Source organism: Camellia sinensis, chromosome 12, assembly GCF_055761805.1.
Source record: "Camellia sinensis isolate YWXY chromosome 12, ASM5576180v1, whole genome shotgun sequence".
NCBI lineage: Eukaryota > Viridiplantae > Streptophyta > Magnoliopsida > Ericales > Theaceae > Camellia > Camellia sinensis.
The window spans coordinates 144,443,761-144,515,849 of NC_138972.1; the positions used below are offsets into that span (position 1 = coordinate 144,443,761).

Consider the following 72,089-nt stretch of genomic DNA (forward strand, 5'->3'; position numbering starts at 1 on the left):
TGAAATGTCGCGATCTCCGCTCGAGCTCATAAAAAGCCGCTCAAGCGAAAAAATACAACTTGTAAAACTTTGGTAGGTGATTGAAACTACTGAAAGGTCACAATCACCGCTCGAGCGCAGGAATGGCCGCTCGAGCAGAGCAATACAACTCCCAGTACTTTTGCGGGTGTGTGAAACTTCTGAAAGGTCGCGATCTTCGCTCGAGCGGAAGAAAGGCCGCTCGAGTGAGAAAATATAACTCCCAGTACTTTTGTGGGCGAATGAAAGTTTTTAATGGTCGCGGTCTCTGTTCGAGCGCAAGAATGGCCGCTTGAGCGGAGAAATACAACTCCCAGTACTTTTGTAGGCAAGTGAAACTTCTGAAACGTCGCGATCTCCGCTCGAGCACAGGAAAGGCCGTTCGAGCGGAAGAATACAACTCGCAATACTTTTACAAGCGAGTGAAACTTATAAAGGGTTGCGATATCTGCTTGGGCACAAAAATGGCCGCTCGGGCTAACAAACACAAGTCCGAGTACTTTTGCAGGCGAGTGAAACTTCTGAAAGATCATGATCTCCGCTCGAGCGCATAAATGGCCGCTTGAGTGGATAAATACAACTCCTAATACTTTTGAATGCGAGTGAAACTTCTGAAAGGTCGGGATCTCCGCTCGAGCGCAGAGAAGGCCGCTTTAGCAGAAAAGTATAACTCGTAGTACTTTTGCATGCGAGTGACACTTCTGAAATGTCGCGATCACCGCTCAAGCATAAGAAAGGATGCTTGAGCGGAAAAATATAACTCGCAGTACTTTTGCAGGCGAGTGAAACATCGGATGGTCGCGATCTCCGATCATGCGCAAGGAAGGCCTCTCTTTTGCGGAAAAATACAACTCAAAGTACTTTTGTAGGCTAGTGAAAGTTCTGAAAGGTCGCGATCTCTGCTAGGGTGCAGGAATGACCGTTCAAGCGTAAAAATACAACCCCTAGTACTTTTATAGGCAAGTGAAACTTCTGAAAGGTCGCGATCTCCACTCGAGCACAAAAAAGGCCGCTCGAGCAGAAAAATACAACTCACAGTACTTTTGCAGGCGAATGAAACTTCTGAAAGGTGGTGATCTCCACTTGAGCGCAGGAAAGGCTGCTCGAGTGGAAAAAACCAACTCCAGTAGTTTTCCAAGTGAGTGAAAATTCTGAAAGGTCCCGATCTCCGCTCGAGCGTAGAAAGGGTTGTTCGAGCAAACAAATACAACTCCCAGTACTTTTGCAGGCAAGTGAAACATCTAGATGGTAGCGATCTCTGCTCGAGCGCAGGAATGGTCGCCCGAGCGGACAAAGACAACTCCCAGTACTTTTGCAGGCGAGTGAAACTTCTGAAAGGTCACGATCTCCACTCGAGAATAAGTAAGGCTGCTAGAGCAGAAAAAAAATAACTCCCAGCACTTTTGCAGGCGAGTGAAACTTCTGAAAGGTCGCGATATCCACTCGAGCGCAGGAATGGCCGCTCGAGGTTAAAAATACAACTCCTAGTACTTTTACAGGTGAGTTAAACTTCTAAAAGGTCATGATCTCCGCTCGAACGTAGAAATGACCTCTCGAGCAGAAAAATACAACACATAGTACATTTGCAAGCGATTGAAACTTGTGTAAGGTCATGATCTCCGCTTGAGCGCAGCAATGGCCGCTCAAGCGGACAAATACAACTCCCAATACTTTTGCGGGCGAGTGAGACTTCTGAAAGGTCGCGATCTCTGCTTGAGCATAGGAATGGCTGCTCGAGCAGACAAATACAACTCCCAGTACTTTGGTAGCTGCGTGAAATTTCTAAAAGGTCGCGATCTTCGCATGAGCGCAAGATAGGCCACTCGGGCGGAAAATTTAACTCCTAGTACCTTTGTCAGCAAGTGAAACTTTTGAAAGGTCGCGATCTCCACTCAAGGGCGGGAGTGGCCGCTCGAGTGGACAAATACAACTCCCAGTAAGTTTGCAAGCGAGTGAAACTTCTTAAAGGTCGCGATCTCCGCTCGAGCAGAAAAATATAACTAGCTATACTTTAATTGGCGAGTGAAACTTCGAAAAGGTCGCGATCTCCGCTCGAGCGCAGGAATGGCCGCTCTAGCAGACAAATACAACTTCCGGTACTTTTACAGGTGAGCAAAACTATCAAAAGGTCACGATCTGCGCTCGTGCGCAGTAATGGCCACTCGAGGAGAAAAATACAACTCCCAGTACTTTTGTGGGCAATTGAAACTTCTGAAAGATTGCGATCTCCGCTCGAGCGTAGAAATGGCCACTTGAGAGGAGAAATACAACGCCCAGTACTTTTGTAGGCGATTAAAACTTCTGAAAGGTCGCGATCTCCACTCGAGCGCAGGAATGACAGCTTGAGCGAACAAATACAACTCCTAGAACTTTTGCAGGCGAGTGAAACTTCTGAAAGGTCGTGATCTTCGCTCGAGCACAGAAAAGGCCACTCGAGCAAAAAAATACAACTCCCAGTACTTTTGCAGGCGAGTGAATCTTTTGAAAAGTCGCAATCTTCGCTTGAGCGCAGGAAGTGCCGCCCAAGCGGACAAATAGAACTCCAAGTACTGTTCCAGGCGAGTGAAACTTCTGAAAGGTCACGATCTCCACTCGAGCTTAGGAAAGTCTGCTTGAGTGAAAAAATATAACTAGCAGTACTTTTGCAGGCGAGTGAAACTTCTGAAAGGTCGCGATCTTCGCTCGATCGTAGGAATGGCTGCTCGGGCGGACAAATACAACTCCAATACTTTTGCAGGTGAGTCAAACTTCTGAAAGGTCACGATCTCCGCTTGAGCGTAGGAATGGACGCTCGAGCGAACAAATACAACTCCCGATACTTTTGTAGGCGAGTGAAACTTCTGAAAGGTCGCGATCTCTTCTTGAGCATAGGAAAGGCCGCTCGAGCGAAAAAATACAACTCGCAGTTCTTTTGTAGGCGAGTGAAACTTCAGAAAGGTCACTGTCTCCGCCCAAGCGCAGGAAAGGCCGCTCAAGAAAAAAAAAGGAACTCCCAGTACTTTTGCATGCGAGTGAAAATTCTGAAGGGCCTCGATCTCCGCTCGAGCGCAGGAATGGTCGTTCAAGCAAAGAAATAAAACTTTCAGTAATTTTGCAGGCGAGTGAAATAGCTAGATGGTTGCGATCTCTGCTCGAGCGCAGGAATGGTTACCCGAGCGGACAAAGACAACTATTAGTACTTTTGTAGGCGAGTGAAACTTCTGAAAGGTCGCGATCTTCGCTTGAGCATAGGAAAGGCCGCTAGAGAGCAGAAAAATACAACTCGTAGTACTTTTGCAGGCGAGCGAAACTTCTAAAAGGTCACGATGTCCTTTCGAGCGCAGCAATGGCTGCTTGAGGTGAAAAATACAACTCCTAGTACTTTTGTAGGTGAGTGAAACTTCTGAAGGGTCGTGATCTCTGCTCGAGCGCAGGAATGGCCACTCGAGTGGAAAAATACAACTCGCTGTACTTTTGCAAGGGAGTGCAATTTGTGAAAGCTTGTGATCTTCGCTTGAATGGCCACACGAGCGAACAAATACAACTCCCAGTACTTTTGCAGGAAAGTGAAATTTCTGAAAGGTCGTGATCTCCGCTCAAGCACAGGAATGGCTGCTTGAGCTGACAAATACAACTCCCAGTTCTTTTGCAGGCGAGTGAAAGTTCTGAAACGTCGCGATCTCCACTCGAGCACATAAAAAGTCGCTCGAGCAGAAAAATACAACTTGTAAAACTTTGGTAGGCGATTGAAACTTCTGAAAGGTTGCGATCACCGCTCGAGCGCAGGAATGGCTGCTCGAGTGGAGAAATACAACTCCCAGTACTTTTGCGGGCGAGTGAAACTTCTGAAAGGTCGTGATCTTCGCTCGACCGGAAGAAAGGCTGCTTGAGTGGGAAAATACAACTCCCAGTACTTTTGCGGGCAAATGAAAGTTTTGAAAGGTCGCCGTCTCTGTTCGAGCACAAGAATGGCCGCTCGACCGTAGAAATACAACTCCCAGTACTTTTATAGGCAAGTGAAACTTCTGAAAGGTCGCGATCTCCGCTCGAGCACAGGAAAGGCCATTCGAGCGAAAGAATACAACTCGCAATACTTTTATAGGCGAGTGAAACTTCTAAAAGGTTGTGATATCTGCTCAGGCACAAAAATGGCCGCTCGGGCGAACAAATACAAGTCCGAGTACTTTTGCGGGCGAGTGAAACTTCTGAAAGGTCGCGATCTCCGCTCGAGCGCATGAATGGCCGCTTGAGTGGATAAATACAACTCCTAATACTTTTGACTGCGAGTGAAACTTCTGAAAGGTCGGGATCTCCGCTCGAGCGCAGAGAAGGCCGCTTTAGCAGAAAAGTACAGCTCGTAGTACTTTTGCGTGCGAGTGACACTTCTGAAATGTCGCGATCACCGCTCGAGCATAAGAAAGGATGCTTGAGTGGAAAAATATAACTCGCAGTACTTTTGCAGGCGAGTGAAACATCGGATGGTCGCGATCTCCGATCGAGCGCAAGGAAGGCCTCTCTTGCGGAAAAATACAACTCAAAGTACTTTTGTAGGCTAGTGAAAGTTCTGAAAGGTTGCGATCTCTACGAGGGTGCAGGAATGGCCGTTCAAGCGTAAAAATACAACCCCTAGTACTTTTGTAGGCAAGTGAAACTTCTGAAAGGTCGCGATCTCCGCTCGAGCACAAGAAAGGCCGCTCGAGCAGAAAAATACAACTCACAGTACTTTTGCAGGCGAATGAAACTTCTGAAAGGTGGCGATCTCCGCTTGAGCGCAGGAAAGGCTGTTTGAGTGGAAAAAAGCAACTCCAGTAGTTTTGCAAGCGAGTGAAAATTCTGAAAGGTCCCGATCTCTGCTCGAGCGTAGAAAGGGTCGTTCGAGCAAACAAATACAACTCCCAGTACTTTTGCAGGCAAGTGAAATATCTAGATGGTAGCGGTCTCTGCTCGATTGCAGGAATGGTCACCCGAGCGGACAAAGACAACTCCTAGTACTTTTGCAGGCGAGTGAAACTTCTGAAAGGTCACGATCTCCACTCGAGAATAAGTAAGGCTACTAGAGCGGAAAAAAAATAACTCCCAGCACTTTTGCAGGCGAGCGAAACTTTTGAAAGGTCGTGATGTTCGCTCGAGCGCAGGAATGGCCGCCCGGGTTAAAAATACAACTCCTAGTGCTTTTACAGGTGAGTTAAACTTCTAAAAGGTCGTGATCTCCGCCCGAGCGCAGGAATGACCTCTCGAGCAGAAAAATACAACACGTAGTATATTTGCAAGTGATTGAAACTTGTAAAAGGTCATGATCTCCGCTTGAGCGCATCAATGGCCGCTCGAGCGAAGAAATATAACTCCCAATACTTTTGCGGGCGAATGAGACTTCTGAAAGGTCGCGATCTCCGCTTGAGCATAGGAATGGCTGCTCAAGCGAACAAATACAACTCCTAATACTTTTGCAGCTACGTGAAACTTCTAAAAGGTCGCGATCTTCGCCTGAGCTCAAGATAGGCCACTCGAGCAGAAAATTTAACTCCTAGTACCTTTGCGAGCAAGTGAAACTTTTGAAAGGTCGCGATCTCTGCTCGAGCGCAGGAGTGGCTGCTCGAGCGGACAAATACAACTCCCAGTAAGTTTACAGGTGAGTGAAACTTCTTAAAGGTCGCGATCTCCGCTCAGGCGCAGGAAAGGCCGCTCAAGCGGAAAAATACAACTAGCTGTACTTTTATAGGCGAGTGAAACTTCGAAAAGGTCATGATCTCTGCTTGAGCGCAAGAATGGCTGCTCTGGTAGACAAATATAACTTCCAGTACTTTTGTAGGCGAGCAAAACTATCAAAAGGTCGCGATCTGCGCTCGTGAGCAGTAATGGCCACTCGAGGACAAAAATACAACTCCCAGTATTTTCGCGGGCGAGTGAAACGTCTGAAAGATCGCGATCTCCACTCGAGCGCAGCAATGGCCACTCGAGGAGAGAAATACAACACCCAGTACTTTTGTAGACGATTGAAACTTCTGAAAGGTCGCGATCTCCGCTCGAGCGCAGGAATGACAGCTCGAGCGAACAAATACAACTCCTAGAACTTTTGCAGGCGAGTGAAACTTCTGAAAGGTTGCGATCTTCCCTCGAGCATAGGAAAGGCCGCTCGAGCAAAAAAATACAACTGCCAGTACTTTTGTGGGTGAGTGAATCTTTTGACAGGTCGTAATCTCTGCTCGAGCGCAGGAATTGCCGCCCAAGCGGACAAATAGAACTCTAAGTACTGTTGCAGGCGAGTGAAACTTCTGAAAGGTCACAATCTCCACTTGAGCTCAGGAAAGGCTGCTCGAGTGAAAAAATACAACTAGCAGTACTTTTGTAGGCGAGTGAAACTTCTGACAGGTCGCGATCTTCGCTCGATCGTAGGAATGGCTGCTCGGAAGGACAAATACAACTCTAGTACTTTTGCAGGCGAGCCAAACTTCTGAAAGGTCACGATCTTCGCTTAAGCGTAGGAATGGACGCCCGAGTGGACAAATACAGCTCCCAGTACTTTTGTAGGCAAGTGAAACTTCTGAACGGTCACGATCTCTACTTGAGCATAGAAAAGGCTGCTCAAGCAAAAAAATACAACTCGCAGTTCTTTTGTAGGCGAGTGAAACTTCAGAGAGGTCACTGTTTACGCCCAAGCGCAGGAAAGGCCGCTTAAGCGAAAAAAAGGAACTCCCAGTTTTTTTGCATGTGAGTGAATATTCTGAAAGGCCCCGATCTCCGCTCGAGCGCAGGAATGGCCGTTCGAGTAAAGAAATAAAACTTTCAGTATTTTTGCAAGTGAGTGAAATATCTAGATGGTTGCAATCTCCGCTCGAGCGCAAGAATGGTCGCCCGAGCAGACAAAGACAACTATTAGTACTTTTGTAGGCGAGTCACACTTCTGAAAGGTCGCGATCTCTGCTCGAGCATAGGAAAGGCCGCTAGAGAGCAGAAAAATACAACTCCTAGTACTTTTGTAGGCGAGCGAAACTTCTAAAAACTCGCGATGTCCTTTCGAGCGCAGCAATGGCTGCTTGAGGTGAAAAATACAACTCTTAGTACTTTTGCAGGTGAGTGAAACTTCTGAAGGGTCGTGATCTCTGCTCGAGCGCAGGAATGGCTGCTCGAGTATAAAAATACAACTCGCTGTACTTTTGCAGGCGAGTGAAACTTGTGAAAGCTCGTGATCTCCGCTTGAATGGCCGCTTAAGCGGACAAATACAACTCCCAGTACTTTTGCAGGTGAATGAAATTTCTGAAAGGTCGCGATCTCCGCTCAAGCGCAGGAATGGCCGCTTGAGCGGACAAATATAACTCCCAGTTCTTTTGCAGGCGAGTGAAACTTCTAAAACGTCGCGATCTCCGCTCGAGCACATAAAAAGCCGCTTGAGCGAAAAAATACAACTTGTAGAACTTTGGTAGGTGATTGAAACTTCTGAAAGGTCACGATCACCGCTCGAGCGGAGAAATACAACTCCCAGTAATTTTGCGGGCGAGTGAAACTTCTGAAAGGTCGCGATCTTCGCTCGAGTGGAAAAATACAACTCCAGTACTTTTGCAGGCGAATGAAAGTTTTGAAAGGTCGCGGTCTCTGTTCAAGCGCAAGAATGGCCGCTCAAGCGGAAAAATACAACTCCCAGTACTTTTGTAGGCGAGTGAAACTTTTGAAAGGTCGCGATCTCCACTCGAGCACAGGAAAGGCCGTTCAAGCGGAAGAATACAACTCGCAATACTTTTACAGGCGAGTGAAACTTCTAAAAGGTTATGATATCCGCTCAGGCACAAAAATGGCTGCTCGGGCGAACAAATACAAGTCCGAGTACTTTTGTGGGCGACTGAAACTTCTAAAAGGTCGTGATCTCCGCTTGAGTGCATGAATGGCCGCTTGAGGGGATAAATATAACTCCTAATACTTTTGAATGCGAGTGAAACTTCTGAAAAGTCGGGATCCCCGCTCGAGGGCAAAGAAGGCCACTTTAGCGAAAAAGTACAACTCGTAGTACGTTTGCGTGCGAGTGACACTTCTAAAATGTCGCGATCACCGCTCGAGCGTAAGAAAGGATGCTTGAGCGGAAAAATATAACTCGCAGTACTTTTTCAGGCGAGTGAAACATCGGATGGTCGCGATCTCCGATCGAGCACAGGGAAGGCCTCTCTTGCGGAAAAATATAACTCAAAGTACTTTTGTAGGCTAGCGAAGCTTCTGAATGGTCGCAATCTCTGCTAGGGTGCAGGAATGGCCGTTCAAGCGTACAAATACAACGCCTAGTACTTTTGTAGGCAAGTTAAACTTCTGAAAGGTCACGATCTCCGCTCGAGCACAAGAAAGGCCGCTCGAGCAGAAAAATACAACTCACAGTACTTTTGTAGGCGAATGAAATATCTAAAAGGTGGCAATCTCCGCTCGAGCGCAGGAATGGTCGCCCGAGCGAACAAAGACAACTCCCAGTACTTTTGCAGGCAAGTGAAACTTCTGAAAGCTCACGATCTCCACTCGAGAATAAGTAAGGCTGCCAGAGCAGAAAAAAAATAACTCCCAGCACTTTTGCAGGTGAGTGAAACTTCTGAAAGATCGCGATGTCCGCTCGAGCACAAGAATGGCCGCTCGAGGTCAAAAATACAACTCCTAGTACTTTTACAGGTGAGTTAAACTTCTAAAAGGTCGTGACCTCCTCTCGAGCGCAGGAATGACCTCTCGAGCAGAAAAATACAACACGTAGTACATTTGCTGGTGATTGAAACTTATGAAAGGTCATGATCTCCGCTTGAGTGCAGCAATGGCCGCTCGAGCGGACAAATACAACTCCCAATACTTTTGTGGGCGAGTGAGACTTCTGAAAGGTCGCGATCTCCGCTTGAGCGTAGGAATGGCTGCTCGAGCGGACAAATATAACTCCCAGTACTTTTGCAGCTGCGTGGAACTTCTAAAAGGTCGCGATCTTCGCCTGAGCGCAAGATAGGCCACTCGAGCGAAAAATTTAACTCACAGTACCTTTACGAGCAAATGAAAATTTTGAAAGGTCGCGATCTCCACTCGAGCGCAAGAGTGGCTGCTCGAGCGGACAAATACAACTCCCAGTAAGTTTGCAGGTGAGTGAAACTTCTTAAAGGTCGCGATCTCCGCTCGAGCGCAGGAAAGGCCGCTCGAGCGGAAAAATATAACTAGCTATACCTTTATAGGCGAGTGAAACTTCGAAAAGGTCGCGATCTCCGCTCGAGCGCATGAATGGCCGCTCTAGCAGACAAATACAACTTCCAGTACTTTTGCAGGTGAGCAAAACTATCAGAAGGTCGCGATCTGTGCTCGTGCGCAGTAATGGCCACTCGAGGAGAAAAATACAACTCCCAGTACTTTTGCGAGCAAGTGAAACTTCTGACAGATCGCGATCTCCGCTCGAGCGCAGCAATGGCCACTCGAACGGAGAAATACAACACCCTGTACTTTTGTAGGTGATTGAAACTTCTGAAAGGTCACGATCTCCGCTTGAGCGCATGAATGACAGCTCGAGCAAACAAATACAACTCCTAGAACTTTTGCAGACGAGTGAAACTTTTGAAAGGTCGCGATCTTCGCTCGAGCACAGGAAAGGACGCTCGGGCGAAAAATACAACTCCTAGTACTTTTGCAGGCGAGTGAATCTTTTGAAAGGTCGCAATCTCCGCTCGAGCGCAGGAATTGCCGCCCAAGCGAGCAAATAGAACTCCAAGTACTGTTGCAGGCAAGTGAAACTTCTGAAAGGTCACGATCTCCACTTAAGCTCAGGAAAGGCTGCTCGAGCGAAAAAATGTAACTGGTAGTATTTTTGCAGGCGAGTGAAACTTCTGACAGGTCACGATCTTTGCTCGATCGCAGGAATGGCTGCTCGGGCAGACAAATACAACTCCAGTACTTTTGCAAGCGAGTCAAACTTCTGAAAGGTCACGATCTCCGCTTGAGCGTAGGAATGGACGCTCGAGTAGACAAATATAACTCCCAGTACTTTTGTAGGCGAGTGAAACTTCTGAAAGGTCGCGATCTCTGCTTGAGCATAGGAAAGGCCGCCCGAGCGAAAAAATACAACTCGCAGTTCTTTTGTAGGCGAGTGAAACTTCAGAAAGGTCACTGTTTACGCCCATGCGCAGGAAAGGCCGCACATGCGGAAAAAAAGAACTCCCAGTTTTTTTGCATGTGAGTGAATATTCTGAAAGGCCCCGATCTCCGCTCGAGCGCAGGAATGGCCGTTCGAGCAAAGAAATAAAACTTACAGTATTTTTGCAAGCGAGTGAAATAGCTAGATGGCCGCGATCTCCGCTCGAGCGCAGAAATGGTCGCCCGAGCAGACAAAGACAACTACTAGTACTTTTGTAGGCGAGTGAAGCTTCTGAAAGGTCGTGATCTCCGCTCGAGCATAGGAAAGGCCGCTAGAGAGCAGAAAAATACAACTCCTAGTACTTTTGCAGGCGAGCGAAACTTCTAAAAGGTCCCGATGTCCTTTCGAGGGCAGTAATGGCTACTTGAGGTGAAAAATACAACTCCTAGTACTTTTACAGGTGAATGAAACTTTTGAAGGGTTGTGATCTCTGCTCGAGTGCAGGAATGGCAGCTCGAGTGGAAAAATACAACTCGCTGTACTTTTACAAGCGAGTGAAACTTGTGAAAGCTCGTGATCTCTGCTTGAATGGCCACTCGAGCAGACAAATACAACTCCCAGTACTTTTGTAGGTGAGTGAAATTTATGAAAGGTCGCGATCTCCGCTCAAGCGTAGGAATGGCTGCTTGAGCGGACAAATACAACTCCCAGTTCTTTTGCAAGCGAGTGAAACTTCTAAAACATCGCGATCTCCGCTCGAGCGCATAAAAAGCCGCTTGAGCGAAAAAATACAACTTGTAAAACTTTAGTAGGCGATTGAAACTTTTGAAAGGTTGCGATCACTGCTCGAGCGCAGGAATGGCTACTCGAGCGGAAAAATACAACTCCCTGTACTTTTGCGGGCGTGTGAAACTTCTAAAAGGTCGCGATCTTCGCTCGAGCGGAAGAAAGGCCGCTCGAGCGGAAGAAAGGCCGCTCGAGTGAGAAAATACAACTCCCAGTACTTTGTGGGCGAATGAAAGTTTTGAAAGGTCGCGGTCACTGTTCGAGCGCAAGAATGGCTGCTCAAGAGGAAAAATACAACTCCCAGTACTTTTGTAGGCAAGTGAAACTTCTAAAAGGTCGCGATCTCCGCTCGAGCACAGCAAAGGCCGTTTGAGCAGAAGAATACAACTCGCAATACTTTTACAGGCGAGTGAAAATTCTAAAAGGTTGCGATATCCGCTCGGGCACAAAAATGGCCGCTCGGGCGAACAAATACAAGTCCGAGTACTTTTGCGGGTGAGTGAAACTTTTGAAAGGTCGCGACCTCCGCTCGAGCGCATGAATGGCCGCTTGAGTGGATAAATACAACTCCTAATACTTTTGAATGCAAGTGAAACTTCTGAAAGGTCGGGATCTCCGCTCGAGCGTAGAGAAGGCCGCTTTAGCAGAAAAGTCCAACTCGTAGTATTTTTGCGTGCGAGTGACACTTTTGAAATGTCACAATCACCGCTCGAGCGTAGAAAAGGACGCTTGAGCGAAAAAATATAACTCGCAGTACTTTTGCAGGTGAGTGAAACATCTGGATGGTTGCGATCTCCGATCGAGCGTAGGGAAGGCCTCTTGAGCGGAAAAATACAACTCAAAGTACTTTTGTAGGCTAGTGAAAGTTATGAAAGGTCGCGATCTCTGCTAGGGTGCAGGAATGGCCGTTCAAGCGTACAAATACAACCCCTAGTACTTTTGTAGGCAAGTGAAACTTCTTAAAGGTCGCAATCTCCGCTCGAGCACAAGAAAGGCCACTTGAGTAGAAAAATACAACTCACAGTACTTTTGCAGGCGAATGAAACTTCTGAAAGGTGGCGATCTCCGCTTGAGCGCAGGAAAGGTTGCTCGAGTGAAAAAAAGCAACTCCAGTAGTTTTGCAAGTGAGTGAAAATTCTGAAAGGTCCCGATCTCCGCTCGAACGTAGAAAGGGTCGTTCGAGCAAACAAATACGACTTACAGTACTTTTGTAGGCAAGTGAAACATCTAGATGGTAGAGATCTCTGCTTGAGCGCAGGAATGGTCACCCGAGCAGACAAAGACAACTCCCAGTACTTTTGCAGGCGAGTGAAACTTCTGAAAGGTCACGATCTCCACTCGAGAATAAGTAAGGCTGCTTAAGTGGAAAAAAAACAACTCCCCTGCACTTTTGCAGGCGAGTGAAACTTCTAAAAGGTCGCGATGTCCGCTCGAGCGTAGGAATGGCCGCTCGAGGTTAAAAATACAACTCCTAGTACTTTTACAGGTGAGTTAAACTTCTAAAAGGTCGTGATCTCTGCTCGTGCACAGGAATGACCTCTCGAGCAGAAAAATACAACACGTAGTACATTTGCAGGCTAGTGAAACTTGTGAAAGGTCATGATCTCTGCTTGAGCGCAGCAATGGCCGCTCGAGCGGACAAATACAACTCCTAATACTTTTGCGGGCGAGTGAGACTTCTGAAAGGTCGCGATCTCCGCTTTAGCATAGGAATGGCTGCTCGAGCGGACAAATACAACTCCCAATACTTTTGCAACTACGTGAAACTTCTAAAAGGTCGCGATCTTCGCTCGATCGCAAGAATGGCTGCTCGGGCGGACAAATACAACTCCAATACTTTTGCAGGCGAGTCAAACTTCTGAAAGGTCACGATCTCCGCTCGAGCATAGGAATGGACACTCGAGCGGACAAATACAACTCCCAGTACTTTTGTAGGCGAGTGAAACTTCTACAAGGTCGCGATCTTTGCTTGAGCATAGGAAAGGCCGCTCGAGCAAAAAAATACAACTTGCAGTTCTTTTTTAGGCAAGTGAAACTTCAGAAAGGTCACTATCTACGCCCAAGCACAGGAAAGGCCACTCAAGCGGAAAAAAGGAACTCCCAGTACTTTTGCATGTGAAAAAAAATTCTGAAAGACCCCGATTTCTGCTTGAGCACAGGAATGGCCGTTCGAGCAAAGAAATAAAACTTTCAGTATTTTTGCAGGCGAGTGAAATATCTAGATGGTTGCGATCTCCGCTCGAGCGCAGGAATGGTCGTCTGAGCGGACAAAGACAACTATTAGTACTTTTATAGGCGAGTGAAACTTCTGAAAGGTTGCGATCTCCACTCGAGCATAGGAAAGGCCGCTAGAGAGCAGAAAAATGCAACTCGTAGTACTTTTGCAGGCAAGGGAAACTTCTAAAAGGTCTCGATGTCCTTTCGAGCGCATCAATGGCTGCTTGAGGTGAAAAATACCACTCATAGTACTTTTGCAGGTGAGTGAAACTTCTCGTGATCTCTGCTCGAGCGCAGGAATGGCCGCTCGAGTGGAAAAATACAACTCGCTGTACTTTTACAGGCGAGTGAAACTTGTGAAAGCTCGTGATCTTCGCTTGAATGGCCGCTCGAGCGAATAAATACAACTCCCAGTACTTTTGCAGGTGAATGAAATTTCTGAAAGGTCGCAATCTCCGCTCAAGCGCAGGAATGGCCGCTTGAGCGAACAAATATAACTCCTAGTTCTTTTGCAGGCGAGTGAAACTTCTGAAATGTCGCGATCTCTACTCGAGCACATAAAAAGCCGCTCTAGCGGAAAAATATAACTTGTAAAACTTTGGTAGGCGATTGAAACTTCTGAAAGGTCACGATCACCGCTCGAGCGCAGGAATGGCCACTCGAGCGGAGAAATACAAACTCCCAGTGCTTTTGCGGGCGAGTGAAACTTCTGAAAGGTCGCGATCTTCGCTCGAGCGGGAGAAAGGCCGCTTGAGAGGAAAAATACAACTCCCAGTACTTTTGTCGGTGAATGAAAATTTTGAAAGGTCGCGGTCTCTGTTTGAACGCAAGAATCGCCGCTCGATCGGAGAAATACAACTCTCAATACTTTTATAGGTGAATGAAACTTCTAAAAGGTCGCGATCTCCGCTTGAGCACAGGAAAGGCTGCTCGAGCGGAAGAATACAACTCGCAATACTTTTATAGGCGAGTGAAACTTCTAAAAGGTTGTGATATCTGCTCAGGCACAAAAATGGCTGCTCGGGCGAACAAATACAAGTTCGAGTACTTTTGCGGGTGAGTGAAACTTCTGAAAGGTCGCGATCTACGCTCGAGTGCATGAATGGCCGCTTGAGTGGATAAATACAAATCCTAATGCTTTTGCATGCGAGTGAAACTTCTGAAAGGTCGGGATCTCCGCTCGAGCGCAGAGAAGGCCGCTTTAGCGAAAAAGTACAACTCGTAGTACTTTTGCGTACGAGTGACACTTCTGAAATGTCGCGATCACCACTCGAACGTAGGAAAGGATGCTTGAGCAGAAAAATACAACTCACAGTACTTTTGCAGGTGATTGAAACATCTGGATGGTCGCGATCTCCGATCGAGCGCAGGGAAGGCCTCTTGAGCGAAAAAATACAACTTAAAGTACTTTTGCAGGCTAGTGAAACTTCTAAAAGGTCACGATCTCCGCTAGGGTGTAGGAATGGTCGTTCAAGCGTACAAATACAACCCCTAGTACTTTTGTAGGTGAGTGAAACTTCTGAAAGGTCGCGAACTCTGCTCGAGCACAAGAAAGGCCACTCGAGCAGAAAAATACAACTCACAGTACTTTTGCAGGCGAATGAAACTTCTGAAAGGTGGCGATTTTTGCTCGAGCACAGGAAAGGCTGCTCGAGTGGAAAAAGCAACTCCAGTAGTTTTGCAAGTGGAGGAAGGGTCGTTCGAGCAAACAAATACAACTCCCAATACTTTTGCAGGCAAGTGAAACATCTAGATGGTAGCGGTCTCCGCTCGAGTGCAGGAATGGTCGCCCGAGCGGACAAAGACAACTCCCAGTACTTTTGCATGCGAGCACATTTTTCCTAATGATAGTATACTGTTAGCAGAATTAATTACTCAATCAGTACATTTATAGGGCATTAAAGGATGTGTTTATTTAGTGTTTTGTAGGCAGTTACATCACAAGATTTGACATTATATATGCACTCGTGGAAATAACAGGACTTGATAATATTTGTATTTTTCATTTCATTTCTAAAATTACATCATTTCTTTTTATAGGAATTTTTTTTTGATTATTTCAAAGTTGTAAACAATAACCAGCCTAGCTCATAACAACTAAGAATATATTTGGCAAGCATAATGCCAAGAACACATATGAGCAAAGGTGGACATTTAATTAATTCGTATTTAAGATATGATTATGAATACTTCACAACATCAATAATGTACACCATCAACAATTCCAAAGTTCATCCGAATGTACACATTACCAACATGTATCCGTTAATACATATCAAATATTTTCTTTTTTGATCAATTGAAATAAAAATTCATTGTGGATCAGGCAATTATTGATAGTAATGAATCTAGTCGATTCCCAATTGATATAGTTAGTTTATTGCTATAAAACTCTTTTTGCATATGATTATTTTTTTTTAAAATCCATTATTTATTTTTGACATGTATTGCTTGATATTTCTAGTACCGTTACACCACAAGTAGTACCAATTTATTTTAATACCATTACTTAAAACCTTACCGACATTTTTGTCATCCCAATTTACAAAGATAAGCTGACTTACTTGATTGGAGGAAGAAATTTTTTAACATAAAAAAATATATGAAAAGATCATTAACAAGTAAAACAATTTCTTAGAATCATTGAAGTATATAAAATTCAAGAGAGCAAGACAAACAACCATACATTTTAAAATTAAAAACACACTATGCATTAGATAGAAAGGACTAAAATGGTTTTTCGCATGAAACTAAGATCTCTCTCATGGGAAAAAAGAACTAGACCACATAACATTGTGGTTGTCTCCAAATGGAGCCATCATTTCATCCCCACCAAAACCCATATTCTCATAATGTGGATTGTTTATCCATTCATTGAACTCGACTTCTAGTACATATGGTATTGCTCCTTAATAAATAGACTTCAATGCCAATATTTACCATGTTACCGTTTACACCAAAAACAAAAAAAAAAAGTGCTATTATTGTAACATTAATGCACTGTCCAAAAATACAACATAAAATATTCCTATACAACTCACAAATTAATTTGTCTCAATAGCTTGAATATCTCCATCCAAGATTTCATATCCCATAATTAGATTTATGGGTTGTTTAGATGTCCCCTTGGGTTGAGCACTCCATTTCTAAAGAACAGGACAACCAACCACATGAAATTACAACTTCGTTTGGAATTGGTTACGATAGCCAACTTTTTTATGTTGGGGCTTTTTTAACCTAACTTTTTTAGCATCGTTTGTTTTTTGTTTTTACACTTTTTTGACTTTTGGAAGAGAAAAATATAATGATTATGGTATGAATGTGACATTTTGTCTTATTGGCTAACACTGCCTATTTTTTCTTTTTGTGTTTTTTTAGCCCCAAAATGTTTACCAAACGCGGACAACATTGCAGTCCTTTTTTTTAGTAAGTATTTATTACAAAAAAATATCAATATACAACGAAACTCAAGACACGTGTATAAATAATATATATAAATTCAATCAAGAGATTGGCTACCATAAAGTCGAAGTGGCTAAGCCAAAAGTAAGAAACTCTCTCAACCCAATTCGGTTAGGATATTGAATTGTAATTTTCATAACATAAAAAGATAATTTATAACCCTTAAAATACAAAATTTGCTATGAAAAAATTGGAGGGGGAAGGGGGTGCTCCTCTTAGAATTATAATTATTATTTGATAATTACTTCCTGCCAAGATCTTCCCATTCAATATTATGTCCAGCAAGGATATACAAATTCAAAATCTTCCAACTATTAATTTTGGTATCTTCATAACTGTATATGTATCATTGGACATTTGGACCAAGAAACCACACAAAGGTTTTGCAAACTACCATATTGTTCTAATTGTTTGCCTCTTTAGTCTAGCTAATTAGCCATGACTAGAAAGAAGGTGAAGCTTGCATTCATCACTAATGATTCAACAAGAAAAGCAACATTCAATAAAAGGAAGAAGGGTTTAATGAAGAAGGTGAGTGAGCTAAGCACTCTATGTGGCATTAATAGATGCACGATTATATAGTCAATACGAGTCTCAACCTGAGATTTGGCCAAACAACTTGGGAGACCAACGCGTGCTAGCACAGTTTAAGAGAATGCCTGGCATGGAACAAAGTAAGAAGATGATGACCCAAGAAAGCTTCATTAGACAAAGGATAACGAAAGCGAAGGAACAACTCAAGAAACAACTCAAGGATATTCGAGAGAAGGAGATGACAGAAGTCATGTACCAATGTTTGAGTGGGAGAAGTCTCCAAAACTTGTCCATGGTGGATCAATGCGATCTTAATTGGTTGATAGATCAAAATTTGAAGGAAATTGGAAAGCAGATTGAATTGTTGAAGAAAACTCCGTAACAAGTTACACCGGTGGCATTGAAGAATACTAAGGAAATGCTTGGTAATGGAATGCATAGAAAGGAAGAGAAGTTATTGGGTGTTGATTTGGACATGGATGCTATGAAAAGTTCATGGTTTATGTGGCCAACTATACGAAACAAAATTTGTACAGAAAATTCTTTTGTTATAAAGTGAAAGATTCACTTTGAAGTACATTAACCTGCACTAAAATTCTTTATGAATTTTTTATTGAGAAAATTATTAAAATGTTCAATCTATGGAGGGTATAAGATATTAGATCTTTGGTATAAGGTATTAGGTTTAGTGAATATTTTTCGATAGTGAGAGGTCTACCATTTGTGAAATAATTTGGTGAGAAATTCTTTTGTTGTTTTGAAGGACATTTTATTTCCAATTTTACCTCTTATCTATTTGATTATATGTTCAATTTTTTTGACTATCGGTTCAAATATTTTTAATTTTTTGACTATCTGTTCAATTTTTCCCCCTTATTTATTCAAATATCTGTCCAAATTTTTCATTCGCTTTCGCTATCCTTTGTCTAATGAAGCTTGCATTCACTACTAAAGATTCAGCAAGAAAAGCAACATTCAATAAAGGAAGAAGGGTTTTGATGAAGAAGGTGAGTGAGCTAAGCACTCTATGTGGCATTAATGGATGCGCGATTATATAGTCAATACGAGTCTCAACCTGAGATTTGGCCAAACCACTTAGGAGTCCAACGCGTGCTAGCACAGTTTAAGAGAATGCCCGACATGGAACAAAGTAAGAAGATGATGACCCAAGAAAGATTCATTACACAATGGATAATGAAAGCGAATGAACAACTCAAGAAACAACTCAAGGATAATCGAGAGAAGGAGATGACAGAAGTCATGTACCAATGTTTGAGTGGGAGAAGGCTCCAAAACTTGTCCATGGTGGATCAATGCGATCTTAATTGGTTGATAGATCAAAATTTGAAGTAAATTGGAAAGCAGATTGAATTGTTGAAGAAAACTACGTAACAAGTTGCACCGGTGGCTTTGAAGAATACTATGGAAATGCTTGGCAATGGAATGCATAGAAAGGAAGAGAAGTTATTGGGTGTTGATTTGGCCATGGATGCTCTGAAAAGTTCATGGTTTATGTGGCCAACTATACGAAACAAAATTTGTACAGGAAATTCTTTTGTTATAAAGTGAAAGATTCACTTTGAAGTACATTAACCTGCACTAAAATTCTTTATGAATTTTTTATTGAGAAAATTATTAAAATGTTCAATCTACGGAGGGTATAAGATATTAGATCTAGGGTATAAGGTATTTGGTTTAGTGAATATTTTTCGATAGTGAGAGGTCTACCATTTGTGAAATAAATTGGTCAGAAATTCTTTTGTTGTTTTGAATGACATTTTATTTCTAATTTTACCTCTTATCTATGTGATTATATGTTCAATTTGTTTGGCTATCTATTCAAATATATTTAATTTTTTGACTATCTATTCAATTTTTCCCCCTTATTTATTTAAATATCTGTCCAAATTTTTCATTCGCTTTCGCTATCCTTTGTCTAATGAAGCTTTCTTGGGTCATCATCTTCTTACTTTGTTCCATCTCATGCATTCTCTTAAACTGTGCTAGTATGCGTTGGACTCCCTAGTTGTTTGGCCAAACCTCAGGTTGAGATTCGTATGGACTACATATAATCGCGCATCCATCAGTGCCACATAGAGTGCATAGCTCGCTCACCTTCTTCATCAGACCCTTCTTCCTTTTATTGAATGTTGCTTTTCTTGCTGAATCATTGGTGGTGAATGATAGCTTCACCTTCTTTCTAGTCATGGCTAATTAGCTAGACTAAAGAGGCAAACAATTAGAACAATAGGGTAGTTTGCAAAACCTCTGTGTGGTCTCTTGGTCCAAATGTCCAATGATATATATACAGTTATGGAGATACCAAAATTAATAGTTGGAAGATTTTGAATTTGTATGTCCTTGCTGATCATAATATTGAATGGGAATATCTTGGTAGGAAGTAATTATCAAATAATAATTATAATTCTAAGAGGAGCACTCCATTCCCCCTCCAATTTTTTCATAGCAAATTTTGTGTTTAAGGGTTATAACGTAAGAAGATAATTTATAACCCTTAAACACAAAATTTGCTATGAAAAAATTGGAGGGGGGAAGGGAGTGCTCCTCTTAGAATTATAATTATTATCTGATAATTACGTTATAACCCTTAAACACAAAATTTGCTATGAAAAAATTGGAGGGGGGAAGGGAGTGCTCCTCTTAGAATTATAATTATTATCTGATAATTACTTCCTACCAAGATCTTCCCATTCAATATTATGTCCAGCAAGGACATACAAATTCAAAATCTTCCAACTATTAATTTTGGTATCTCCATAACTGTATATATATATCATTGGACATTTGGACCAAGAGACCACACAAAGGTTTTGCAAACTACCCTATTGTTCTAATTGTTTTCCTCTTTAGTCTAGCTAATTAGCCATGACTAGAAAGAAGGTGAAGCTATCATTCACCACCAATGATTCAGCAAGAAAAGCAACATTCAATAAAAGGAAGAAGGGTCTGATGAAGAAGGTGAGCGAGCTAAGCACTCTATGTGGCATTGATGGATGCGCGATTATATGTAGTCCATACGAATCTTAACCTGAGGTTTGGCCAAACAACTCGAGAGTCCAACACGTACTAGCACAGTTTAAGAGAATGCCTTAGTTGGAACAAAGTAAGAAGATGATGACCCAAGAAAGCTTCATTAGACAAAGGATAGCGAAAGCGAATGAAAAATTTGGACAGATATTTGAATAAATAAGGGGGGGAAATTGAACAGATAGTCAAAAAAATTGAACATATAATCAAATAGATAAGAGGTAAAATTGGAAATAAAATGTCTTTCAAAACAACAAAAGAATTTCTCACCAAATTATTTCACAAATGGTAGACCTCTCACTATCAAAAAACATTCACTATACCTAATGCCTTATACCCTAGATCTAATATCTTATACCCTCCATAGATTGAACATTTTAATAATTTTCTCAATAAAAATTTCATAAAGAATTTTAGTGTAGGTTAATTTACTTGAAAGTGAATCTTTCACTTTATAACAAAAGAATTTCCTGTACAAATTTTGTTTCGTATAGTTGGCCACATAAACCATGACCTTTTCATTGCATCCATGGCCAAATCAACACCCAATAACTTCTCTTCCTTTCTATGCATTCCATTGCCAAGCATTTCCTTAGTATTCTTCAATGCCACCAGTGCAACTTGTTACGGAGCTTTCTTCAACAATTCAATCTGCTTTCCAATTTACTTCAAATTTTGATCTATCAACCAATTAAGATCGCATTGATCCACCATGGACAAGTTTTGGAGACTTCTCCCACTCAAACATTGGTACATGACTTCTGTCATCTCCTTCTCTCGATTATCCGTGAGTTGTTTCTTGAGTTGTTCATTCGCTTTCGTTTATCCTTTGTCTAATGAAGCTTTCTTGGGTCATCATCTTCTTACTTTGTTCCATGTCGGGCATTCTCTTAAATTGTGCTAGCACGTGTTGGACTCCCAAGTTGTTTGGCCAAATCTCCGGTTGAGACTCGTATTGACTGTACAATCGCGCATCCATTAATGCCACATAGAGTGCTTAGCTCACTCACTTTCTTCATCAAACCCTTCTTCCTTTTATTGAATGTTGCTTTTCTTGTTGAATCATTAGTGATGAATGCAAGCTTCACCTTCTTTCTAGTCATGGCTAATTAGCTAGACTAAAGAGGCAAACAATTAGAACAATATGGTAGTTTGCAAAACCTTTGTGTGGTTTCTTGGTCCAAATGTCCAATGATATATATACAGTTACGGAGATACCAAAATTAATAGTTGGAAGATTTTGAATTTGTATGTCCTTGTTGGACATCATATTGAATGAGAACATTTTGGTAGGAAGTAATTATCAAATAATAATTATAATTCTAAGAGGAGAACCCCCTTCCCCCTCCAATTTTTTCATAGCAAATTTTGTGTTTAAGGGTTGTAAATTATATTTTTACGTTATAACCCTTAAACACAAAATTTGCTATGAAAAAATTGGAAGGGGAATGAAGTGCTCCTCTTAGAATTATAATTATTATTTGATAATTACTTCCTACCAAGATCTTCTCATTCAATATTATGATCAGCAAGGACATACAAATTCAAAATCTTCCAACAATTAATTTTGGTATCTCCATAACTGTAAGTATACCTTGACTGAGTTGAGTGTATGTATTTCTCTTACCCAATGTTCGTGTGTCCAGCATGGGGGGCGCAGACTTGCTTATATACCTTCTGCGCCCCAAATCTACTCCCAGTGATCTCTCGACATGTGGTTCTGCTATCCCATCTGTCAGCGAAAATCTTGCTGAACATCACCTAACCCGACTGCCAGCCCACTCTACTGGGAGCTCGGCAGCCGGGCTGAATTTTCTCGGCTGTCAATAGCCATGCTGCGTTTCATGCCCAATTGCTCCAAGAACTGAGATCCTTTCCAGCCATGCTCGGCAGCATTCCGTCGAAGCCGACCTTGAGATTGGTCATACCGGTCAACCCAAGGCCTTCCAGCTGGGATTCTGGCACAAGCTTCTCGGCTTCTCGGCCGGCCTAACGGTGCGTGTCTTTGACCGAGCAACGCAAGTTGCACGGTTATCACCTGCGCAGATCCAAGTAGCTCGGTCCGTCTCTGAGCAGCCCCAACTCTGGGCAAATCCAAAGTTATCGCGGCCCAATGCACCATTGGGCCTCCAATTTGCTCGGCCTCTAACTCGGCCCATATCCGGCTCATAATTCTCCCTCTCAGTATATTTCTTAGAGCATGTCCGAGAGAAACCTGATTTATTAAAATATTTTGATGTTGATGAATATGCTAAATCCAAGAAACGGGAGAATAAGAGAGAAACTGTTGAAAAAATAAGATTGGAGTTGATACAGGGCTTTCAGGATTGGCGTAGACAATATGTAGAACCTAGCTAGGATGACGAATTTTATATGATTTTTGGGGAGACGGAGGATACACTTGCTGATGGAAGAATTGTGCAAGCAACGGTACGCAGAGTGCAACCTCAAAGAGCAATTTATGCGCTTGAATCTGGATTGACTGGTGTGCTTACTAAGGAAGACTTTTCTGATGATTGGGGGGACAATTCTGATTTTTTTGAGAAGTTGCATGAAGGTGAGATTCTTACTTGCAGGATCAAATCGATTCAAAAGAATAGGTACCAGGTTTTCCTAACTTGTAGAGAAAATGAGATGAGGAGTAACCGTTATCAGAATAATCGAGACTTGGATCCCTACTACCACAAAGACCAAAGTAGCTCACAGTTTGAGAAAGAAAAAGCTCGTAAAGAAAAGGAGCTTGCTAAGAAGCATTTCAAACTGAGGATGATTGTTCATCCTCGTTTTCAAAATATAACAGCAGATGAAGCAATGGAGGTATGTCCCCAATAATGTTGCTCTACTATTGTTAACCTGCTATGGTTAAGATCATGCAGGATTGTTTAGCAGTTAAAAAAAAAAAGGAAGGAAAGAAAGAAAGTGTTTTTAGCTTTGCTTTTTGATTGTTAACTCTTATCCTATAGACTTATTATTAGGGATGTAATTCTGGCATCTGGCCGGGCCGGGCCCCTATTGGGCCTTGTGGGCTTCTATCAAAAAATTAGGTCGGGCCAGCTAACGTGTCAAAAAACTAGGCTCAGGCCCAAGCTCAAGCCCAGGAGCATTCGGACTTTGGGTGGGGCTGTGGGTCGGGCCCTTAGGCTCGGGCTTTAGGCAGGCTTGGGCGGGCCTAAACAATTTTTTAATTTTTTAAAAAATTTTTCCACCAAAATTTTATTATTTTTCATTAAAAATAACACTGGGCCTCATACAGGCTGGGCTTTTGGGTGGGCCTTGAGCGGGCCTATGGGTCAGGTTTCAAAACGATGGCCTTGGCCCAAGGCCTCGGGCTGGGGTTGGGCTCGGGCGTTAACGGGCCAGGCCCACCTCGAACCGCCCACAGGCTGTGGGCCAAAATTCCACCCCTACTACTTATTAGGTGTTGAAACAAATAAATAGAGTGTAACACAATACCTTTCTACATGTAGTGTTATTAATCTATAAAAACTATAAATAAAATTAAGTAGACAACTCTTATTTGTCATTAATTAATTTAATTATGTTGTCAATTATCTTTAACCATTATCAATCACCTCTTACTAACAACAATCATCTTCAGTGACTGACAACCAACTCCAGTTACCACATCTATCTCGAATCACTATTTTTTATCATCACAATCATATTCAGTTATTTCTATTCCTTCTAAGTAAATACTCTTTTCACTTATTTTTAAAATAAATTCTTAATACACGTGTATGTCAAACAAATTTTGTGTTATCTCTCCTCTATTTTCTCATGGTAACATGAAAAAAATCAGTTTGAAAAAGATTTATATCAATTGGTTATAAATTAAAAAATTATACAAAGTCTGTTTTGCACACTTTAATTTGAATATATATTTTTTTTTTTCCCGACAATTTCCCCCCAGTTAATTACTTTAAGATAACTCTCAATTAGGTTGAGAATCATGGGTATATATGCACGTAGGGTTTCAAAAAACATGGCTTGATGTGAAAGGTTGAGGCCTATAAATTGTAGCTTCTTGTGGGTAGGTGATGGTCTGGTGGCTACGAGACGGTCCCAAAAAGATAATAGACTATTTTGGAAGTTGGTTTTTAGCCAACGGTGAAATTATAATTTTATTTTTATGGGTCAAAATATGTTACATAAGTGAAGTTGTAAATATTTTAAATAAATGGGGGTAGTTTGGTCATTTTATTATGATTCGACATCATAAACAAACATTAATAAAAAAAGTCAAAAGTCACTTTTTATCAACTTTCCAAATCATTTGTCTAAAAAAGTCAAAAGCTTGGTTAAAAGCCAAAAAGTCACTTTTTACTATCTTTCCAAAATAAGCCAATGTCATGAATCTCAAATTTTTTATTAAATAAATAATTAAATATTTTTTATAAACATAAAATTTGTAATTTTATAAATTTTGCATTCATATAAAATATTTAATCATCTATTTAATAAAAAATTTAAAATTTAAAACATTTTTCGTCCCAAAATGCATTTAACTTGAGTCAAATGAGCATATGTATCCTACATTAATTTGAGATCTTTGAGAGATGGAAAAGATGGGCATCAAACAAAATTGTGTCCTCAATATAAAACAAATTGTAAGATGGTTGGTAGACCCCCCCCCCTACCTCCATTATTTGGGTGCCTTTCTTTTGACGAGTCTCATGATTTTGGGTTCTTTGGAGAGGATATTCTATACTTGTGGGATATAGTAAAATGTATTTTATAAAAATTGTGATTGGAAAATATGAAAAGATTTACGATTTTATACTAAAAATTGTAAAAATTACAAGACATGTGATATTTAATAATTGGTTTATAACACCAAACACGCGATGTACGCAATCACTGAGTAATTTTTCCCTCAATAGAATTTGATTTAACACATCCTCTCCCACTCACTATGGTTCCAAGAATGATCGGCACATATGAATACATTCATGCATCTTTCTCTATCTTTCACGGATTGAAATATTTCTAGGGGCCCCCAAAATTGCGCACACACAAAAGAAATAAAATAAAATAAAATAGAGCTGTATAAAGTGATGACATGTAACATGTTTTATACAATTGAAGGGTAATTCATGCTTCACAAGCACATAACTTAGGGTGTTCACGTGTGGGTTTAATTCTATTTTAAGGTGAAGTTTCATTATTTATTTATTTATTTTTTTACAAAAGTATGAAATTTTACATTCATATGAATATGGAGTATATAATATGTGCGCAACTTTGGGGGCCCCTAGAAATATTTCAAAAAAACTAAAATGAAAATTAAAATAAAATTGTTTTGATTGTGAATGTTATGAATAAAAATTATAGTATTAAAAAATAAAATTACAATGTAAAAAGTTATTGAAGGTCTCAACTAGATTTTTTGCCTTGGATTAAATAGGTTTGAGTAGTCTCTGAATACAATAGACATATTTTATATCAATACAATTCGGATGATTATTCAGTATTTTCGGAATATGAACACATGGTACTCTATACGGTTTTGATTGGTTGAAAGGAGTAGGAGTCCACGATTTATGTTAGGGATGGGGGAACAACATGGGGCTAAGTAATTGATAATTGACTTAAAGTATACTCACGTGGTTTTTCGAGATTATTTAATAATTTCTCATACAACTCTCGGTCATAATGTACTCGTAATTCTATGTAGGGAAGTTCAAGGTTAGAGAAGTGATTAGAGAGGCAAAACTGTGTTAATGGTCCAATAATGACGGAAGTGGCTGGAGAATGAGTAGCAACAACTATCTAGGAATTGAAGAGAGTATAGCTAGGTGAGAGTGAAGCAAAATGGCTCAAAGAGAAGTGTGACAATTTTCCAGCCAAAAAAAAAAAAAAAAAAAATCAAATTTCTAAACGGAAACTCATGAGAGAGAGGAGGGAAAAAGTGAGACAATTTTCATCATCACAACCCATCCAAAATCTTGAGTCATGATTTTATTTTATTTAAAAAAAAATAATAATTTGGGTCATTGAGGCATGACATCAAATAAAATATGCCTGTGATAAGCTTTTACAAAATAAAAAAATGAGACCCACCCTACCACTATAATTGACCCAAAGTATGGTCTTGCTCAGAAAGTTAGTTGTTTTAATTGATTATTTAGTTTTTTTAGTTATTTTAACTTGGTAAAAAATTTACGCTTGGAAAGTTCGTTGGTTTTTTTCGTAATTGATTTGATGATTGTAAGAAAAAAAAAAAATAATTATGTATTGGATGTAACATTTTATTTTATTGACTATTTTAACCTATTTTATCTTTTAGTGAGTTATTTTAATTCAACCATCTTCCCAAATAAGGCCTCTATGTAATAACTTTAAAATAACCATCCAAAACAACAAAAATTAAAAACATAAATGAGTCTTGATCCAATTGTACTATTACTAGGGAAATTGCATTTTAATTGGACAGTAAAAAATTATTTCATTTTATAGTAGTGTAAGTTTTTTATCAGTATATAAGGTTTTTTTTTTTTTTCGTATTTAGTATAAGTCTTTTTTTGTATATCAGAGACTTGCATAAATTGTTTTTTGAAAAATTACAAAAAATAACTTTAGACTTGGATTCTTATAACAAAATAAATCTTAGATTTTTAATTTTATTAATTTAAATTCTATTTTTTTTTTTCAATACAAACTATTTATCTATTTTCTTTAAGTAAAACTGACTAGCAAAATGATATTTTAGCAATTAAACTCAACGAAAAAGAGTATTTTAAACCTTTTATGTACTCCTACATTAAATTTAATAACTAAAATATTTTTTTGTTGATTTTACTTAACAAAAATTGACTGATAATTCAGATTAAAACAATTCAAAATATTAAAATTTAAATTAATAAAATTAAAAACTTAAAATTTATTTTGCTACAACTATCAAAATTTTCCCATATGATGGGACTTGAAACTGAGTTTGGTCTCGTTTGATTAGGCTACAAATATCAAATTTTGAATTTTTTTTTATAAATTTTATAAATTGTTTTTGTTTGTGTTATAATTATTTTAAAACAGTTTAATTTATTTACGATTTTCGCTAATGTGCCTGTTTGGCAGAGCTTAATTACAGCTTATTTCAGCTTTTAGCTTAATTTAAGCTATTTTGATGTGTTTAGTTTAGCTTATAGTTTATAGCTTATAATTTTTTAGAAGTCAGAAATCAGCTTATTCTTTGAGTGGGGCAGGAGATGCTTAAGAATAAGCTGAAAATTAGCTTAAGCTGAAAGTTATAAGTTATAAGCTGTTGAGGCATAAAGTATAAGCACTTTCCCACAACTCTACCAAACAGGGCCAATATCTATGCAGTTCTACGCTTGCACTCTCTGCCAAAATTGCATTTATGGATGGAGGAATTACGTTAAAGTAGACATTAAAAAAAATTATAAAAATATATGAGATATAAATGAATTTGTGATGGAGTAAAGTAAAAAAATTTGGGATGTGATTGAGATCTCTCCAATCATCATTCTCCTATATATGTAGTGGGTGGTGATTAGAGGAGAAGAAAAAAAAATAATAAAAATAAAAAAAAAAACTAACCAATCAAAAAGAGAGGGGGTCAAAGGGAAAGGGGGAAAGTGTCCTGATCATTTTTCAAAAAATTATACAGTGTGTTTGGTTAGAGTTTTTTGAATTAAGTTTCTTAAAAATTGAGTTTTTTTATTTTCGTATTTTTTTGTTTTTAGTGAATATTTTTAAAATTGTAAATATTTTTTTTTACTTTTTTAGATGCACCTTACTTACATGTATCTAAAAAGTAACAAATTTGTAAAAAAATATTTTTAAAAATTAATAAATACATAAAAATATAAAAAATATACTGAATTCTCGTTTTTTTTTTTTGTATTTTTTGTATTTAGTGAATTTTTAAAAGGATTTTTTTTCAATTTTTTTTACTTTTTAGGTATATGTATGTTAGGTATGTTTAAAAATTGCTCAAAATATTAAAAAATTTTAATAAAAACAAAAAAATACAAAAAATAAAAAAATAATATTTTTTGAAAAGTATTTTTGAAAAATGATAATCAAACATAGTGGTAAGCAACAATGATAGAGACCACTAATTTTGAAACTCTAAAAAGACCACTAATGACATGACACTCAATAAAAAAAAAATACAACACCAAAGTCAAAACATCAAATCATTTATGCTGAGACCCACTACCACATCATTAGTAATAGCACTAATTAATACTCTCACTCATTTTCCTAGTGGTAAGGATGCAAGTTACATCTCTATATTGCTCTACTGTGGCTAATTCCCCCTTTATGAATGTTCTGAGTGAGTGTGGATTGCACTGTCCTTAATTCTTGTTTGGCACGGCAAGCCTATTATCCAGAATTGCTCTGACTGACTTCTTCTTTTGTACCAGTGTGTAATAATTGGTCCATGTTGGGTCCTTTTCACAATTTATGGTGATTGGTTACTAGGTCATGGTATACACCAGCTTGGATATGCAGCTCCATTAATTTAGAGGGTTCCATTGTCCTTACATCTTGAAATGAATGAGGGCGCTTGCTATAATTTATATGAATTGTTTGTAAAAAATTTTATTGCTTTTGTTGGGTAAATTATATTGACACCCCTTAAGTTTTATATTTATTGTAGTTCTTTGCTCATCTTTGAAAATTACATTCTCCTCCTTGAGGTTTAAAATTTCATTACAGATTGTCCTATGAGGTTTAAAGTTTCATAACAGTTCCCCTCTCACCGTAATGATCATCATACATAAAATTAAATTAACGGGGGGGTCAGTGTAATTTTCCAAATTTGAAGGGGAAAATTGTAATAAATATAAATCTCAGAGGGTATCAATGTAATTTACTCTTTTTTATTTTTAGAGTTTTTGTTTTGTCAAATTGTAAGTTGATTATTTAGTAGTTTAAAAAAAAATAAAAGAAAGAAAGAAGTGTTTTTAGCTTTGCTTTTTGATTGTTAACTCTTATCCTATAGACTTTTTATTAGGGATGTAATTTTGGCATCTAGCCGGGCCGGGCCCTTATCGGCTTTGCGGGCTCCTGTCAAAAAATTAGGCCGGGTCAGTCAACGGGCCAAAAAACTAGGCTCAGGCCCAAGCCCAAGCCCAGGAGTATTCTGACTTTGGGCGGGGCAGTGGGCGGGGTCCCTAGGCTCGGGCTTTAGGCAGGCTTGGGCGGGCCTAAACAATTTTTAAATTTTTTCCACCAAAATTTTATTATTTTTCATTAAAAATAACATTGGGCCTCGGACGGGCTGGGCTTTTGGGCGAGCCTTAAGCGGGCCCATGGGTCAGGCTTCAAAACGATGGCCCAGGCCCTGGTCCAAGGCCTCGGGCTAGGGTTGGGCTCGGGCCTTAACGGGCCAGGCCCACCTCGAACCGCCCACAGGCCGCGGGCCAAAATTCCACCCCTACTACTTATTAGGTGTTGAAACAAATGAATAGAGTGTAACACAATACCTTTCTATATGTAGTGTTATTAATCTATAAAAATTATAAATAAAATTAAGTAGACAACTCTTATTTGTCATTAATTAATTTAATTATGTTGTCAATTATCTTTAACCATTATCAATCACCTCTTATCTTCAGTGACTGACAACCAACTCCGGTTACCACATCTATCTCGAATCACTATTTTTTATCATCACAATCATATTCAGCTATTTCTATTCTTTCTAAGTAAATACTCTTTTCACTTATTTTTAAAATAAATTTTTAATACACGTGTATGCCAAACAAGTTTTGTGTTATCACTCCTCTAATTTCTCATGGTTTATAAATTAAAAAATTATACAAAGTCTGTTTTGCACACTTTAATTTGAATTTTTTTTTTTTCGACAATTTCCCCCCAGTTAATTACTTTAAGATAACTCTCAATCAGGTTGAGAATCATGGCTATATATGTAGAAAAATGAGTGAGACTACTAAAAAGAGGAGCATTAATAGTTTTAAAGTGGTGTGGGTCTCACAAGATAGGATGTTTTGTTCTTGTATTTTTTATTTATTTATTTATTTATTTTTGAATTTCCACCTTATTAGTGGTCAATTAATGCTTTCAAATTAGTGGGATGAATCATTGTTGATATATGTACGTAGGGTTTCAAAAAATATGGCTTGATGTGAAAGGTTAAGGCCTATAAATTGTAGCTTCTTGTGGGTAGGTGATGGTCAGGTGGCTACGAGACGGTCCCAAAAAGATAATGTCATGAATCTCAATTTTTTTATTAAATAAATAATTAAATGTTTTATATGAGTATGGAGTCTATAATTTTGTAAATTTCACATTTATATGAAACATTTAATCATCTGTTTAATAAAAAATTTAAAACTTATAACATTTTTCCGTCCCAAAATGCATTTAACTTGAGTCAAATGAGCATATGTATCCTACATTAATTTGAGACCTTTGAGAGATGGAAAAGATGGGCATTGAGAGGGGAGATTTGCGCCGTTAGTACGGCCGAGCTAAGATAGGGCGGGTCGTGACAGACCTTATGGCGCCGTGCTATTTCCTCTATCGAGAGGGCCGGTTGGTCTGTTTTGCTCGGTCGAAAAGATCGGCTGACCAGGCGTGAACTAAGCCTGGCCGAGCTGCGACTAGCAAACATTCGGCAGGGCACACAGCCAAGTGGCGAGACCGGGCTGCGGGTAGCTCGGGCTAAACTATGGACAAGTGAGGGATGGCACGTCTCTGACCGGTTAGCCGAGATGGGTAGATTCCAGATAACCTCGGATAAAGGTAGAACGGACGGAGGCCGGCATGCCTCGCGACCGGTATGCCACGATAAACCGGTCAACACCAGCCCGGCCCATGAGCATCACCCCTCTGCCCCTTTGCCAAGGGGCAGTCCGGTGGGGCATAACGCGGTTGAGTGCCTGTAGTGATAGTTCTTCGCGAGAGATAGGCCGGTCGTGGTACTGCGATCAGGTGTGCCACCTGGGCCAATGGCACGAGGGAGAGGACATCTGCTCCACGCATGCCTCAATACCGTTAGACAATTCTGCGTGTACTGGTGGGAGGACTAAGCCTGTATACGCGTAAGGTGGTGAGAGGCGAGCACTGCCACCTGTCTTGGGAAGGACAGCAGAGGTAGTGCGCGCATAATGTTGAGGCTGCATGGCCAGCCTTGAAATAGGGAGAAGGACGAACGTTAGAGGTATGCAACTTCTCCCCCAAAAGAAAATACTCTCTCTCTGTCTGTCTTCTCCTTCCTCAAGTGGACTGACTTGATCGTCGGAGGGTCTATCCGGCACACCACCGCCGGGCAGCTCACCGTTTTTGTGTTACCAGGTAGACGCTGTCAAGAGAAGCTTGGAGTACAAGGAGTACGGAAAGCAGAGGATATTTCGTCCCCGTACAATTGGCGCCGTCTGTGGGAAGTTTTTGATACTCAACCCTTGTTCTTAGAGCTTCTTCAACCATTTCCATGGCCAACAACGGCGAAGCCCCACTGTCCGTCGTCGATGGCGTCACACCTGAGTATGTCCGCTTGAGAGAAGGTCCTCCGAATATTCCAGCCATGGCGGGCCTAGAGACTCCTTCGCGAAGTGCGCGAGACAAACACGAGAGGAGTACTGATGACTCGCAGAGTCCTGAGGGCCGCCAACGCCGGGGGGAGTCCCATGCGCAGCGCTTGGAGCACAAACTCAAGGACCAAGACGTCGTCATTCGCAAGATGGCAGCGAAGATGGAGCTGCTGAAACACCAGATTAAAGGGAAGGGTGTTGCTGGAGAGGGCAACCTCAATGAGCGCACCCCGTCCCCTCGTTGTAGCAGTCGCCGCCAGGGGAGGACTCACTCTCTCTCCATCACCAGGAACTATGAGGTTGGAGGTTCCGACCAAGGAGAGGGCATGTCCCTCTCTCGCGACAGCACCTACCGCCCCTTACGCCTGACGCCGACGTCGGGATCCCCTTTCTCCACACGTTCCAGGGACTTGAGGGATGTATTGGAGGAGAGGGCGCGCCGTTGGGAGGCTCGGAGAGTGCCGGCATTGCAGAGGTTAAGCGCTCCAGTTCGTTACAGTGAGGAAGTGGCGATGCTAGCCCCCAAAGTGATAGCCACTGCGCTGGTGGACAAAGAGCTGGCGCGACTTACAGCCACGCCGCTGTCTCCAGAGATTGAGAGTACGTCACTCCCCGCCGGATTCCACCAGCCAAAGTTCACTTTGTACGACGGCAAGACGGATCCATACATGCATGTGAGCCATTACCGGCAAGTAATGGCTGGACACCGGTGGAATGACACCTTGATGTGCCTTATATTCCTAGCAAGCTTGGGAGAGCTAGGTTTGAAATGGTTCGAAAGACTCCCGGAGGAGAGTATTGAGGGGTGGTAGCAACTAGCGGAAACCTTCGTCACCAGATTCAAAACCAACACACGAACGCCGAAGGAGGTCGACCATCTCCTGGGCGTCAAGATGGAGTCTTCATGTTCGTTGAAGGCATACAATACGAAATACTGGGAAACTTACAATGAGATCCTCGACTGCCCCACCAATCTGGCGATCACTCAGTACAAACGGGGTCTCCCAGTCGGACATAGGCTGCAAGATTCACTCACGATGCATCAACCCACAACCATGGAGTCATTGATGCAGCGGATCAATGAGCACATTCGTGTAGAGGATGATGCCGCCTCTGCGACCGAGAAGGCTAATCCGGTCGCGGCGGACAGAAGGGTTGTGGGGAAAGTTCACTCGGTTGGGCAGGAGGATAACCGCCCAAACAACCGGTCGAAAGACCAGCGCCATGGTTCAAACCGTGATGACAGAAACAAGGGCCGCCGAAACGACCGGTCTGACCCTCCCCGTGATGCAGCGGAGGATGCCAAAAGAAAATTGAAGGCGCGGACTGGGATCACCACGGTATTTAAAATCCCCATCTTCCGCATTTTGAGCGAGATTCGAGGTGAACCCTTCGTCTGTTGGCCGGCCAAGTTGGGGAGTGCGCAGAGGGGCTTCAATTCAAAATATCGCTGCACCTTTCATGAAGAACGAGGGCACCGAACAGAGGACTGCTTGCCGCTCAAACAACACTTAGAGGAGTTGGTGGCGGCGGGGCATCTTGACCAATACATAGATGGGGGCATCAAGGCCACGCCAGCGGACCAAGCCGAGCCAAACGTCCTGGCCGCCCTAGAAGCGCCCCCGTAAGGTGTAATCAACGTCATCCACGGTATCATTGAACCGGCTAGGGTTTGTGAGCTGAGAGGGATGATCAAGAAGGCTGAGCACATGAGGGAAGTGCTCTCTGTTCAGCCTGCTGTGAAGAAGGGAAAGACCGAAGAACGGGACATCCTTTCATTCTCAACCAAGGACTTGGAAAGAGTTCAGATGCCGCACAATGATGCTTTAGTAGTCACTCTTCGCGTCAAAGACTTTGACATCAAGAGAATCTTGATCGACCAGGGGAGTTCGGTAGAAATTATGTATTATGACGCGTTTAAACAAATGAAGATGGAAGACAAGGACTTGGCCCCCGCAACGTCCCCTTTGGTCGGCTTCAACTCACAGCCAGAATGGCCAATCGAAAAGATTATTTTGCCGGTCAAAACGGGATCAGTCGTAAAGCAAGTAGAGTTCTGGGTGCTTAAAGTTCCATCAACTTACAACTTGATCTTAGGCAGGGGTTGGCTACACGCCATGCAAGCAGTTGCTTCGACCTTCCACCAAGTCATGCGCTTTCCGGCACCGAGCGAACAAATAGAGGAAGTTTGGGGGGACCAGGTGATGGTGAAACAATGCTTCGTTGCGGTAAATGGCAGCTGAGCGGCTAAAGGGTTTGTCCAAATGATTGAACGGCCCGAGGGTAATGAGGCCCTTGAAGACGTAGGAAGAAAGGCTGAGGAAAAGTCGGTCGAAGATTTGATGGAAGTGCGCATTGACGAGAACGATCCAACTGAATTCTTCCTCTTGGGATCATCCTTGTCTAGCGCTGAGCGGATGGATTATGTCAACTTCTTGGTTTCCAATTTGGAGGCCTTTGCCTGGACGCCTTACGACATGCCTGGCATCGACCCGAGCTTCATTTGTCATCAGTTGAATGTCTTCCCTAATGCACGGCCAGTTATTCAAAGGACGCGCCGCTCAGCCTTGCACCATGCTGAAGTGGTCGCAGAGGAAGTAAAGAATTTGTTGGAAGTTGGGGCCATAGAGGAGGTGCAGTACCCTCGGTGGATATCCAACACGGTGGTTGTTCCGAAGAAGAACGGCAAGTGGCGAGTCTGCGTTGACTACAAGACTGTCAATCGAGCTTGCCCCAAAGATAGCTTTCCCCTCCCACGAATTGACCAGCTGGTGGACTTAACCGCTGGCCATCAGAGGTTTAGCTTCCTAGACGCATATCGCGGCTACCACCAGATAGCCATGTATAAACCAAACAGAGAGATCACGTTGTTCACAACCCCCAGAGGCTTATATTGCTACAAAGTCATGCTGTTTGGACTAAAGAACGCCAGGGCGACTTTTCAGAGGATGGTAACGAAGATGTTCGCTCCTCTTCTGGGCCGAACAATGGAGGCCTATATCGACGACATGGTGGTGAAGAGTAAGGAGAAGTCTCGACACCTCGCCGACCTTGCAGAGATGTTCGCTATACTTAAGCTCCACAAGCTTCGTTTGAACGCCACAAAGTGCGCCTTCGGAGTTGGCACCGGAAATTTTCTGGGTTTTCTAGTCACAAATCGAGGGATTGAAGCTGACCCATCGCAGATCATGGCCATACAAGACCTGGAGCGTCCCAACTCCACGAAGGACGTGCAACATCTTGTCGGGATGGCAGCCGCGTTGAACAGATTTATCAGCCGGTCTTCTGATCGTTGCAGGCCCTTCTTTAAAACTCTGAAGTCCAAGTTCTTCTGGGATGACGAGTGCGACTACGCACTAGCAGACTTGAAAGCATATCTCTCATCAGCCCCTATTTTGGTCACACCTCAGCCAGGCGAAAAGTTGTACCTTTACTTGGCTGTCTCTCAACACGCAGTCAGCGCGGTATTGGTGCGTGCTGAAGGCATCCAGCACCTACCGCTCTTCTATGTAAGCAAGACTCTTCTCCCAGCCGAAACGAGATATCTTCCCTTGGAAAAATTGGCGCTGGCCCTAACGATGGCGTCAAGAAAGCTGGCACACTATTTTCATGCCCTTACAATAGTTGTATTAACCGAGTTCCCGCTTAAAGTGCTTTTTGAAAAGGCAGACTTCACTGGGAGAATTTTGAAATGGGCCATGGAATTAGGACAATATGACATCAAGTTCCGACCGTGCACCGCAATCAAGGCTCAAGCACTTACCGACTTTGTGGCGGAATTTGCCCCTGGGATGCATCCAGTATGCCCTTGCGGATTTAGCACAACCCATGGTTCTGGCAACAGAAACGAGTGTTGGTTCGCAGGTAGGAAAAGGGACGAGCACAACCGGACTAACAAAGTCCGACGATGATGAACCCAACCAAGACAAGGAAAGGGACCAGGATGAACCGATTAGAGACTTGGAAATGAAAAGCTCCCAGAACCCCTCTGATTGCTAGAAGTTGTTTATTAGCGAGATATGGAAGCTCTTCGTTGATGGGGCGTCCAACAGACATGGGGCCGGGCTGGGCCTTGTGCTAAACTCACCGGACGGGCTGATCATCGAGCAGGCAATTACACTCGGCTTCCCAGCATCCAACAACGAGGCTGAGTATGAAGCTCTCCTTGTCGGACTAAGAAGCGCGCTGAGAATGAAAGCCACAGCCCTTATGGTATTTAGTGATTCCAAGTTGGTGGTCAATCAGGTCTCAGGGGAGTATGAAGCAAAGGACGAAAGAATGGCCAAGTATCAGGCGCTGGTACGCGCAGAGATCAAGAAGTTCGTTGCAATAAGGTTGGAACAAATCGACCGCGAGGAAAACAGCACGGTTGATCAATTGGCCGGGCTTGCTTCTGCTCAGACAGCTTTTCCTAACCCCTTGATGATAGAATTTTTACCACGGCCAAGCATTGAGGAACCAGAATCAGCCGAGGTACTCTGCACCGACTTGGGCCCTTCTTGGATGGATCCTATCATCGCCTTCCTAAAAGATAGAATTCTACCAGAAGAAAAGAAGGCGGCACACAAGATCAAGGGCAAAGTCAGAGCGGTTTTGGCTCTCCTTGTCCGGGGCCTTGTACAAGAAATCTTTCACCGGCCCGTATTTGAAATATGTCCACCCCACCAAGGTGAAGGCTTTTCTCTATGAGATACATGAGGGCATTTGTGGCAGCCATACTGGGGGCAGATCCTTGGCTTACCGAGCAATTTCTCAGGGTTATTGGTGGCCGCGCATGCAGGCAGATGCGCAAAAATATGTTCGTAAGTGCGAGAAATGTCAGAAGTTCGCCCACCAGATCCACCATCCGGCTAGAGATTTGCTTCCTCTCACAAGTCCTTGGCCGTTCGCGCTTTGGGGGTTGGATATTGTTGGGCCACTCCCAGCTGCACCGGGCAACCGTAAGTTCTTCATTGCCGCCACCGACTATTTTACCAAGTGGGTTGAGGCCGAGCCACTAGCGACCATAAGGGAAAAGGACGTGAAGAAGTTTGTATGGCAAAACGTGATCACCCATTTCGGTATACCTAAGGCCCTCATCTCGGATAACGGCGCTCAATTTGATGGTAAACTCTTTCGCGAAATTTGCGAAGCGTTGAAGATCGAGTTCTACAATTCGACGCCGGCCTATCCTCAGTCAAATGGTCAAGCAGAGGCCTCAAACAAGACCATCCTGGACGGGCTGAAGAAGCGGCTTGAGAAGGCTAAGGGCAAGTGGGCTGAAGAACTCCCTAATGTGCTCTGGGCATACCGCACTACGCCAAGGCGGTCAACCGGGGAAACACCATTTGCTTTGGCCTACGGCATGGAGGCCGTCATCCCGTTGGAAATTGGCATGCCAACCATCCGCTCTGAAAGTTTCCAGCCAGATCTGAATAGTGAAGCGGTGGCATTGGAGTTGGACCTTGCTGAAGAAAAGAGGGAGCAAGCATTGATCCACATAGCGGCTTATCAACAAGAACTCTCCAAAAAGTACAATAAGGTTGTGCACCCCAGGATGTTCAAGATCGGGGACTGGGTATTAAGAAAGGTGCTTGGCAACACAGTGGTCTCTGGCGAAAGAAAGCTCGGTGCGAATTGGGAAGGACCATACAAGGTGATTGGTCTTGCTGGTAAAGGGGCGTACCATCTAGAAGATATAGATGGCAAGGCTGTCCCCAGACCATGGAATACGGCCAACCTTAAGGTCTTTTACTTTTAAGATGTAATTTGCTTGTGTTGTTTAGCTTTTTTAGACCTTTAGCCTTTTGGCACTTAATGTAAAGGATAGCAATGCTTTTGTAATGAAAAATAGCCCTCTTGTTGTTTGGAATTACATCTTTGTACAATGGATTCGCAAGGACGCAAGGCAATTATGAATATCAGGGGCAAGAGACCGACCTGAATGGGACCGGACTAGTTTCCTCTCGCCGGAATGAATGCAGACCGCACAAAAAGTTGGTGCATTGTCTGATGATGTAATTGGCGTATGGACCCATTCGCATTAGGGCCGAGATAGTTTTGCTCGCCCGGTTGAAATGTTGGCGTCATGACCAACTTAACTGAAACATTGGTGTTTTGCCCAGTGTAAGGGCCGAGCTGATTTTGCTCGGCCCAGTGGACATATTGGTGTTTTGCCTAATATGGAAAATGAGCGGAGTTTGCTCGGCAGAATTCGGAATGTTGGAATTTTTTCCAACCGATAAGAAGCCGAGCAGAATTTGCTTGGCCTAAAAGAAATGTTGGTGGCTTACCCAACTTAAAAGGCGAGCTGATTTTGCTCGGTCACGTCGAAATTGCATGAAATTTACAAACAAATTAAGGCCGAGTAGATTTTGCTCGGAAGATTTAAAACGTCAGCTCATTTGAAAGTTCATGGAACCGAACTACTAGTTCTGATTAGAAAATGTTTGAGGTGATTTTAGCTCAAATTGTACCTCACAGCCGACCTGGCGTTGTGAATTGTCAACAATTGAATCAAGGAATCCATGCAGATGCAAACCGAACAGAAATAGAAGATAAGCGAGCAAAAAGTCAAAAATCTTCATTGATAAAGGAAATTTAAGTACAAGACGGGGGGAACATAGCCCGGTTACATTAAAAAAAAAAAAACGGTCAATCCAACTCTACGTCAACCGTTTGTTCGGCGACTTGCACAGTTTGCTCGGCCTTTTCCACATTGTGCTTGGGCAGGTTTTCTTCGGCGTCATCGTCAGTGCCTTCCACCACGGCAACATCCCGATCAGCCTCTTCCTCCGCATCTGGAGATGCTTCGAGAGGATTTTGTTCGGCTAGTTTCGCGGCGGCGGCTTCTTCCTCGGCCTCTTTCCTTGCATCCGTGATGAGTCGGTTTTGGGTGGCCTTGGAGTACGCCTGCATGTAGACCGGGATATAGGCAGCAGGTGGATTGATGAACATGTCAGAATCCTGACCAAGACCAACTTTCTCCACAGCAGCTTTCCAGCCGCACTGGAAAAAGATGTCCTTGGTCGCTTGGACCTGCTGTTCGTAGGTCTTCTCGCCCTGCGCGTATCCCCAGTCTTCTGCATCATCTACGGCCTTGTCCTTCTCGGCTTTGTGCGCGTCGCGCAGTTTCCTCAGCTCGGCGAGATACCGAGCCTTCGTCGACTTCACGGCCCGAAGTTTGTCCTTGTTAGCTCGGTCAACCTTTTGGCTCAGGATATCTCGCTCGGCCTCAACTGCTTCCTGCGCAGCTTTAAGCTTCGCTATCTCGGCCTTTTGTGCCCCATTCTCAGCTATGGCATCCGGCAGGCTCTGCCGCACTTTGATTATTCGGTCGTGGGCCAAATAGTTCTTTTGCGCGGCCTGAAAACAAGTGAGAGATCGTCAGTATTCGAAAAACTGAGCAAAAACGAGCAAACAGTTTGACATAAAAAATGGAGACCTTACCAGCACTATGGATTTCGCCGCCGAACGGAGGACCTTGAGGTCGGAAAGCTCGTCGTGTTTTTTCATATCAGCGGGCAAGATCAACCCCTTGGTCAAATTAAAACCAAGCGAGTAGTCCTTGTCCGCGTAGACAAAGTCTTCAGCAGAAACTGCTCGGCCCTGGTATTTGAACTCGGGCGCCCAGACCGGAGGGGTGGCTGGGCCCTTGGATTTGCCGGTCCGTGGTTGCTCGGTCTGGTCCCCGAGCTCGGTAGAGACACGATCGGTAGAGTCTTCATCCGCCAGACGAGGCCCGGTTTGCTCGTTCGTCGGCCGCTTCTTGGACCGACCAACCGGCTGCTCGTTGGCAAGCGCCAGTACTGCCCCTTCTTACTGCACGGCGGGTGTGGAGGATGTCCCCCCGGTTGCCTCTAGTTTTTGGAACTCGTCTTCTTCCCCGGTGATCAGGGACTTGATGGCCCTGATTTTCGCCATTTCTTGCTCGGCGGTGAGTGGAATAAGCCTGATCGGCGGTAAGTCTGGATCCGGTTCTGGGGTTGGCGCACACAGAAAATCGGTAACCCGGCTCTTGCGCGGCGCGGTGTAGTGGTAGGTCTGTTCGAAGCCGAGTAATTTCACAGCCTCCCTCTCCTCGGTAGGATGGCGCAGCAGGGCTCTGATGGCCTCTTGGTTGGCCTGGTGGTAGTCTGCTGCTAGATGCTTATCTGCAAAAAGAAGACAAGTGTTAGATCGGCACGGAAGGTAATTGATGCATAAAGAAAATAGCGCGGTCAACCAAGCAACTCACCGGCACTGCCAAAATCCTTTCTAATATACCATCCCGGTATGGGTGCCTCGGTGTCCTCATAGCGACCGGACACCCACAAGAAGTCGTCGTCGTTGGTCTCCTTGTCCGGGTTACCCTCTATTAATTTTGCTCGGCCCTTCTTCACTTTGAGGTACCAGCAAAACCCGCTCTTATTTCTACTAAGACTATACTGATGGAAAATTTCAGCCAGACCGAGATTGAGACCAAGCCTCCAGTTCAGTTCGGCGACCCCGTTTATTATTTTGTAAGTGTTATTTGAAACTTGGGTTGGGCAAAGCCTTGTCTGCCTCAAAAACTCGCAGATCAAAGGCTGGACCGGGAAGCGGAGTCCTCCCTCTACTATTGACACGACCGTAAAGGGGCACCGGTCTAGATCTCCCCAAGGGGTGTCTCCCTTTTTGGCGAGCTCTAAGACGACGTCATTTGGGATGTTGTAATCCCTGCGAAACTCGGCCATCGCACCGGGCGAGCTAACCATATAGCGGTACTTCCCCATCTATCTCGGTTTTATTTGATATAGTGTATATCTCGGTCAAAAACGTTGGTGGGTCTGCTCGGACTTTAAGCTCCACCAATTAGTGCTGGACTGGCTTGGCCGGTCCTATTTGTTCTGCATGTTAAAAAATAATTCCAAGGGTTAGCACGGCATAAATTGCGCGGCCCCTATGGGAATTGGCTCAGTGAAGGGATTATTGGTGTTTGGCCAGTTCGATCCCTACCTCGGCTATGCTACTTGGTCGATTTCCTAGTTCAATTCTAACTCTCCACTTCTGGCTCGGGTAAGGTCCAGAAAAGAGATTCAGAGAAGTTACAGCTCGGTTAAGGTTTGAAGTGGAGATCTCAAGTTTTAGCTCGGCGAGTTCCTACATACCGATCTAACTAAGTGTCTAGCTCGGTTGAGACCTCAACAATAAGCCACAAACCATTTTTGATCGGTTGAAGGCATAATTACGGATCTAAATGAGCATTTAGCTCGGTCGTGCACAGTGTTCATCCTGTTCATCTTGTTCATCCTAAGTTCAAGGTTCGTTTGTTCGAACCAAGGAGAAACGGGGGCACGATGGCCCCATATACCCATCCAGTTACAGTTTGCCCTATGATGTGCCAAGACCCCCCCATCAAGGAGATATTGGAAGGTTCCAAGCAAAGAAAATAAAGAATGAAAACACAAAAAATTGAAGGGCCTATAGGAAAAAGTAGTAAAGGGGTAAAAAACTCACCAAGAACGGATGCGAAGTGAAGCAGTCCCCGCAAGCTTGAACGCAGCTTCAGAAACGGTGAGTGAAATGAGAGGCAGCAGCTACGGTAGTGAAGGAAACAGAGTTTATGAGGTTAGGGTTTAGGCTCAAAGGAGAGGTGAACAGTAAAAGTCGAATTGACCCTTCATCTGTGCATAAAAATGGGGGAAAAACCCAAATGGCTGCGCCGTTTGAATTCTGTACATGCGGAGCAGCTGGCTGCACGACCCAATGGTGTGAAGCCACGTGGCACTGAGAACGCGTCTGTCAGTACGGTGATACGACGCTTGACAAGACTGCAGTAAAAATGACCGACCAAATGATATAGCTCGACGACAAATATCGCCCCAACCATGCTCGGCCAGGAAAGGATGCAATTCACTAACCGTTGGCTCAGTCACGGAGATAATCCCAATCACGATGACTCGGATGGGATTAAGGGGCAATTGAGAGGGGAGATTTGCGCCGTTAGTACGGCCGAGCTAAGATAGGGCGGGTCGTGACAGACCTCACGGCGCCGTGCTATTTCCTCTATCGAGAGGGCCGGTTGGTCTGTTTTGCTCAGTCGAAAAGATCGGCTGACCGGGCGTGAACTAAGCCTGGCTGAGCTGCGATTAGCAAACATTCGGCAGGGCACACAGCCAAGTGGCGAGACCGGGCTGCGGGTAGCTCGGGCTAAACTATGGACAAGTGAGGGATGGCACGTCTCTGACCGCCGAGATGAGCAGATTCCAGATAACCTCGGATGAAGGTAGAACGGACGAAGGCCGGCATGCCTCGCGACTGGTATGCCACGATAAACCGGTCAATACCAGCTCGGCCCATGAGCATCACCCTTCTGCCCCTTTACCAAGGGGCAGTCCGGTGGGGCATAGCGCGATTGAGTACCTGTAGTGATAGTTCTTCGCGGGAGATAGGCCGGTCGTGGTACTGCGGTCAGGTGTGCCACCTGGGCCAATGGCACGAGGGAGAGGATATCTGCTCCACGCATGCCTCAATACCGTTAGACAGTTCTGCGTGTACTGGTGGGAGGACTAAGCCTGTACACGCGTAAGGTGATGAGAGGCGAGCACTGCCACCTGTCTTGGGAAGGACAGCAGAGGTAGTGCGCGCATAATCTTGAGGCTGCACGGCCAGCCTTGAAATAGGGAGGATGACGAACGTTAGAGGTATGCAACTTCTCCCCCAAAAGAAAATACTCTCTCTTTATCTGTCTTCTCCTTCCTCAAGTGGACTGACTTGATCGTCGGAGGGTCTATCCGGCACACCACCGCCGGGCAGCTCACCGTTTTTGTGTTACCAGGTAGACGCCGTCAAGAGAAACTTGGAGTACAAGGAGTACAGAAAGCAGAGGATATTTCGCCCCCGTACAAGCATCAAACAAAATTGTGTCCTCAATATAAAACAAATTGTAAGATGGTTGGTAGACCCCCCCTACCTCCATTATTTGGGTGCCTTTCTTTTGACGAGTCTCATGATTTTGGGTTCTTTATAGAGGATATTCTATGCTTGTGGGATATAGTAAAATGTATTTTATAAAAATTGTGATTGGAAATATGATAAAATTTACGATTTTATACTAAAAATTGTAAAAATTACAAGACATGTGATATTTAATAATTGGTTTATAACACCAAACACGCGATGTACGCAATCACTGAGTAATTTTTCCCTCAACGGAATTTGATTTAACACATCCTCTCCCACTCACTATGGTTCCAAGAATGATTGGCACATATGAATACATTCATGCATCTTTCTCTATCTTTCACGGATTGAAATATTTCTAGGGGCCCCCAAAATTGCGCACACACAAAAGAAATAAAATAAAATAAAATAGAGCTGTATAAAGTGATGACATGTAACATGTTTTATACAATTGATGGGTAAGTCATGCTTCATAAATACATAACTTAGGGTGTTCACGTGTGGGTTTAATTCCATTTTAAGGTGAAGTTTCATTATTTATTGTTTTTTTTTTTTCTTTTTTTTTTTTACAAAAGTATGAAATTTTACATGATTTGATTTATTAATTATCAAAAAAAAAATTGATTGCAAATGTTAGAAACATTGAATGATTGTCAAGCAAAAAACTAAAATTAAAATATATAAAATTGTTTTGATTGTGAATGTTATGAATAAAAATTATAGTATAAAAAAATAAAATTACAATGTAAAAAGTTATTAAAGGTCTCAACTAGATTTTTTGCCTTGGATTAAATAGGTTTGAGTAGCCTCTGAATACAATAGACATATTTCATATCAATACAACTCGGGTGATTATTCAGTATTTTCGGAATATGAACATGTGATGCTCCATAAGGTTTTGATTGGTAGAAAGGGGTAGAAGTTCACGATTTATGTTAAGGATGAGGGAACAACATGGGACTAAGTAATTGGTAATTGACTTAAAGTATAACCACGTGATGTTCCGAGATTATTTAATAATTTCTCATACAACTCTCTGTCATAATGTACTCGTAATTCTATGTTGGGGGTTCAAGGTTAGAAAAAGTGATTAGAGAGGCAAACTTATGTTAATGGTCCAATAATGGCGGAAGTGGCTGGAGAATGAGTAGCAATAACTATCTGGGAATTGAAGAGAGTATAGCTAGGTGAAGATGAAGCAAAATGGCTCAAAGAGAAGTGTGTGGCAATACCAAATTGGGCAGTATCTCCCTTAAATCTCCAAAATTCCTCTCTTTGAACCTTGGGAAATGGGTCCTATTTATAGGCTTTTCCTTGGTACCAAGAAAACACCAAGTGGCCAAATAGAGAGAAGACATGTGTCCCAGAGGATCACATGAAATATTTTGCCTCGAGCCACCAAACTGAAGGTGCCACGTGTCCCTCTACATGTACTGTGTACTATCTGTTTGCCTCCGCAACTACCTTTTTTGAAACTTAGCAAGTGTAGTTGCATCGGGAGTGTTTGGCGCGGCAACTCCCTTTTTGGGCCTCAGCAAGTGCAATTGTTGTGAGAGTGTTTCCCTCTGCACTTGTCTTCTCAACTTGAACCTCTGCAAGTGCACTTGCAACGGTGAACCTCGCAGCTGCACTTGCCTTCTCAGTTCTATTTGGTCAATACATGCATTCTCAGGACTCCATTAGTCTGCTATTGACTATGTTCGTGCTCACTTCAGCGAAGCCTCCACCCTTAGCCATCTAACCACAAGCTCTTCAGCTTCCCAGGGCGAAGGCCACAGCCAGGCCTGCTATCAGCCATGTTGTGCTTTAGTACCAAACCTAAGGGAGCTTCCTTAGTCCTGCCTGTGCGACCAAGGCAGGTCCATGACTTGGGTAATGGAAAGGAAATCCCTTATACTCGAGTTGCCCTGCTCCCATCTTCGCGGGGTTGCCGCGGTAAACTGGTATTTTTGGACCTGCTATCAGCTCCAACCAGTAAGTCTTGGGGCTATCAGCGCCTAGTTAAATGAACTATGGGGCCTGCTATCACCCTTAGGCCAGTAATGCTTTGGGGCTTACTGTCAGTGCCAAGTATTAGCCTCTACTTGCAAAGGGAAGCCTCTCTCAAAGGCTGTTATCACCTTGGCAGGATATTCCCTCTGCAACTTAGTTGCTATAGTAGTAGTTGCTGCGGTAGTTATTCCCCGCGACAAGTTCAGACGACATAATCGAAGATATTAGAGATGGCGGCGTCGACAGAATGCCTCCACAACTTGGGCGCTGTGAGTATTGCCCCTGCAACTTAGTTGCCTCGGTATTCTCCTTCCCTCGGCAACTCCAGATGGTCGCGACATTAACATTACTTGAGATGGCGGCGGCACCGAAGATACTTGGAATGGCGGCACTGCAACAAAATGCCTCAGCAACTCTGTCGCTGCACATGTTCTCTGGGCAACTTCAAATGGCAGTGGAACCGAAGTTAATAGGAATGACGGCACTGAGACAAAGTGCCTCAGCAACTTTGTCGCTGCACATGTTCCCTCTGTAACTTCGTCGCTGCAGGTGTTGCCTCTGCAACTTGACTTGGGCATTTCTCATCGCTGAGTCCATTTGAAGCCCTGGTGGGTCAGACCTGCCTCGGCCCACTTGTTGGCCCACTTCCCTTGGGCTTTGGCCCATGCTCCTTTTTTATCCTTGGTCGCCTTCTCAGGCCAATCTTAGTGCTTGGGTCCATATTTAGTTTGAGGCTTAATTTCTGACCCTCTACATTCTATAATGTTGTGAGAATTTTGTGGCAACAAATTTATATATATATATATATATATATTCATTTTGACTAAAAATGCATTTGAACCAAAAAAAAAAAAGGATTAATTATATTAAAATATTTTGACCCCCTCAATTACAAAAATACATCACTTTTTACCCCCTCTAATTTCATTCAAAATGAGGTATTTATACAATTTTATAATAAAAGAGATCGAAATTACGAATATATAAATGAAGGGATAAAGATCATATATTATTAATAGTTGAGGAAATCTTAGCATAATTAATCTAAAAATTTAAGAATAAAATATCCATGGTATTAACCTTGACTATACCTAGCATAATGAAGTGTAATCAAGTCAGAAAGTAGTGTTAAACTTTCTAATGATGGAAACAAAATACCCCACCCGTAGGGGTGTAAATCTAGCCCGGCTCGACCCACGTCGGGCCTTGCGGGCTCCCGTCAAAATTCGGGCCAGGACGGACTAGCCCATGGGCCAAAAAGTTAAGCCTAGGCCCAGACCCAAGTCTAGGTCCAAACCCAGGGGTATTCAGCCCAGCCCAATGGGCTTGAGCCTAGCCTTGGGCTTGGATGGGCCTAACATTTTCTTCTTTTTTAAAAATTTTTTTACCAAAATTTTATTATTTTATATTAAAAAATACACTGGGTCTTAGGCGGGCCGGGCTTCGGGACGGGTCTAAGTGGGCCTTAAACGAGGCCGATAGGTTGGACCATGGGGCGGGACGGAGCGGGACGGGCTTTAAAACAATGGCCCAAACCTTAGTCTAGGGGCTCGGGCTAGGCTCGGGCCTAAACAGGCCAGGTCCATCTCAAATTGCGGGCGAAATTTGGACCACCTACGAGGTGGATCATTTTTACACCCCTACCCACCTGTGTCATATATGTGTATGTACATGTGCATGTCCTTACTCCTATAGAACAGTGAAATGTCACACTATGCACTAGAATAGAATCTACTTGTTAGGGTTGGCTAGCTAGACTTGGAAGATATATATAACAAGACAAACTGTTTGTTTATAAAGTTTGGCCCATGGTTTTAATGTTCATCCAAAGTCCTCTCGATTGAAAATGACACTAGTTTCCTTCGTTGAAAACCAAATTTTAGTTTTTTTTTTTTTTTTTTTAAATTTATTTTATTATTTTGATTTTTAGTAAATATTTTTTAAATTTTAAGTAATTTTTATTTTTATTTTTTTAGATACACATTACTTAGACATATCTAAATAATAAAATATTTGTAAAAAAGTATTTTAAAAAATTAATAAATATACAAAAATATGAAAAATATATTGAATTTATTTAGTAATTTTTTTTAAAATTTTTTTTACAGATATTATACTTTTTAAATGTATTTATGTCAGATGTGTCTAAAAATTAAAAAAAAATATATTTAAAACCAAATAATTTCCCATCATTGTCACTTATTTGTATGATTCATGCAAACATATGTGGTGGCAGAGTCATGAACATCATAATCATCATTATTTAAAATGTGATCAAATGTCTACATAAAGATGAGAACGAAATTACAACCAGACACACACAAAAAATATAAAGAAGCGTAGAAAAAGAAATGAGAAAAAGAAAGAAATAATATAAAATTATAAGAATTTTGTTTGGCAAAGTTAAAACATTTAAAATGATAAATTGTATGAATTTTGTTGAAAATGAAAGAGAAAGCATAAAGATTTAAGTCAAGTTTGGGAAGATCAAAATAATCTATTTTTTTATTTTTTTATCTTTTTTTATCATATCACCTCTTTATTTTTTTGTATATCTTTTTGTAAAAAGATAAAAGTACACTTATTTAGATCATTCCCAACAATCCCTAGAGAGCGTACTTACAAATTTAAAATAGTAAATAAATGCAAAAATATTCTTCATTTAAGAATAAAAGTGTAATTTTAAAAAAATTTAAGACTGGCACGTGGACTCCTTAAATCTAACGTGACTTTGCCAATACACAAATGGACAACAAAGATTTATTTGTGCCATGACTATTTCAGTAATACGAGTATCACTGAGCAGTGTTTTGAGTAGTCGGTAAAAAGTTGATTTTTAATGTTTTTTACCTAATAAAGTTAGCCTTTTGGGTAGTGACTTAGGTAAAAAAAATTTAATTTTTTTCACTAAAAAAGTTAAAAACTAGTTTTTTGCTAGCTTGCCAAAGCAAGCCTGAATATGTTCTTCATTGAAAATGCTGGTTTGGCAACTCTTAAAAAAATCAAAAAGTCAAAAAGTTGTCAAAAAAGTTAAAAAATTATCACTATTCACCAAAAAAATATATATATAAAAGATTAATATACATAATATTAAATACCAATCAACTTCACGGCAACCTATGTACAGACCCGAAAACATAGGAGTGAAAGGGAAAAAAAAATGTTACATGTGTGTTTCCAGTTCAAATTGGTAAGTAAAGTTGGGCCTATGGGGGCCCACTACAGGTCCTGTTTTTTTAATCAGAACTGTTAAATGTGTAGAACTCATCGAGTACTACATGCCTGCAAAAAAATCACGTCTATAGGATATCGCTAACTACATGATCAAATCAGTTTTGTATAAAAAATAGATGGTATTATAGTTTACATGTGACAAAAAAACTAACACGATCAAATAGCTATCAATATCCAATGAATGTTATTTTTTACAAGAATATAGTACTCGACGAGTTCTACACATTGAACGGTTCCGATTAGAAAAACAGGACCCGTGGTGGCTCCCACGTGCCGAACAACATCGTCCAATCAAAGGCCGAAGAGTAGGCAATCTTTTCCCATATCCTTTTCCACAGAGGCACTGCCCAACCGTACGGAATAATTAATTATCTTCTCCTACACACTTATTTATAAAATATTTTAATACACATTTTTTCATAAAAAGGTAAAAATTAACCCAAACATCCATATTTTTTCCTCAACTTTTTAGTCCAAAAAGATAAGAAGTGCACTTATTTAGACATCTCAAACAACCCTAGTTTCCATTTAGATTTATCATAAGTATTTTCTGTCATTATACTTGGTCTTTATTTTTTTTATTTTTTACCTCCGCAAAAATTCCAACAATTAGACTATCTATTCCAATGAGAATTGTTATGATTTTATGACTGTTGTACCGGCACCCAATAAACCTCTGTAATTTTTCCAATTGTTGTTTGATTGTCTATTATATATGAATTTTTTTATTTTGTTTGATATGTGAAACTAATAAATAATCACTCATATCTCGAATTTAATGGTTGGTATTCAAAAAGACCTATTTAAAAGTAATTCTCGATTATTAAAAATAATAATAATTACACTTTGGCTATTTGCATGAAAAAATGCAACATCTTATGACAAAGTTTTGTCCATGTGATTAAAAGGGATTAAAGTTAAAAGTAAATTTGAATTTGTTGAAGAGAAAACCAAAAATAAATAAATATAAATTTGAATTTGTTGAAGAGAAAACCAAAAATAAATAAATATATAAAGTAGAGAATAAAAGCCTTATTTTATTGTGAAAGCATCTCTAATGCATCCTCTATATCTTCAAATGTAGAGGATTTGTTGCTCCAACCCATCCTCCAAATCCATCTCTATTTGGGAGGAGGATGAGTTGGTCCTCCAAATATGAAGGGAGGATGAAAAATAGAGGATGTCCTCCAAAACACTATTTATTCTATATTTTTTATAGTATTACAAATAACTTTTAATATGTAAATTTAATTTTTATAAAATTGACATCATTAAAAAATGTGAAATCATACCTTTAAAATGAGTATAATATTAAATATATTTTACAAAAATTTTAAAATTAAATATTTATTAATGAACACAAATTACTTTTTGATGAAGGGAGGATGAAGAATTTTGAAGGTTTGTAATTGGAGTTTTAATAAATAATAATATATTCTATATTTATTTTTTGAATAAAAAAAATCATTTTCATCCTCTGGATAAAAGGATTGGATGGGAGATGTTCTGTGAGCACTTGACTTTATTCTCGTCCTCAAGTGTCCTTTTCCGTTGAGATTGTGCATGTGAACCAACAAAACGCACGGGATTCACTCTATAAAATAATAATAATAATAATAATTTATTTTTATTTTTGAGATAAAATGATAAAATAAAAATATTTTAATATCAAATAAATTTAATTTTATTTTAGAAATAATATCCACGAAAAATCTTAAAACATAAACAACTCAGATCATCCGTGATGAACATCATTGGCCCAAACTTCAATTCAAATAAAAACTAAAGAGAAGCCTTCCATAGGCTTATTTTAGGAAGAAAGTTAAAATCAGATTTTTTAATTTTTGTAATATTTTTTGAAGAAATGTATAAAAAAAATATAGGGATGATTTGACTCAAAAAAATTAATAAATTAATTTTTAACTTATTTTTCAAAATAAACCTTAATATATCTACATAACTTTATTATAAAAAGATCTAGTTATTTAGATCACATCTATAAAAAGATCGATGATTTTTTTAAAATCGTAACTGATTTTTTTGATGAATTAATTATGTTTTATTTTGTTTATTTTGTTTTTTTTTTTTCGTTTTGCTATATGATTTGTTTTACCTTTTGAAATCTTATTTCTGTATATTATTATTTTTAATATAAATATTTTTTTATATTCTCAAAAAAAAAATTCAATATAATAAAAACAACATTGAGATTGAGGCCTCGTTTGGCAAGAGGCTATTTTAGCCAATTAGTCAAAAAGTTACTAAATTAGCCAAAAAGCCAACAACCCATACCAAAAAGTCAAAGATTCTCTTTTCTCTCTACTTTTTGCACATCTTTTCGTAATTAGCCAAAAAATCATCCCAAACATACAAGTTTTTTTTACCTACCTTTTTAGCCAAATAGTCAAAAAGTTACTAAATTAGCCTGTTCCCAAACGGGGCCTGAGAGCTTTGGCATAGTTCTCTCGCAGGCACGCGTCCATGGAGGACCCATACGCCCACCCTCTTCTACCAAACAATACGCAGAATTTGGTACCTTGGCCTTACACGGGACATATATTTTTGAGTAAATTACCACTAAATCCTATATGGTAGAAAGTTAAACCATTTAGTCCTACAAGTTTTCTTATGCACCATTTAGTCCCACTATCTACATCGGCAACATCAACAAAATCATTAACATCATCAAAACATTAGCTACATTAGCAACATTAACTGCACCAATCGACAATATCAAACATTAACAAAACATCATAAAAACAAAAAAATGTGAACATAATCAATTTCCAGATCAATTCCTTCTGCAGTCTCGATTACAAATCAAAACACAAACAGATTGAACACGTACATATACGCGATCATATATATATATATATATAAAAGCCCTAAATGTCGACGATCAAATTATATACATATATATCTATATTGGCGGTTGGTGTTGAGATGTGGAGGAGATGGATCATTTGTATCAGCGGCGGAGAGGAGTGGTGGTGCTGGAGCCGTGCCCTCACTTGGCGGAGTTCCGATCGCGGCGTGGTGGTGCGAAGCCGTTCAGGGCGTTGCAGGAGTGTCTGAGGGTGCGCCCGCCAGGCCGTGCGGCGATCCGCAGAGACCCCAACGAGGTGCCGCGTTGCGCCTCCTGCGGCTCTTCCACACCGCCACGGCTCTATGCCTGTGAAGATTTCGAGAAGCCCAATCGAAGGCGATGATGAGGTCCATGACCAAATCACGAGTTAGGATTCCATCGGAGGGATAAAAGATGGGGATTTGGGGAGGAGTTGGGGATGATGGTGGAATATGGGTTTGGTTGTTGTCATCAGAAGAAGATGAAGATGCGAAAGAGGCCGAGGAGATGTGGGTTTTTGAGGTGTGTTCCGAATCAGATCTGGGTTTCGATCTGAGATGTTTTTAATGTTATGACGATGTTTGTTCAAAAAAATTGTTAGGATGATGTTTGACCAAAAAAAAATTTGTTATGATGATGATGTTTGATCAGAAAAAATTGTTTAATCGTTATTTTTGATGTTTGATAATATTTTAATTGTTATTTTGATGTTTAATCGTTATTTAAAAAATTGTTTAATCTTTATTTTGATGTTTAATCGTTATTTTAAAAATTATTTAATTATTATTTTTGATGTTGTTTTGATGATGTTGTATGATGTTTTGATGTTTGATGTTGTTTTGATGATGATGTTTGATGTTATTTCGATGATGTTACTCATAAATTTGATGTTTGATGTTTTGATGTTTGATAGATAATGTTTGATGTCGATGATGTTCAATGGTCACTAACATTGGGATAGGACCTAACGGTTCATAAGAAAATTCATAGGACCAAATGGGTTACAAGATACAAATTTGGGATTTATTGGTGCATGCCCCTATATTTTTTTTAATTAAAATAGTCAATAAAAAAAATATATTAAAATAATTAATAAAATAAAAGAAAATTTATCAGAAAGTCTCATATGGCGAAATTGTGTTCTATTTGGGCTCACAAATATTTTGTTTGATTGGGTAGTCCATGATAATAGAAATATCTTATTGATAACTTCTTTTTTGAATTACATTGTTATGTGAGGGACAAATATACCCTCACATCAATTATGAGTTGTTATGATTTCATTTTTTTTTATATGTAATCCCACGTTTGGTGGGGGTGGGTGTAGGTGTGATAGTGTATTCCATTGGTCGAAGCCTCAACCACATTCACCGTGATGGAGCCGGAGACCATGCGGCGTATGTTCTCCGGCGAACTTGGCCCAATTCGCCACTCGACCCGACCTTTCAGCTCATGGTTTTTTAAGTAAGCACTGCACTGACAGTAGTAAGTATACACTGACTGAACACACACACACACACACACACACACACACACATTTTCTCTCTCTAAAAAATGGTTATGTCCAATTCGATCTTCTCGTTCCTTCTATTCCTGTGTCCCTCTCTGTTGATCATGACACGTGCAGACCTGCCCGGAACGTGGGAAGTGGTGGTGGCGAATGCCGGCATTGTATCAATGCACACCGCCGTGACAAGGTTCAACACCGTAGTCCTCCTGGACCGAACCAACATCGAACCATCATGCAAAATGCTCCGAAAAGGCCACTGCCGCAACGACCCGCACGACCCCATGCTCAAACACGATTGCTACACGCACTCCATGCTCCTCGACCTCCATACCTCTCAAATCCGCCCCTCACCATCCTCACCGACACCTGGTGCTCCTCCGGCCAGTTCCTCCCCGACGGCACTCTCCTCCAATCCGGCGGTGACCTCGACGGAGTCCACATTCACCATGATGGAGCCGGAGACCATGCAGGCCGGTGTACCACGTCGGCATCGTCCGATCGACCCGAAAACAGAGTACAAGACGATGACGAAGGAATCGGGCTGATCGGCGTGAACAATGGGCACAAGATGATCGTCGTGAACAGTACTAAATCCGTTTTTCAAAGGGCCTCTTCTGAAACGATCGTGACCGGTTTGAGTTCGATCGAGGAACCCTAGATCGACGTGAACAATGGGCACAAGATGATCGTCAATCCGGCATGTCGGTGTACCACGTCGGCATCGTCAAGTCGACCCGAAAAACAGAGTACAAGACGTTGATGACGGAATCGGGCAGATCGATTGTTGATTGCCTAAATTTAACAATTTGTGTGTATATATATGTCTTTTATCGATTCTTTTTCTAAACTTCTCATTAATTGAATGGCTTGATCACCTGATGGGTTCTGTGAATAATGTTTTCATATATTTTATGTGGTATATATATGTATATGTATATAACTGATATAAAAGAAGAATTTGTAGGTTGTTTACATAATCATAATTGGAGAAAGAATTGTGTATTGGGATTGACCAAAATTGTTTCTCTGTCAAATCTCTTTCCTGGCTTTTAATGTCAACCAATGCATGTATGCTCTGCACCCTATGCGGAACTCGCCGAAGAACACGACGTTGCAACATGTTTCGACATTGAATTCGCAATCCTGGGCTTGCTTTGGTAATTCGGATCCATGTTTTTGGGTTATGTCTCGAACCCAACCAATGGTAAGGTTCATGTCGAAACGTCACAAATGACAATTGGAAAATAAAGGGTCAAATTGTGGGAAAGCCGAAACGTGACACAACCCACGTTACAGAAAAAAAAAAAAAAGTGTCAAATTACTTGCGTTCACGTCACAACTCACGTCTCATGTTCTGAGTGTTACACACTTACTAAATTAAAAAAAAACATTAGTGTGCTTTTTTGATCAGCGTGACATGCAAATACTCATTCACCTTATCCCATACAAACGCACACCAAATGTCAATCAATAATATTAGCAGTGGCAAAACTGCCAACAAACAAATCAAGGGACCACCCAGTCACTAAGAAAACATTTAGGACCTTATGAATTACAAATCCACAAAATGGGATTTACTGGTCAATTCCCCTAAAATAAAATAGAAAAATGCTTCGGACCCCCACTGGGGGTCAACCCCTAGTGAGGTGGCGTGCGGTGATTAGGTAAAAAAAAAACTGTTTTATTTTATTTATTTATTTTTTGAGTTTCGGCCAGTGGGGGCACGCCACCTCACTGGGGGTCTACAGCATCATTGAATAAAATATCATATTTGAATCATAGTTATTTTATATTTTTCTTTCACAACTACCGAATTAAGTATAAAAAAATTAAAAATTATTCCAGACATAATTTTTTTTAATCAAGTTAAAATAATTAAAGATTAACTAAAATAATAAAATTTTCAAATCAGCCCGAAGTAAAAAGTGAACCGGTTCACGCTTTTGGACCGGGTGAATGCGGGCCCCACGTAACCCTCACAAATTGACCATGAGCATGTCAGACTAGTCCGCTGCCGACTCTAAAAATTTACAACAATGATTCATTCCTCTTTTCCTCTCACCCCCTTTGACACCTTCTCTTTCTCATTGGTTACTTTTTCTTTTTCTTTTTTTTCCTACTCCTCCAATCACCACCCACCACGTGGCAAAGGGGGTGACCCCCAAAAGGGGGTCCCAAGCATTATTCAAAAACTTATGCCTTATTTGACATGATTTTAAAAAAGTTAAAAAGTTAAAAAATTAAAAAATCACTATCTTATTTAAGTCACATCATCTTATTTAAGTTACATTATCTCTTTAATACATCACTTCAAACTCAACTTATACCCAACTCATATTTTATAAAAAGTCAAAAAATATACTTATTTAGATCATTCTAAATCACCTTATACTTGCATTAATTTTATTAAATATTAAAAAAATAATACATAATAATATTTTAAGAGAATTTAAGAGGATTAATTGATGATTAATAAATTATAAAAAATAAAATTTTCTTAAATTTTAATAAATTATCGCATTATTAAATTTGAAAAAATAAATTTAATAAATAAACTATGAAATTATTATATAGTATTGTGAAAACCTACGTAATAATGTTACAATAATTATCTTATTTGATCACGTTTCATATATTATTTGATGAATATTAATAGCATGTATATAAAGTTTGTTCTAGTAGTTAATATTCAACTTAATTGGATGGGTAACTTAACTAATACAAAAATGGTTTGGACCTCTAAAAGTGTAGCTCTAAATAGGGCTGCAAACAAACTGAGCCGAGCCGAGCTTTGCTGAGTTCGAGCTCGGCTCGTTTACTTATCGAGCTCGTTTATTGAGCTCGAGCTCGGTTCGATAAGGAACTGGGCTCGAGCTCGGCTCGGCTCAGCTTGTTAATTTTAATGAAGCTCGAGCTCGGCTCGGCTTGACTCGATAATTTTTTTTTAATATTATTTATATTATTTAAATATAAATATTTAAATAAAAAATATTATTTATATTATTTAATATATAAAAATTTTATTTATATTATTATTTATATATATATTCATATATATTTTTAATATATAAAATTATTTATATATCATTTAATATATAAATAATATATTTATTATATAATTTAAATAAAGATAAACGAGTCGAGCTTAACGAGCCGAGCTTATGCGAGCTCAACCTTGGCTCGTTTACTAAACGAGCCTAATATTCGAGCTCGAGCTCGGCTCATTTACTAAACAAGCTGAGCCGAGCCGAGCCCTTAACGAGCCGAGCCGAGTTTGTTCATGAACAGCTCGGTTCGTTTGCAGTCCTAGCTCTAAATGAGCATTAATTTGTTTTTTTTTTTTCTTCTTTTTTTGTCTTTTACTTATTTTAAATTTTTTTTTTTAAAAAGGGATGCCACCTCAGTAGAGTTAGTTTTAGAGCTGCTCTACTAGTGCTCTGTAACACTGCTGTAACTAATATTTTATGTCAAAAAAAAAACTTAACTAATATTTGTGTGCTCATGAAATAATATATAAAATAGGATCAAAACTTTTCAGTTATGTAATCTCCATGTAATCTCAGTGAAATAAATGGATGTTTTCAGTTATAAAAATAAAAAATGATTGTTTTTAGCTGTGACGTGAGATTAAGGGCTATTTTGGAAAGTTAGTTTTTAGTCATTTTTTTTGGTCTGTAGCAAAAGTTAAAAGTTGACTTTTTTACATTTTTTTTCATTTGGGAAGTAGGTTTTTAGCTACTGGTAAAATTACAATTCTACCCTTTATGGGTCAAAACGAGCTACATGAGTGAAGTTGTTAATATTTTAAATTAATAGGGGTAATTTGGTTATTTTATTGTGATTTGAAATCATAAACAAATATTAATCAAAAAAGTCAAAAGTAACTTTTTACCAACTTCCCAAATTATTTGTCCAAAAAAGCCAAAAGCTTGATTAAAAGCAAAAAAATTACTTTTTACCATCTTCTCAAAACAGGCCTAAATTAAAAAATAACAATGATGCATCCCACTAATTTGGGAGCACTAATGGACCACTGGTGGAAATTCAAAAAAAAAAGAAAAAAAAATTTTAAGGCCAAAATATCACATCAGTCAGTGAGACCCACTATCTAGAGCTCCTTTAATGCTCCCAATTTAGAGCTCCAAACATTTTTTATTAAAAAACTTTAATTTATGCTCGAGTCAGCACTGGTGATGATGTGGAGCCGTCTCTCGTAGACATATGGAGTAGGTCCACGAACTATAGTGGTGTGTGCTTGAAAATTATTAGGTGGTTTAAGGACATTTTCTTGACAATACATCTTATCAATCATCAAATATCATGTTTATTAAGATGGTGTTTGAGAAGTGAGTTTTTATGTAGGTTTTTTTAGTTGTAAGATATTATTGGAGAAATTTTTTTTTGTGTTTGAAAAGATAGTTGAATTTTTATATGATTAGATGTGTTTTACAAAAAGTTTATCTTTTTATGTAAAAAAAAAAAAAAAACCCAAGTTTGGGACTTCCCAAACACCACCTACAAAATTGTTAAATTCTACTCTTTCATCCATCACAAGGGACACCACTTGCTCATGCTTTAAAATTATCAGGGTTGGTTTGGGAAGTGGGTTGATTTTTTAATTTTTTTAACTATTTTAGTTTGGGCTAAAAAGTTTAATTTGGGAAGGATTTTTTGACTTTTTAACTTTTTTGACTTTTTTTTGTGAAAGATGAGTGTAATGATTATGGGTTGAATGTGATGTTTTATTTTTTGTGACTAAAATAACTTATTTTGTCTTTTGTGACAAAAATAGCCAAAAAAACCCAATTTAGCTCTTCCCAAACGTGCTTTGCAAATATCAACCATTCAATTATAGTAATAATAACACGAACAGTATTAAAAATTCGAAATAAATTATTAAATATTTTATATAATACTTTATAAATATAAAATTATAAAAATACTATGAATTTTTAATATTTTATTAAAAAATGTAGGGGTTTTTTTTTAAGGTCCCTGGTATTATGATTTTATAGCATAAAGGACACCAAACATTTTCATAATGTCTAAGGTCCCTCAACAATATTTTCATAATGTCTAAGGTCCCTCAACCTTGATCCAGAGAAATTTCAGTCCAGAGAAAATTGGTCCAGAGAAATTTGGCCTAGAGAAATTTCAGTCCAGAGAAATTTCAGTGCAGAGAAAATTGGTCAGAGAAATTCTGGCCCAGAGAAATTTCTCTGGACCAAATTTCTCTGGATGAGTTTCTCTACTTTTCTTCTCATTTACATCCAAATCATTATGATTCATTAGGTAAGCAACATTGTTCAACTAAATTCAACTTGAAAAATTCCACATTGTAATATGTAAGCAACATTAGAATGGGATAACAATGACAACTTACCAGAGAAATTCTGGAAAATCTGAGTATTTCTCTGGCTTGTCAGAGACTGGAAAATACCTCTGGTTAATGGCAATCAAATGATTCCAATTTCTTGTAATGTTAACGATAAAAAACTTGAGATGTTTGTACACAAATGTAGTTACAGCTACAGTTCCAATAGATCTTTTAGTTTTGTATTTCAACTGACACAATCTCAATGTCTTTCCTCTAGATTATTGTTCAGATGATTCATACTTGCATTTTGGTCTTTTATGACTCTTTACTCTGTTTTTTGCATCTTCTACAGCTTTGGGTTACAAATATCTAAATTTTTTTAATTAAAAAGAAATTTTTTTGAAGAGCAACATTTTTCAAGCAATGCCAGACCAACATAGAATAAATGCTCTGACATTACATAATTCAACACATGCTAGTGTTGGAGTTTAGTAGGTGGATTCCATAATACAGAATTATTGATAATAGATTTCTAAAAAATGTAATGATCTTCTGGATTACACTCTTATTCTCAACATAATTAAGGATAATCTCTCAACAATTTTTGCTACGGATACAGTAAAAATTCACAGAACAAAGTGGTGTAGAACCCACACCCACCCTTGTATCTATGCTGCAATTTTGTTGGCGTCCCGTTTGCATACTTTCTCATTCATATATGTCTATGTCCTAGGTTTTGGCAGGTCGATTGGTCCAGTGCTTAACACATGCACAAGTGAAGGAGGTTGTAGAGAAATTTTCAAATTTCTCTGGAGTGGTAATTTTGTGAGAAGGCCTACGAAGTCAGAGAAATTTTCAAATTTCTCTGGAGTGAACCTCCTACCAATCAACCTCTTTGCACCAGCACAAAACTTATTACATTATTAAGGTTAGTACAAAACAGATGCAAAACAATTTCATGTTGCATTTTCACTACAATGATGCATCACACAAGTACAGTAGAGTTCAAAATCCAGAAAGAAAATCAAAATAATTTTAAACAAATGCAATTACATACAGAGCTAAAAATTGGACCTTTCATGATTACATATTATCAAGTACTCCTGGACAACATATATATTTAGTTCAATCCAGAGAAATTTTAGTTCAAACCCAGAGAATTTCTCTGGGGATATATCGAGAGTGCCGGAACAATTTTACAAACCGAACTTACAGCCAAAGAACCAATTTTCCCAAAACACAGAGAGAAAATAAACATAGATAGATAAACTTGTGGTTTGGAGATATATTTATATATATATATATATATATATTTTTTTTTTCATCTCTCCTGTTTTCATCACTTTTTTCTACCTTTGCACAGTGAAGCTTCTTACCTCTTGTCCTCCAAGAACACTCCATCACTGAAGCTTTGCGCCTCTGCTAAGATCTAGATCCATAACTTCGTTGAAGGATCTAAGTTAACTTCGTTGAAGGATCTAGATCCAAAGCTTTGCGCCTTTGCACAGGATCTAAGTTTTGCGCCTCTGCCACATACATATATATATATAGCTCCGCCTCCTCTTGTGTTCCTTTTCAGAATCAACCACAAAAACTGCTACAAAACCCCTCTCTCTCTCTCTGTGTATATTTTGATTTTGTTTTGTAATGGCAACGATTAATCTTTCCACGAGAATGTCTGATGCCATTTTTGGGTGAGAATGAGAGAGGGGTTTCTGGTATGCGAGGAAGAGAGACAAATTTATCTGATATATGTTTAGGGACCTTAGACATCAAAAAATAATGTTGTGGATCTCTTCCATTATGAAAAGTGGAGGAATGACCCTAGACCAATTTTCCCAAAAATGTATCACATAGTCGTATAAATATAAAATGTTTGTTTTGGATGTGGGTTATCTTTTTGGTTATTTTAGTTTATGGTTAAAAAATCTTGTTTAAGATAATTTTTTAATTTTTGTGAGAGAAAAAATCAAATGCTTATAATTTAAATGTGAAATTTTGTCTTATTTGACTAAAAAGTCTGTTTTATCTTTTTGTGATTATTTTAATAAAAAAATAGCCCTTAGGGCTATTTTGGGAAGTTGACTTTTAGCCACTTTTTTTGGTTTGTAGCAAAAGTCAAAAGTTGGCTTTTTTGCATTTTTTCTCATTTGGGAAGTGGGTTTTTAGCTACTGGTGAAATTACAATTCTACCCTTTATGGGTCAAAATGTGCTACATGAGTGAAGTTGTAAATATTTTAAATTAATAGGGGTAGTTTGGTCATCTTATTGTAATTTGACATCATAAATAAATATTAATCAAAAAAGTCAAAAGTAACTTTTTACCAACTTTTTAAATCATTTGTCTAAAAAAGTCAAAAGCTTTATTAAAAATCAAAAAATTACTTTTTACCATCTTCTGAAAATAAGCCTAAGTTAAAAAACTTTAACTTATGCTCGAGTCAGCACTGGTGATGATGTGGAGCCGTCTCTCGTAGACATATGGAGCAGGTCAACGAACTATAGTGGTGTGTGCTTGAAAAATTATGAGGTGGTTTAAGGACATTTTCTTGACAATACATCTTATCAATCATCAAATATCATGTTTATTAAGATGGTGTTTGGGAAATGACTTTTTATGTAGGTTTTTGTAATTGTAGAATATTATTGGAGAAATTTTTTTTTGTGTTTAGAAAGATAGTTTGGTTTTTATGTGATTGGATGTGATGTTTGTAAGAGAAAAAGTGAAATGATTATGAAGTTGGATGTGATATTTTGTTTAGATGTGTTTTTTTTGATTTTGCAAAAAGTTTGTCTTTTTGTGAAAAAAATCAAAAAAAACCCAAGTTTGGGACTTCCCAAACACCACCTACAAAATTGTTAAATTCTACTCTTTCATTCATCACAAGGGACACCACTTGCTCATGCTTTAAAACTATCGGGGTTGGTTTGGGAAGTGAGTTGGCTTTTTAATTTTTTTGATTATTTTAGCTTGGGCTAAAAAACTTGATTTGGGAAGGATTTTTTAGCTTTTTGATTTTTTTGACTTTTTTTGTGAGAGAAGAGTGTAATGATTATGAGTTGGATGTGATACTTTGTTTTTTGTGACTAAAATAATTTATTTTGTCTTTTGTGACGAAAATAGCTAAAAAAACTCAATTTAGCTCTTCCCAAACGTGCTTTGCAAATATCAACCATTCAATTATAGTAATAATAACACGAACAATATTAAAAATTCTAAATAAATTATTAAATATTTTATATAATACTTATATAAATATAAAATTATAAAAACACTACGAATTTCTAATATTTTATTAAAAAATGTATCACATAGTCATATAAATATAAAAAGGTTTGTTGTGGGTTATCTTTTTGGTTATTTTAGTTTATGGCTAAAAATTTTTGTATAAGATAGTCTTTTAATTTTTGTGAAAGAAAAAATAAAATGCTTATAATTTGAATGTGACATTTTGTCTTATTTGACTAAAAAGCCTGTTTTATCTTTTTGTGATTATATATAATATCTCCGGAATGTTGTGATCCGTGAGATTCATAACTTTTTATTATTTAAAAAAAATATTTAGAGGTTATTTGAGAAGTATTATATAAGTATATTTTTTAATTTTTTATAAAAATATGTATAAAAAAAAATTAATGTGACTCAAAAATATAAAAAGGTATATTTTTTTACAAAAATTCCTGGGAGCACTAAATATGGAGCTCTATGGAGAGCTCTAATGAGTTGACCCTCCATGATTAATGGTCATATTTTTATTTTTTTATATTTTTATTTTTTTTATTATTATTATTTTTTTTTTGCATTTAGCTGATTAATGAGCTGATTTAGTGCTTTTTTTTAGAGTTCTGAATCAGTTCCTCCTTTTTTTTTTTAAGTAGTTCCAAACAATCTCTTGTTGACTTATTTGTTGTAAGTAATCACATACTTTTTTATTTTTTTATATATATTTTTATAAAAAGTCTAGTAAATAGGTTATACCCAAATCACCCCTAAAAGATGAAAAATAAGGAAGGGACTTAAACAATTAAAGAGATTAAAAATAGTGTTTTGACTTTTAATCTCTTTGAATTATATCACTTTTTTATTTTTTTATATATTTTTTAAAAGAAAATTTAAAAAAACAAAAATTTAAATTTTAGTTTACTTCCCAAAATAATTTTTAAGGGTGCGTTTGTTTGGACGGACTAAATAAGAGGGAATTGTAATCCATCGGATTATTAATCCTAGAATATATTGTCCCGGGGCTATTTGGTTGGACTAAATTTGTATCCAATGTTTGTTAGTCATGGGATTAGATGTCTGGATTGGACTATTTTTAGTTATCCAATGTTTGTTTGAGATATTATGGAGAAGAATAAATGCTCAAATGACTATTTTATCATTTTTAATTATTTACTAAGTAATAGCAATATTAAACATAACTTTAATATTTTAATTATTTTTAGCTAGATTAAATAAAAAATTATTTTATTTTATTTTTTGCACAATATTTTAATTGTTTTAATTTATTATTTTCAATTAAATTAAATTTATAATTTATAATTTATAGTTTTTATTTAATATATAATTTTAAATTAACGACACTAAAAAATAATTTTATTTAATATATAAATTGAATTTTCAACAAAAAAAAAATAATTTATAATTTATTATTTTAAAATAAATTTAATTTATAATTTATATTTTTTATTTAATATATAATTTTAAATTAACAACACTAAAAAAATAATTTAATTTAATATGTAAATTTAATTTTTTAACAACACTAAAAAAATTTAATTTAGAAGGTCATAATTTATAATTGATTATTTTTAATTAAATTTAATTTATAATTTAAATTTTTTATTTAATATATAATTTTAAATTAACAACGCTAAAAAAATAATTTATAAATGTTCAAAGGACTATTTTATCATTTTCTAATTGTTTGCTAAGTAATAACATGGAGGGTAAAATGGACATTTCACAAAATAATCCCATGGGATACCAATCCCATGGTTTCTATCCCACCTCCCCCCATGGGATAGGATAGTCACATATTTGTGGGACTAATAGTCTGGGGGGACTAATAATCCGGAGCAAAAAAAATGAAACAAACAATGGACTATTAGTCCGGTTGGACTAATAGTCCAATCTCACCTATTAATCCTTCAAAACAAACACACCCTTAGGGTGCGTTTGTTTGGACGGACTGGATAAGGGGGGATTGTAATCCATCGGACTATTAGTCCTGGGTTACATTGTACCGGGACTATTTGGTTGGACTAAATTTGTATCCTATGTTTGTTTAGTCATGTGATTAGATGTCTGGATTAGACTATTTTTAGTTATCCAATGCTTGTTTGGGATATTATGAAAAATAATAAATGCTCAAATGACTATTTTATCTTTTTCAATTCTTTACTAAGTAATAGCAATATTAAACATAGCTTTAATATTTTAATTATTTTTAACTAGATTAAATAAAAATTTGTTTTATTTTATTTTTTGCACAATATTTTAATTATTTTAATTTATTATTTTCAATTAAATTAAATTTATAATTTATAATTTATATTTTTTATTTAATATATAATTTTAAATTAACGACAGTAAAAAATAATTTTCTTTAATATATAAATTAAATTTTCAACAACACTAAAAAAATTTAATTTAAAAGGCCATAATTTATAATTTATTATTTTTAAATAAATTTAATTTATAATTTATATTTTTTATTTAATATATAATTTTAAATTAACAACACTAAAAAAATAATTTAATTTAATATGTAAATTTAATTTTTTAACAACACTAAAAAAATTTAATTTTTAAGGCCATAATTTATAATTTATTATTTTTAATTAAATTTAATTTATAATTTATAATTATAATTAAAAATTAAATTTTTTTATTTAATATATAATTTTAAATTAACAACACTAAAAAAATAATTTATAAATGTTCAAAAGACTATTTTATCATTTTCTAATTGTTTGCTAAGCAATAGCATGGAGGGTAAAATGGACATTTTACAAAATAATTTCGTAGGATACCAATTCCATGGTTTCTATCCCACCCTCCTCCATGAGATAAGATACTCCCATATTTGTGGGACTAATAGTCCGGGGGGACTATTAGTCCAGACAAAAAAAATGAAACAAATAATGGACTATTAGTCCAGTGGGACTCATAGTCCAATCCCACCCCCTAATCTTTCAAAACAAACACACCTTAATGTTTTGATGATAGAATAATGTGATTAAATATCAAGTATATTGGTTGGTTTTGTGACATAATTGCTTGCCTGAAGGTTATCATTCATACAATAAAGTTTACGAATTAATCTTTACACTTTTAATTGTAATTTTTTTTTATATAAATAATTTTATGGTAATCAAATTTGAGTACCAAATTTCGTTCAAAAAAAGAAAAATTGAGTACCAAATATTGAATATATAAGTATTAATGCATTAGTAAGATGTATCTAAGGTTGGATCAAAATAAACAAATATATTAGTGACACATTAAATAATATTTAAGTTTTGCTATCCGAATTTAGATACAATATATATAGCGTTATTATTTTGATATGAAATCCATTGGATTTGTCTGATTCATGTATGTGATGTGAGAGACGAAATTGCACTAAATTGGTTTGAGATAAACAATTCTTCTTTAGGTGATATAGAAGTTGACTATGATAAATAACGTCAGGTGCAAGGAGAGAGTTTAAGGCTGAAAACGAAAAATATAGTGAAACTTAAGGAGAGAAAAATATAATTTATTCAAAATTAGATAATAATAATGAAATATTATGTCACTCACATAACATTTTTTTGTATAAAATTGAACGAAAGTTAACTATTGAATTGAATTGGAAAAAACAAAACCAAAAAAAAAAATTAAGAGGGTAAAGTATAATTTGCCCACACAAAAATTGAGCAATGACATTAAAAATAACAATAATAATAATAATAATAAATTAATTACACCTTTTACTCATGTCATTTGACTTTAATTTTATTTCAGTTCCTATAGTTTTAATTTGAACATTTTGTTTACACACTTTAAGTTTAGGCCTCGTTTGAGAACCAGTCCATTTAGCCAAAAAGTCAAAAAATTACTAAAAAAAATAAAAAGCCAACAATTCATACAAAAAAGTCAAAGATTCTCTTTTCTCTCTACTATTTGCACATCTTTTCGTAAAAAATCAAAAAGTCATCCCAAACATATTAGTTTTTTTTAGCTCATATTTTAACCAAATAGCTAAAAAGTTACTAAATTAACCTGTTCACTCCATTTAAATTGGAGGTTAAAATTAATAATTTTAAGACACTTGTCAATTTTTTAAAATGTATACGTAGACAAAATTAACAAAAATTTAGATGAAATGACCAAATTAAAACTATACTTAAAAGTGTCAGGACCAAATTGTTCAAATTAAAAATTTATTGACTATATTGAAATTTGGATTAAAACAGAGGAATGAAAAGTGTAATTAACTATTTAAAAATGTATTAAAAAAATATTAAAAAAAAAAGTGTTCCTTGTTGAGTGTAGATTGTATCTCGTTGTTAGCAAAAATTTGGTTCGAAGTAAATCGGTAGAGAAAAGTCGACAGACAAAACCACTTTCACAAACAACAAACAAATCAAACGATGTAGTTGATATCTTATACCTTGACAATTTTAAGAACTTCTTTAGAGATTATCGATAGAGAAAAACAAACAAAAATACATAATAATCAAAATGTTGTTTTACTAATTACAAGAATTAGAAAACAATTACAGAACTATTAAATTAAAACTACCCTTAAGTCATACCCAAACTCACAAGCTAGGTTAATTTCTTTCCTGTTGTCATATGCAAAACATTTGGAATCTTATGAGCTGGATATGACTTATTTTTTTAATTTTTTTACAAAAAAAAAAAACGTGCAAAAAAATAAAGAAATAATGTGACATAAATAAGACAATAAGTAATTTATTTGGCTTATTGCCAAGCTAACTTTATGTCTGCAATGATTCATAGCACTAATTTTGGTACTCTAATAGAGCACTAATAACATGACAACGAGGGAAAAAAAAAAATCAAAATCAAAACATTACATCACAGTGGATGAGACTCACTGCTAGCTCATTAAAGCTAATTTTAGAGCTCAAAAATTAAAATTCCAAAACATTTTTCAACTTTAAGTGTAGTCAATTGTAAAGTAGTTATCCTATTGGTCCACATCACCTCTCTACCACCTAATTTCTGTTAATTTTTTGAATAATGCTTGGGACCCCCTTTTGGGGGTCACCCCTCACCCCCCTTTGCCACGTGGCGGGTGGTGATTGGAGGAGCAAGAAAAAAAAGAAAAAGAAAAAGAAAATGTAACCAATGAGAGAGAGAGGGGGTCCAAGGGGGTGGGAGAAAAAGGGGGAATGAATCATTGTTGTAATTTTTTTAGATTCTGATCTTTTTATTATATCACCCAACGATAGAGGTAAATATTCCGAATTATTTGTGGTAATAAAAATTACAAATTATTTTGATAAAAAATTCATATATTTTAATATTTGTTATGAAACATTATAATTATTAGGGTGGTTAAAAAAAATAGAAAAAATTGACCAATTTGACCAAATTGACCATATTTGGTATGTTTTTTTTTTAATAAGAATCAGGCTATGTGATTTTTTTATTTGATTTTTTATTTTATTTTCGGTTCGGTATCAATTCAAGCACATTGTACACCGAACTAAATCCCAAACTAACCGTTTCAACATATATTGTATTTACTATATATATATATATAAAATTTAATAATATAATGATATTAATAAGTATAATAAATTATTATCCTTAATTAATTAATCTTATCATCTCTATAACCTAAGTTCGTAAACTATTATTATATATAATCTTAACTCTAACTTATTATTCTTGAATATTTTTTAACTTTTTTTATGTTTGTATTTTTGTTAATTTAAGAATTAAAATGTATTTATTAAATAGATGAATTAGATATGTTTGAAGTGTTGTTCAATGTTTTTATATAAATTAATGACTATACTAAAAAGTAGTTCAAGTTTGAAAGGTCTTAAATGATTAAATTAAACCGAACCAAAACCATTTCAATTGGCTCAATTTGGTGCGGTTTGATAGAAAAAATGATTTGTATCGATACTCAAAATAATAAAATCAACATTATTAATTTAATAATTTTTTTTACCTAAATATCAACCATATCAAACCGTTTACCTCCCTAATAATTATGGTACACGTGTCATGAAGGAATGCACATGATTGTGCCTTTTAAGAGCAATAACTCTAAAAATCGTTTACCTCCCTAATAATTATCGTACACGTGTCATGAAGGAATGCATATGATTGTGCCTTTTAAGAGCAATAACTCTAAAAAATATAAGCAAATTTTATTCAATTTCACCAAAATATAAATAAGGGGAAAATTTTCATTTTGATCTCTGCCGTTGAAGAAAGGAGAAATCAAGTCAATTATGTCATTACACAAACTCAAAACCAAATATGAAATTAAAGCGAATAATAATGTTTGATTAATTAAAAAAATATGAAAATATATTATAGATAAAATTATTATTCATTATCATAAATAAATACTATTTTATAAAAAAATAAATATTATTTACTTTATTTTATTCAACTCAACATAATGATTAAACGATTAAATAAATCTTTCCAATAGCCGCGACGCTATCCTGTAATTAGGGGTGTCACTTGAACCCACCGTAGGAAGGACCACTTTTTTTTTTTTATTATCATATAAATATTGGGGTTTTAAAAAAAAAAAAATTAAGTATGATTTTTTTTTTCTTTTTTTCTTTTCTGCACCATCCTGACCACTATCATTTTTTTTTTTTATTATCTACATTCATGACCTGACAAGGCTAAGATCTGACTCACGTTCTATAAATTATAAATACTCCCTATTATAATATTTTTTTATAATTGATCTAATAGGAAAATTTTTTTTACTTATATAATCACTAATATCAAAATGAAATTATTATATTACTCTCATTTTCATTCACTTACCCCTCAAATTCCTCTCTAAGGTTGGGCAAAGTCACATTACTCTAAGGTTGGGCAAAGTCACATTACTAGTTGAGAGAAAATGAAATTAAGGAAGGTGAGATAGGAAAAAAGAAAAAAGAAAATAAAGTGTTTCTCTTCATAAATGTTAATATAGGTATTTTTAAAGTTTTTTTTTTTTTTTTGATTGCGTCATACACTCTACTATTTTGAATTAACGGTTGATTAATGAAAAGGACCATTTAGTATGTAATTATTAGAAACTTCAAAGAATGGGATATAATTTCTCAAATATAAAGGAAGAATTTGTACTTTTAATAAATTTTAGAAGTTTATTTGTAATTTATCCAAGAATTAATTAAAAGAACATGGTAAAATTATATATTTGCACCTTTTATAAATCTGCCTTTGCCCCTCTCTCTTCCTTCTCCCTTTCCGTCCACACCCTTCCCAATTGTCGCTAGCATCAACCCCACCCTCCCTATTCCCTCTTCTACCCCCCTTCAACCCCATTTTCCTAACCTCTTTCTCTAGTCTCTCTTCTTCTATAGCTAGGATTGTGCAAAATATCGTTCAATTGCTAAAATTGCTCTGATCTGCATCAATCCGCATCGCTCTATCTGCTAATTGCGATTTGAATTTTAAAATTTATAATTCGCCTTCGAAACCGCTCCGCTCCGCTATAATTAATACATATATTTTTTTTAATCTATAATGAAACATCAAAGTAAAAATGAGTGTGAAAGAGATTTAATATGTGAAATTTATTATAAATTAGTAATTATATATATGAAAAATATTATGTAAAATTAGTTTGTATTATATATATGAAAAATATTATGTAAATTAGTGTTATATTATACAAAGGTTTGATAATTAGTTAGAATATTCTTTAATCCGTCAATCTGTCCAAAATTGCTTAAACCGCAATTTGTCAATCCGTCAATCCACTAATCCATTTGGTTTATAATTTTATTTTCAAACCGCCCGAATCGCACCTCACACACCCCTAACTATAGCACCATCTTTCTCTACCACCACCTTGACAAAAATCATGATGATAAATGTTAAACATATTGGATTTTGATGATTGTTTTTGTTTTTGTTTCAATTCTATTTTGATTTATTTAGAAAAGGAAAATAGATTCAATTCTTATAATCTATTCCATTATATTTTCATCCATGTTTATATCCTCATCATGCCCTTCTTGAGTACAAATGAGACTTAAACTGGAACCAAACCAGTGCACCAGAGCAACATAGCACACCCAGCCAACACAGAACTCACCGGTTGTCAAACTAGTAGTATGCTCCTTGACGACCGGGACCTCATGGGACATCCCGACAGACGATCCATAGACAAAGAACTTCATTTGGGACATCCGGATGGACGTCCATTGTAGAGAATTCAATATATCAGAAAGATGCTAGAAGCAAAAAATAAATGGTTTTGGATCAAACACCCATCATTCAATGGGCAAAACTCACCTGGACAACTAAGATTATTTGAACATTCAATTGTTCATCATCCTTAGACATTACCATCCCATCTCTTCAACGGGAGGAAAAGAATGGGCACTGTTAGAGCATAACATAGTAGCATCTCTGTTATATATAGAGCTCTGCATAAGCAGCAAACAACACACTAATACAGAGCAACTGATACAACGTGCTACACACATTTTTTTCATCATTCATCACTCTAATCTTTCTCTGAAGTGCTCTTGAACAAAGACCTCCTTTTCCTTCAGAAAAATACAGAGCTTTAACTTTAAACTTATCTTACATGTTGAGGTTTACTGATATATTCACAAAGCTTTAGATTGTATATTTATCTTTAAGAGATAACTACTATAGCTTTTTTTGAAAGCAAAACACCTTAATTTCAATCTTGTAAGAGTGTAGTACACTCAGTGTTCTTGACTCTTTGAGTGTGATTGGGAATCAGCTAAAGAGGGCAAAGTTTTGGACTTGGAAAGGCTGTGAAAATTTGTGGAGGATTATTCCATTTCTGAAGAGGTTGCTAGCACCCCTGTGAAGCTAGAAGATAGTTGAAAATCTCAAGTGAAACTTGAGGAGTGGATGTAGGCTTGGTTGAAACCGAACCACTATAAACCTATTTGCCTCCTTTTCTCTTATCTCTTTTATTTCCTTACTGATATAGCAATTTGATATACTCACTGTGTTGATTTTGTTATTGATATACCTGTCATACTATTTGCTATTATTGTGCTAAATATCTAATCCTTGAAACTAGTATAGCTATCTAATATTTTGTGTTTTCTACTTCACTTCATTTGACAAAATCTATGTGTTAACCTTACTTCACTGATATAGCTTTCACAGCATTAGTTGTTTTTGTGCAAATCATCAAACCACTTTTCTAGCCTCATATAGGTATTTGTTATCCTCTTCCATTATGTGTTAGTGTTCATACCTTATTCATCTAAATCATCATCTGTTAAGGCAAAACTCATTTACTACATTCTTGTTTAGCTACCTCACTTGTTCTAGTCGTCATTGTGCTCAATTAATTCATTAGTTATCCATTTTATATATGTTGATCATCTACTACTAATTGTAATTTTTATTGGGGTAATATTACTTGTAATTTTGTAAAAATCAAATTCACCCCCTCTTCGGTTGTTTTTTGGTTAACAATAAATATAGAGAGAAAGAAAGACGATGATGCAGTAAAAGAAAGAAAATAATAATCACAAAGACCTAAGGTTTTAGAAAAGGGGCTAAGGGTGTCTTATTGGTCTAGAAAGAGGGTTAGGGTGTCATGGTGGCAGTAGTCGTGGAAGAGGGAACTAAGGTAGGGGGATGGGTGAAAGGGGGGTAAGTAAAGGTAGGGGATAGTGGCATGAAAGGTGGCTGGAGTTGAGAGAGGATGAGGAAATGGCGAAGAAAGATATGGGGTTAGTGATGACATGAAAAAGGTAAAGGACGAATAATGGATGACTGAGAAGAATAGGAAAATTTAGACAATGGCTAAAGAAGATAGAGAAGGGAGAAAGAAGATTAAAAAAAAAGGAAGAGATGATGGTAGAAGTGAGGGGGCAAAAATGTAAATCTTAGTCTTTTTTCTTTAGTTTTCAGATATCTTTAAGGGCAAAATGAATAAAAAATAAATGGGCATTTACACACAAGTCCTAATTTATGAACTTATACTCCGTTAAGTTCTAATTAAAATTTTTTAGACCTTCAAGTCCCATTAAATTTTATTAGTCGGAATTGGCCTTCAAACAATGATTGTTCATCATTTATGATTATCTATGAAGGAACGTGATAATTTAACATTTATTTTGATTTTCGAAACTTTAAAACATCAACTTTCAAATTGAAAAAACTAAAAAAAAATTATGTTTTTGAAAAAATTAAAAAAACTGAATTATTTTTTTGTGCAAAACTAAAAATTTTGTATTGATAAAGGAGCATGATAATAGAACATTGATGTGCAAAAATGAAAAATAAATTAAAAAAAAAAACTTAAAAAAAAACTGATAATGTTATTAGTTTTAAAACTGGAATAAATTGATAATGTTCACGGTTTTATTGGATAGTTGAATCAAGCCAATAAGTAGAAAAGCAAAAACGTTTAATCTCATATCGTTATTTTTTCATCAGTTAGTGAAACAATTATTTGGAATATTATTATGTAAAATTAATAATGTTCTTAGTTTTAAAAATTGGGAAAAACTGATAATATTCTTAGTTTTACTAAATAGGATTTATTGGTTCAAAAAATTGTAAATAGGACCTGGTGAGCTACTGTAACATTTATAAGTAGGACTTTTAAGTAATTAACTCAAAAGAAAATTATATAATCTCTTTCTCATTTTAAGTTACTAATTCTTGATACAATTTTGTCATTAAACTGACAATGCAAGTCAAACAATGGATAAAGGAATAATTTATCCTACTAATCTAATTGGATAGTGAATAGCACACTAATTTGATGGGATTATTAATACTTTCACTATGATTGTTTGGGATGTCCTAAATAAGTGCATTTTTTGACTTTTTGGACTAAAAAGTTGAGGAAAAAAATATGGTTGTTTGGGATACCTTTTTAGCTTTTTACGAAAAAAATGTGTATTAAAAAATTATATAAATTGGTGTATAGGAGAAGCTTAAGATAGAATAGGCAGTATGGTGGATGTCCTAGCTGGCAGCGTGTGCAGAGTAATGTATAGGAGATGGTTGCCTCCTTTTTGGGCATTGAATCGGATGGTGTTGTTCGGCCCATGGGGCTGACCATGGGTCCCGTTTTGTTAGTCGAAACCGTCACTATGTAAAATTCATCGAGTACTAAATGCTTGTAAAAAATCATGTTGATCGGATATCGATAGCTATCTGATCGGATTAGTTTTTTATCAACTGTTAACTATAACACCATCTATTTTTTATACAAAACTGATTTGATCATGTAGTTAGCAATATCCGATCAACGTGATTTTTTACAATTATATAGTACTCGACGATTTCTACACATTGAGCGATTCAGATTATCAAAACCGGACCCGTGATAGGCCCCCACAGGTCGAACAGTACCATCTTGTTTGCTTCTCCGCCTGTTCCCTTTGTACAAACAATGGACAGCTAAA

The 72,089-nt window shown here is 38.2% G+C and overlaps 3 protein-coding genes and 2 pseudogenes across 3 annotated transcripts; 4 read left to right on the forward strand and 1 right to left on the reverse strand.

Moving 5' to 3' along the window:
* Positions 1-16,970: 16,970 nt before the first annotated feature.
* Positions 16,971-17,448, forward strand: LOC114259706 (agamous-like MADS-box protein AGL80 pseudogene; annotated as a pseudogene).
* A 3,290-nt stretch (positions 17,449-20,738) lies between these two features.
* Positions 20,739-21,217, reverse strand: LOC114259707 (agamous-like MADS-box protein AGL80; annotated as a pseudogene).
* An 11,315-nt stretch (positions 21,218-32,532) lies between these two features.
* Positions 32,533-33,267, forward strand: LOC145803956 (uncharacterized). Its single transcript, XM_082897348.1, has one exon. It carries the CDS (start codon positions 32,533-32,535, stop codon positions 33,265-33,267), a length of 735 nt encoding a protein of 244 aa, XP_082753474.1.
* A 60-nt stretch (positions 33,268-33,327) lies between these two features.
* LOC145803957 (uncharacterized) lies at positions 33,328-33,882 on the forward strand. Its single transcript, XM_082897349.1, has one exon. It carries the CDS (start codon positions 33,328-33,330, stop codon positions 33,880-33,882), a length of 555 nt encoding a protein of 184 aa, XP_082753475.1.
* Positions 33,883-36,983: 3,101 nt separating this feature from the next.
* LOC145803958 (uncharacterized) lies at positions 36,984-37,379 on the forward strand. Its single transcript, XM_082897350.1, has one exon. It carries the CDS (start codon positions 36,984-36,986, stop codon positions 37,377-37,379), a length of 396 nt encoding a protein of 131 aa, XP_082753476.1.
* Positions 37,380-72,089: the final 34,710 nt, after the last annotated feature.

Excerpts from the sequence above, each read along its gene's own strand:
- LOC145803956 (XM_082897348.1), top strand. The coding sequence starts at position 32,533 with ATGGAGTCTTCATGTTCGTTGAAGGCATACAATACGAAATACTGGGAA.
- LOC145803957 (XM_082897349.1), top strand. The coding sequence starts at position 33,328 with ATGATCAAGAAGGCTGAGCACATGAGGGAAGTGCTCTCTGTTCAGCCT.
- LOC145803958 (XM_082897350.1), top strand. The coding sequence starts at position 36,984 with ATGGAGGCCGTCATCCCGTTGGAAATTGGCATGCCAACCATCCGCTCT.